Below are 72,089 nucleotides of genomic sequence, written 5' to 3'. Positions count from 1 at the left end.
TCATGCAAGTGGTAGATCTATACAAGAAAAATTGTTTTTAACTTGTTTTCCTACTTTAACTAGGATTCTTGATAGAGTTTTAAGTCAGAATACAACTAGGACTTCCAAATTAGATCTGAAGTCTAATTCAACCGGTTTTTCTCTATAAAAAGAGTCCAAAATATAGATCTAGAGCAATTCAATTCTCTTCTACTCATAGTGTCCAAATTTCTCTTTGTATATTCAAAGATATCAACTGTTTGATCTAGTTGCTAGTGTGATTTCTTCTTCTTCTTTTGGCTTGTGGAACACTTTTACATCCTTTGAACTGTGTAGCATCATCATCAATATCAGATCTAAGTTGTTCAAATTACTTCTAAAAGGGGCAGCATGCTTTTCTTTCTTCTTTTGTTAATTTGTTTATGTTTAATGTTCTTAGTTATGTGTGAATAGTTTTGTAATTCAGAAGGGAGATAGTTGAAGCCATGGAACATATTATCATGAGACTTTGATTTGAGTTTAATAAAATGCAGATTTGTTTTATATTGAGTATCACTTTTCTTTGGTTTATGTTATGAATGTTGAATGTATGGTTAGTTAGGGTAGCTAACTAATTAATTATGCATGAAAACATATTGCTAAGTTAAGATAATTTGAGTATGCAATAGCTTGAATAATCTGACCACAAGTAGCATATAATGATTTATTTCATTATAAAGATGAGTGTCTAGGTTGAATAAACCATGCTAAATGAGTTTGTCAACTTGAATTGGGATGTCTTTCTAATAATTAATGCTACCATTAAACTTAATTATAAGCTGCTCTAGTCTTAGATTGAATGTAATGGTAAGGGATTAATTGTAGAGCATTTCTTGGTTAATCTAATATGTAAGGAAAGATAAGGAAGTTGTTAACTTCTATAACCAATTTACTCAATTGAATAAAATTGTATCTTTAGTCAATGATTGATACATGTTACATGGTAGATACACCCTTTCTACTGAATTTATTGCAATCTTATTATGTTGAGTATTCATAAGTGTCATTAGCCTTAATTTATATTCTAGCATTATTAGTTTAGTTTAAGTAATTTAGCAAATATAAATAAAAAAAACCTCTTTTATTTTACTTTGCATATTCAGTTTGATAAATTAAGTGTTTATTTTGTTTGTTTAAGTTTCTTTTGTTTATTTGTGTCTTTAAGATTTGCTTTCTTGTTTGCAAATAATTCCCTATGGGATCAACCTCTGCTTACCTTATATACAAGTAGTTTAGGTAGAGTATTTTTAATTGGTGCATTCGACACACATCAGAAAGCTAAAAAAAAGTGAGGAAAAATACCTTAATAGGAGGTATGACAATGGAAGAGAACCAAAAGAATTCTTTTTTTTTTAGCACTTCCTTTCCAGTAAAGGTAGAAGAAGGCTACTTTTTCAATAATAATGAAGGAAGAAGATTGTAGAATGGGTTGGCACAATAAAAGAAGAGGTTTTTTTTCTAGAAAAGAGGAGCCTATGGAGTGTCATGAAAGAAATGAGTAAAAAGGATGAAATTGAAGGGAAGATTGTAGAAGGATTGACACAATAAAAGAGGAGGTTTCTTCATAATAAAAGAGGAGGTTTTTTTCTAGAAGAAGAGGAGCCTATGGAATGCTGTGGGAGAAATAAATAAAAAGGATAAAATTGTATTTTTAATGCTCCTTAGAAACTGTAAAAATGTTATGTGTTTTAGTAATGTATAATAATTCTCTTCTAGCTCAGGATGTTACACGGAAGGATAAGGATTCAATACATTCATTGGATGAGAATATAATAATTGCTCTCTTTGAATTCTCTCCTTTCTTTTATTCTTGTTGAAAATATGTCTTAGTTGCTGAAGTTTAAATAAATTAAAATGTGGATAATATGTTATTAGAGGATAAGTCTTAAAGAATTTGTTAGATTCTAAAAATAAGAAACAAATTGTAACAAATTTATTAGATAGTTGCTATTAAGATTCAGTTAGATTTTCAAGAGTATTCCGTAGTTATTTGATTTAAAACAAAGAAAATTACTTTATTACAAAAAAATAAAATGATTTAACGAAATTTCACAATTCATCACTTTAAATTTTTGTAAAGTGATGCTTTTTCCTTAAAATTATCAATTACGGAAATTTATTAATTTAACAAAAAAAATAAATTTTTTTTCACTTAAAAAATATATAAAATTTCTTCTCATTAAAATAATATAGGTTAAATATGAAATGCTTAATAAGTATACCTTATTTGTTTTATTTATAAATATACCTTATTTAATTTTATTTAGAATATTTTTTAAGATTATTAAAAAATATTATATATTTTTTTATATGAAAAAAATTTTATTTTTTCCACTAAGTTAATAAATTTTCCATAATTGATAATTTTACGAAAAAAAAACATTACTTTACAAAAACTTAATGTGATGAATTGGAAAATTTCATTAAATCACTTTATTTTTTTGTAACAAAGTGAATTTACTTTATTTTAAATCAAGTAACCATAAAATATACCAGATTTTCATGAGATTGTTGAGATATTTGGTTATGTTTTGTGCTATATAAATATAGCTTAGATTAATAAATTCTATAGACTATTTTAGGATCATTATATGCCACTATATCCTTCTTTCAAAAACAAAAGAGCCAATTTCTTTAAGGGTTTGTGAATATGAGAGATTCAGATGAAAAAGGAAGAAAAAAAAAAGCCTAACAAATTAGGCACAAACCAAAGGTAAGATTGAGGCAAGGCAACCCATGTGAGATTCTTGTCATTCGGTCCACATATGAAAAAAAAAAAAAAAAAAAAAAAACATGCTAAGCCAAGGCAAAAGGAGAACAAGAAGGACTTCTCCAAAAACAATAAAGCCAAGCCAAGAAGAAGTCCAAGCTATAAATGTAAATGACCAAAAAGTATGAAAAAACAAAATATGCTATGATATTCATAAAAAATGCCATAAAACTATAATGAAAGCCATACCAAATATGCAAGATGTTGGTATTAAGACCAAAACCATGCCTAATGCCAAATTTGCAATTCTAAGAAATAAAATTCAATGTGCACATCTGATCTAATGAGAAGTATTAAAAATATGTATCAGTTGCTGAAGTTTGAATAAGTCAAAATGTAGATGATGTACTACTAAATAATAGGTATTCAAGAATATGTTAGTTTCTAAAAATAAGAAAACAATTTGTTACAAATTTATTAGATAATAGATGTTAAGATTTAGCCGAATTTTTATGATTTTGTTGAGATATTCAGTCATGTTTTGAGCTATATAAATATACTTTGGATCATTAAATTCTGTTATAAATAGCTTGTATGTTAGATAGTATAGAGAGAAAGAATTCCTATATTATTAAAATATAAGAAAGTGAAGGAATGACAAGAGTGAAATATGTATAGAATTATATATATATAATTCAATATATATTATTCTATTATCGCACTTGACAAGTATATGTGTGAAACAAAATAATTATCATATTGTAATTTTCGTAAATAAATTACGAACAGATGTGTTTATTAACAAGTAGATGTGTCTGTTAATAGACAGACATGTCAATTCTATACAAACAGTCACAACTGTTTGTATAGGTGTCTGTTAATAAACAAACATGTCTATTCTATATAAATAGTCACAACTATTTGTATAGGTATCTTTTAATAAACAGACATGTCTATTACATTAACAGTTGTATCTATTGGAGATAGACAGATGTGTTTATTTAGTAAAGGTGCCATAACTTTTCATTCTTTATAAATGTGGAAGAGTTTTTCAATCCAGGGATATACTACTTCTACTTCTTCTTTTCTTCTAGTCTCTCTAAATTCAGTTCGTATAAAGAGTTCTTAAGGGAAATCTTCAGGAGTTGCTGTCTGTGGATTTCAGGCTTTGTTGTATCCTGGAGGTATATTGCCATAACCTTGCAGCAATCTAGTGGGGGCAATTAATACCTTAAAGATAGTGATTCATCACGCCTCAAAGCCTATTCTACACCCACTGCCACAACAATTTTAAGGTATTAATCGCAATAGAGTCTAAGGCTGTTTCCGTGATGAATCAAGAGTTCATGAAACTTGATCATTTTAAGGAACAAATTATGTTCACTAAGAAGGTAAAAGCAGATCAGGAAAAGAAGATGAATTGCCATGCAGAGGTCATATTCTCAACAACTCATCAGATAGGTTATAAGATTTGTTTACTTCTGTCAAGTCTCCAAAAGAAATTTGGAATTCGTTAGAATTCGAATATAATATAGAAAAAAAAAAAGCTATGGATAAATTTCTCATTATGAAATATTTTGAATTCTAAATACTTGATAATATGTCTGAAGAAATATAAGGTTATATTATGATGCTAAAGCTCATGGTGAATGTAATAAAGAGGGTAATAAGATTTATGTGCATAAGTCGAAAAACACTTTTATATGCATAAATCCTAATTCATATTAATTGTGTCTATCACTAACTAGGTGGGGATATTGTTAAAAAATATTAGTGATAATAAAATTTGTCTCATTTTGAAAGAGTTATGTCTGTTCATTAAAAGGCATCAAAATGAACTATTCATTACCAACAGCTATATCTGTTTTAAAAGGTGTAAATGAACAAATATAATTGTTCTAAAAGATACAAAGTGAATAGGTGTATCTGTTCTAAAAGGTATAAGTGAACAAATATAATTGTTCTAAGAGATACAAAGTAAATGGTTGTATCTGTTCTAAAAGGTATAAGTGAATGGTTGTATCTGTTCTAAGAGGTATAAGTGAACGGTTGTATATGTTCTAAGAGGTATAAGTGAACAGATGTAATTATACTAAGAGATACAAAGTGAACAGTTGTATCTGTTGTAAAAGGTATAAGTGAACAGATGTAATTATTCTAAAAGATACAAAGTGAACGATTGTATCTGTTGTAAAAGGTGCAAAAGAATAGATGTAATTGTTATAAGAGATACGAAGTGAACTGTTGTGTCTATTCTAAAAGGTGTAAGTGAACAGATATAATTATTCTAATATATACAAAGTGAACTATTGTATATGTTTGAAGAGATGCAAATGCTTTATAAATAGCAGTTTGGAACAAAAATCTATTAACTTTTCTTTTTGTCTCTTCTCTTCATTTTTACCTACAATCAATATTATTATTCTTTAATTTATTCTTGCGAGAATTTTAAAATTACTGTCTAGATTTATATTTTGATTATTATCCTTGAGGGATCTGCCTAAACTACCTAGCTGTAACATAGTGGGGGTTTTACTCTTTGTCAATTTCATTATATTGAGGGAAGCAAATACTCCATATGATATTTATTGCAAATTGACTGGAAATTTTGGTAGAATAATTACTCAAATTAAGTATACTAATGCTATTGATAGCTTAATATATGCTATGTATTACACTAGACCTGATATTACTTTTGTAGTATTTAAATTATCAAGTTATACTAGTAATATTAGTATGAAATACTGGAAAGAAATTTCAAGGTTTGGATATTAAAAAAAAAGAATTATAAAATATAGATTATTCTGTGATAAATTTCCAAATGTGCTAAAACCATATAAAGAGTGGCATTCATGTAAAGAGTTATGTCTCTTGGCCAAAAGATGTAACTAAATAAAAAGATGCAATTCTTCTTAATAGTTACATGTATGAAGAGATGAATTTATTGGCCAAAAAGTTGATATATTTTGAGTAAGTATAAAAGCCTTACAAGTCATTTGTAAGAAGTGACAAAAAGACAAATAAGTGTGCATTTGTGTGTGTGTGCAAGTTTAGCTTGGTTCTTTATTGTTGGATACTCTCATTTTAAATAAGTTATGGAGCAATTTATTTATGCAAATAAGGTAAATATCTAGACTGTGAATTATTTATGTAGTTCATGTTATAAACATGTGATTATATGGTTGACTAGTGAAACAAATATGGTGGAGATCCTAAGGTTATACAAATGCCAATTGGATAAGTAGTACTAAGGATAATAAGTCAACCTTTGGTTGGGTGTCCACTATAAGTGGAGATTCTGTTTCTTAGGCATCAAAGAAACAAACTTGTATAACTCGTTCTATCGTAGAATCCAATTTATAACTTTGGCGAATATTGGTAAAGAAGTAGAATGGCTGAGAAACTTGTTATCGGATATTAAGTTGTGGCCACAACCTATGCTATCTATTTCTTTATATTGTGATAGTCAAATCACGATAGTTAAAGCTTATAGTAAAATATACGATTGAAAGTATATACATATAAGCTTAAGGCATGAAAATGTAAGACAATTAGTCTCTAATGGTGTTATTACCATGTTTATGTTAAATCCTATAATAATCTAGCAAATCCTTTAATAAAAGGGCTCTCGAGAGTTATGATCATAAGTACATGTGCTGATTAGGATTTAAAATATTCCATTAAATTTACTAATGATGGGAACCCTACTTTATAGTATTATTACTAAATAAAGTTTAAAGGGTAACAACAAGTTATTAGTAAATGTTGTAATTAAAGTACTTAATGTACTAAGTTAATGGAATGAGGATGAGTATTTATACTCTTAATGAAGTTTAAAATTATTACAAAGGAAACTTCACCTATATGAACATAGGAAGTGGTGCCGCTTCGACAAAAGTGAGAATAACTTTTGTAAATGTTCATGAAAACAGGAGGTAGCACAAGGCCATATTCGTGCTAAAATTTTGGTGAACTTTTTAAGTCGAACTAATTGATTCGTGTGTGTAGTATTTCCGGTTCTATTTAATAGGAATCTAAGTTTAAGCTAAGGCCACCATTATTTCTTTAGAACTTTGAAATACTTACACTAAAGAAAAGTTTAAATCGAAAGATACTTTTCATTATGCATGAAACAATAGGATCTAACAATACAAGCTAAGTGGGGGATTGTTATAAATAGCTTGTATGTTAGATAGTATAGAGAGAAAGAATTCCTATATTGTTAAAATATAAGAAAGTGAAGGAATGACAAGAGTGAAATATGTATAGAATTATGTATATATAATTCAATATATATTATTCTATTATCGCACTTGACAAGTATATGTGAGAAATAAAATAATTATTATATTGTAATTTTCGTAAATAAATTACGAACAGATGTGTTTATTAACAAGTAGATGTGTCTGTTAATAGACAGACATGTCAATTCTATACAAACAGTCACAACTGTTTGTATAGGTGTCTGTTAATAAAAAGACATGTCTATTCTATACAAATAGTCACAACTATTTGTATAGGTATCTTTTAATAAACAGACATGTATATTACATAAACAGTTGTATCCATTGGAGATAGACAGATGTGTTTATTTAGTAAAGGTGCCATAACTTTTCATTCTTTATAAATGTGGAAGAGTTTTTCAATCCAGGGATATACTACTTCTACTTCTTCTTCTTTTCTTCTAATCTCTCTAAATTCAGTTCGTATAAAGAGTTCTTAAGGGAAATCTTCAGAAGTTGCTGTCTGCAGATTTCAGGCTTTGTTGTATCCTGGAGATATATTACCATAACCTTGCAGTAATCTAGTGGGGGCAATTAATACCTTAAAGATAGTGATTCATCACGCCTCAAAGCCTATTCTACACCCACTGCCACAACAAATTCTATGGACCATTTTAGTCTCATTATATACCTCTATATCCTTCCTTCAAAAAACCAATACTTCTCGAAACTTCTTTTCTATAGAAGAATCCACCTTCTTGATTCCCAAGTTTCCAATATTTATTGGTGATGTAACCACGAGACTACAAACAATTACAAAAGAAAATGAATCCTTTTCCAATTTAAGTTACATTTTTACACATGAATTCTTTTGACATAAATTGGATAAAGATCAAGATGCGAAGGTTGATATTAAACTCAGATTTTAATCTATATAGACTCAGCGTACCTCACAGGCACTATGTTCAATAAAACATCAAGAAAGCTTATACACACTATCTGACTAGTAGCATAATTTTGCACAAAATTTACCAGCAAGCTATTTACTCTTAACATAGGGAAATTTTAACTTTGGAAGTACATAAATAAAAAATGAAAATAAGTTCAAATAATCATTTACACATTTTCTTCAGACGTTGTTAATCAAATGACCAAATCTGGAAATGCTACAAATGCACATACCAACAAGCCAACAAAACAATCGAGACCCATGCAAGCGACACGCATTGTGAGTGCAATATGTAGGCGAAGCGAAACATGAGCCCTAAGAGAGAGAGCAGTTCGTCAATCCGTGGGTCTCTATCTGGTGGTGAGGGAGTGGAGGAGAGGAAGTGAAGAGTGAGGAGGGAAGAAGATGGTCAGGTCGAGGGCTCAGGGAGTGAGGGAATGGAGGAGGCAACAATGGATCTGTGATAGTGGGTCTGTGAGAGCGGGAGATGGGTTTGTGAGAGAGTGACGAATGTGAAGAAGAAGAAGATGAAGAGGAGGAGGAGGAGGAGGAGGAGGAGGGAAGGGATTCAAGCTTAATACCAGATTTGGTAGCGAGAGCTGATTTTTGTTTTTTACTTTTTTTTAAAATTTTTTTTATCTTCATTAAAATTATAAATAATTTTAATTTTTAATAAATAAAATTAATATGTTATTACTAAAAAAATATTTACTAGATAAGACTTATTTAATCTTAATTAGAAAAGTTTGCAATTTATTAAATACAAAATATCAAAATAGACTTATTTGACATTATAAAAAAGCTGAAAAAGATTATTTTGTTATTTCCAAAGAATTTCCAATGTTAAAACCACCAAAATCGACCACAACCTAAATTCATAAGGGATAATTGTAAAAAAAAAAATTATGTATTTTTTTAATTTTTATAATTTTATTTCATACTATAAAAATTATTAATTAAACTCTAAACTTTTTAACTATTATTAAATTTATCCTATTGTTAACAAAATCGTTATCTTACTAATGTAGATGCCATACCAACTATCACATTAGATGCCATGTTATGTTTATGATAAGGTATAATTAGTAAAAATTAAAAAGTATAGGGTTTAATTGGCAATTTAATTAGTATATAGAATAATAGCAAAAAATAAAAAATAAAAGTACATATTTTTTTTGGCAATATCTTCTAAACTTATTAAATTTTAAAATATAAAGTAATTACAAATATATTTTATGTAGATAATTTTCATGGGTACTTCATATGTTGTCATTCCTAGTACAATCTAAAGACTAAAAAATAAATTTTCCTTAAATATTTACTATAAAAATTATATATAATTAATTAAAATATATACAATAACAATTAAATCTTTAAAACTAGTTAAAATTAATTATATGAATTATTTTTTTCCGTTCAATTATATTCAAAACTACTTTTATATCAATATTCAAATATTGTAAATTTTTTAATATTACTTCCTTCCACATCATTTTTATGTATCTCATTTTCCGTAAGAAATAACCATGCATGAGCACTGTTCAGTTTTAACCAGCAGTTCTGATCCAAAGAGCTAAGAGCCTAACATTAGACTGAAAAATTTTCCTCCATTTTGTTGTCAATTTTGTTCATCCAATTTGATCAAATTGCATGGCTAAATTTTTTTAAAAATTAATTTTTAAAGTGAAAATTTCATTTTTTATTTAAAATTAAATCAAATTAATCAAAATTCATCCAACTTAATTTTGATCTAATTCAAAATGATTATAATCAAATTGAAAGTAACCAATTCTGAACCAATTTTCATGCAAACTCGCACCGAGACTACATAAAACCTGTTGTCCCTTGTAGCAACCCAAGAGGGGGGAGGGGGTGAATTGAGTTCTAATTGCAAAATTAAAGACTAAAAGAAATTTAGACACAAAGAAAAGTATAGGAATAATGATGACACAAGAAATTTATAGAGGTTCGGCTATCACAAGCCTACGTCCTATTCTCAAGGCTCTCCTTGAAAGTTAACTCCACTAAAATTCCTCTTTGAATGAAAAACAAACCACTTACAATCACCACAAGAGCAAGCCCTTGCTCTTTTACAAATCCATTTACACTCAAGAGCTATTTAAAGCTCTATCACAAATCCATTCACACTCAAAATTATAATAAGTGCTCACAACAACCCTGAATGAACTCTCAGAATAAAGAATTTACAACTCAAATATCAAGTACTCAACATTAACTATGGTTGCTCAAGTTCTAGAGAAAAAGAATGAAGAAAATTTTTAGAACACAATAAATTTCCAAAGAGAGAAAAAAATAATGAAGAAAATCTTTAGAACACAATAAATTTTTAAAGAGATTGTTGTTGTAAAAAATTTGTTTCGAGTCATAAATGGTGCCTATTTATAGTTGTTGCAAGAAACTAACTGTTGGGGTTGCATTAAATGCAAAACTAGCCATTCAACCACCCAAAGCTCTATTTTATCGAGTTACAGAAACGTAGGTTCGGCTGTCGAAGTTATTTACTTCGGTTGTTGAAAGTTGGAGAGCCAAAAAAATAGCTTTTGAAAAGTTACTTTCGGTTGTCAAAGTTTTCACTTTCGGCTGCTGGAGTGTTCTCTGGACAAAATAACTTTTAACGCTCAAAAACCATGATTTAAAGAATGAACTTCGACAGCCAAACTTCCCATTTTCAGCTGCCGAAGTGCTCTCTAGACAGAAAGTGTCAAAAGGGCACTTAGGCTTCGGAAATGCATAACTTTTTGATCGGAACTCGGATTTTCGATTCGTTTGAACTGTTGAAAAGCTAATTTCATAAAATTTTTAATGAAAACACTTTCAAAAACAAATTTACATTTCTCAAATATGAAAATTTTATTTTACTTTCTCTTGGTCAAGAAAAAGTTACAAATAAAGATACTAAGAAATTAAGAGTTTAAAAAACTCATAACTTTTTAATCCGAACTCGACTTTTTGATCCATTTGAACCATTAAAAAGCTAATTCAATGTATTTTTCAACTAAAATACTTTTCAAAATTAATTTTATATTTTTTAAAAATTTATTTAATTTTCCCTTGATAAAGAATTAGGTGAAAACTAAATTGAACAAGATATTCTTAGTACCACCTAGACTTAGCCAACACAATTAATTAAATGAGATTTAGAAGATATAAAATAAATAAAAGTTACATTATAGGATCTCATAAATGTTTGCTTTCTTATCTTGCTCTTCCTTAACCTTATTTGAAGTAATTTGGCAATTTTGAATCTAGGGCTTACAAACTCAACACAAACACTTCCAAAGTATTTAGTAGCACACTAATTGTTTATTATCATCAAAACATGAGTTAAGACACTTAGGTCCAACAAAACCTTTAAACACAAAACATTCTCGTAGGAGTTCATTTTTTTTTTTTTCCAAATTAACCCTCAAACTTTCAGTTAAGTTCAAATTAAACATGTCTTACCAAAATATTATATTTTTAATAATAAAATATTACTTTCTCTAATTTTAAAATTTATTTATTATTTTAATTAAATTTTAAAAAATAAAATCCTGGAGCACCTTCAAATGCTCAAGAACACCATCAAAACAAAATGAAGAAGCCTTCAAAACCCAGAAATTCAATAAAAACAATCACTTATAAAAAACTACAACATAATTCTATCTTTTATACCAAGGTTGTCCAAGTTTGGATTTAAAATGGAGGAAAACTGGAACTGGGTTTTTGGGTATGGTAGATGAGGAACATAAACAAAGGGTTGCTCCACTAATTGTCTCCAGAGGCACAAAGCATGTACGTATGCTGCCTAACTTCTTTTAATAACAAAAAGCTTATGAACACAAAAAACTTTTAGCTTGTTTGGCATTGAGTTTGGAAGGCCAAAACTATTTTGTTGAATAAAAGCACTATTTTAGATGCTATTGAAAAAAAGCAATTTGAAAAAAACTGTTTTATTATTTCAGTGTTCGTATGACTAAAATATATCAAATTTAATTTTTAATTATTTTTTAATACTTTCTAACTAGTATATTTAAAAAATGTGATTTTCTCAACAGTAATACCAAACAAGCCTAATGATATTGAAAGAAAGAAGCCTCCTCTGCATTTTTTTTCGTAACCCCAAATCAATGGAAACACAAAGAAGAAGAGACCCAAAATGGCTGCACCCAAGAAGAAGACAATATAAACACTACAAACATCAAGGTCAAGAGAGAGAAGCAAGAAGATTAGCATTATAGCCATCAATATTTGGATGGGCTAGTAAATCGGGAGCAAAGGAGATAATTATCAAGAGCAAGGGAGCTGGGTTTGTAGGATTAAGGTTATTCAAAACTAGTCGAATTCCCACGCAGATAATTTTATGAATATATTTATAAATTATTTAATAAAAATTTTAATAATATAGTATTTGTTTTTTTTAATAAATTTATATTACCAAATTTTAATTTCAAGTGAAATTAGACATAAAAATATAAATATTTTTATTTAATAATAAATTAAATACTTCTACTAAGTAGAAATGTGTACATTGGAATGATGTTATATTTCAATAAATAAATAAAAAACAAAAAGTAAAAAGCGAAAAAAGAAAAGAAAATAAATAGAAATTTGCTATTTTAACATATATTTGAATTTCATTGTATCAATGTCAATTACACAAAATGGGCATATAACATGGAGCCCATTATCCTGAGTTGCATGTCTTTTTTCTTTGCATACCAGCGTGTGGAACCCCTAAGGCAACAAATTTTTGCACGGCAAATATATTAGTCTTTGCTTGATGCTAACATTTTTTTGAAATTGTCTTTATATTCTTTGAGTTTTTTTCAATTTTTATTCGGCTTGCAAGATATGTACTCCTTTATATTGCTTTATCAATATCAAAGCAATATCATAATTATAAATATATTAACTAAGTAGGATTATTTGTCTTTTATAGATATAATAGATCAGTGTCTTTCATACCAATATTGGAGAAGATAACTTTCGAGCAGCATGATTACTTTGAGAGTTCATGCAATGAATAACTTAAAGAAAAAATTGTTAGATTGATCGATAGTTGGAAGTTTTGTCTCAAGGATTGTTCATTTGAGGGTTGTTAATATTTGAGGAGAAAGAGTAACGTAATGTAATTTCTTACAACTAGAAAAAAAAATATTTATAATTAGTTTTGTAATATAATTGAATTTAAGAAAGAGAAGTGATAGCATAGAAGAGTTTACCATAAGTGATCGTTGCAAAGTTTTTTTTGTTTTAGTCATTTTGCAGTATCTTATGCAAAATCAGGAGCAAATACATCAAATGGATTGGGAGTATATTAGTTTTTATTGTGATTTATTAGAATTGGGAGTATATTACTCTTAGGCGACTGAGATTTTTTAAAATACTAATTAAAATTTATTAAATTTCTTGAAAGATTTTTTAAAATTTGTTGTGAGTTATTAGTTTTTATTGACTTTGGAAAATATTTGTAGTATCTTTTTATTCATGCTCTTATTATTATTTTTTTTCTATTTTCCTTGTGAATTGTAATAAAGTTGTACACGCAGTTGCTCTACACGCTTTGTCGTATGTTGATTATTCTTAGATTATGAATTAAGAAGTTTCAATAAAAAATTAATAATATACTTTTTTTAGCATCTTTAATAAAATAGAAGAGGCTATTTAAATGTTTTGCAATATAAAAAATTTATTATTAACTTATTAATTTTTTTTATTTAATTAAAAAATCTCAAATTTTATTTTTTTTTAAATATTTTAACCATCACATTTGATTTTTATTAATTTTTTGCAATAATTACTTGAATATGAAAAATTCTAACACATTATTAGTTGGATTGAAATTAATTCACGTTCGTAAAAAAAAAATTATAAAAAATAAGAACATAACTAGACCATTTTAATTAATAGTAATTTTACAATCTTTAATCAATCTTTTACTAAGGATATATTATCTCCAACCGTGTATAATTATTTTTAGGGAATGAAAGTAAAATTTAATATGCATTTATATATATATATATATATATATTCATAAAAATGCATGCAGGTTCCACATGCTCAAATCCCAATTTAATTGATCTCCTCCACCAATAAATTCCACTGCCGCAATACAAAATTCATATGACACTAAAATTTTTAAATATTAAAAATCACAAAATAAAAAAATAAATAATATATAATGAATTATATATTCAATGTTATAATAATTAATAATTATATAAAAAAATTCATTTTAATTTAAATATATATTGATTGGTCCTGGTAAAAAATAAAGAAAAAAATTAAAAATTTCTAAAAAAAATAAATAAGTCACTTTCCTTTTGGGTTATAAATAATAATTAATTACTAATATTTAACAATATGAAAAAATATTTGGTTATTAAAAAATTAGAAAATTATTATTTTATTTAAAAAAAAATTGGACTTATTCGATTAATTTGGAAAAAAAATTTTTTTTTGAAGCTCTAAAAAAAGTTGAAGGTTTCTGATTACTGCATCACCTTTCTAAGGATGGCAGATGGGCTGGTTTTTTCGGGTATCCAACCCACCCGAATCTTAATGGGACAGGTTTGAGTTTATTTCCTTTAGTGGGACTTGAAAGTTAGACATCCAAAGATATAAGGACCATAGTTTACCACTAAGCTACATCTCACATCTGTTATTTATGTGTGTGTATTTATATATATAACCTTCACATTTTTTTATATAAAAATTATATTGTATATATATTTTTTAAACATCAAATTTTATATTATCAGTGTTAAATAAAAAAAGAGTTATGTATTTTTACATACTAATAATATTTTATATTATATAATTTAAACATTGATAAATTAATTAACTGAATACAATTTTTAAAAGTTTTCTAAATATTTTAAACTAATATTTTATGAAATCTCTTGCTTATCTCTCTCTTATTACTATCTATATATTTATAATTAATCATATACTTAATAGTCTTTCTTTATAAATTTATTGTTACTCTCTCTCTCTCTCTCTCTCTCTCTCTCTCTCTCTCTCTCTCTCTCTCTCTCTCTCTCTCATATTGCTAATACTATCAATCTCTTCATCTTAATATATCATTACTTTCTATTTGTATCTTCTGTCTCTCCTCCCAGTTATATATTTATTTTATTGCATGTATTATTACTCTTTCTCTCCCTCTCTTATATTAGTAATACTATCAATCTCTTTATCTCTATATTTATCATTACTTCATGTATGTATCCTCTCTCTCCTCTCCTATCATTATATATATGTTTCATTGCATGTGTTATTAATTTATTAATTACTCTCTCTCTCTCTTTGTCATAATCTCTCTCTCTCAATATATCATTACTTTCTCATAACTATCTAAACCTATGCAATGATATATTAAATTATAATTGATGAACGATATGTTAAATTATAATATAATCTTTGTTAATAATTTTTATTTAATTAAAAATAATTTAAAATTCAATTTTAAATAATTATGATAAATTAAACCATATTAATGTAAAAATAATTTAAAAACTTATTATATTTTAAAGTTAAAGAGCTAAGCAAGATTAATTGATTATCTTTACTAATTTTTAATATCATGATTAATTAATAGAAAGCTTTTTATTGATTACCTTAAAACTAAGTCGTTTTACAAGCAAGTTCACAAGTAAACCTAACCTAAATGACATTATCTCTTATTCTCTTTTATTCTACCGTTGCCTGATAAAGACAGTCTAACCTCTAAAACCCACAGTTCTCTATACAACCCAAATCTCACTCACCTCTCACCTTACAATGACCACCAAACCCACAATCCCTCCGCCTTGGTGTGTTCTCGCTCAATCTCTTTTTTTACGTTGGTCACCTCTGTCGCTCAACCTCTTGCTTAATGTCTCTGTTTGTGTCAGTAGGCTTTGTCTCAGTTTGCTGTCTCTCAACCTCTCGCTCAATCTCTCTATTTACGTCTCTCAACCTCTCGCTCAATCTCTCTATTTACGACTGCCTCTATCTCAGTCAACCTCTCACTTATACACATAGTGCCCTCAAGCTCAATGCTCAATCCTCACAGGTGAGTTTATGGTAAATTTGGGATATTGTGATTTGTTACTGTTTTTAGATTTCTGGTACTTTGTAATTGTAACATTGTGATATTATGATTTGCTTATGCTTTTAGATTTCTGGTACTCTTTCTATTTTATTGTAATATTTTGATATTGTGATTTACTGTTGCTATCATATTTCTGGTACTATGTAAATTTAGGAAACAATATCCTATCTAAAATATTGTGATTTACTGTTGCAGCTTCTATATTTTTGGTACTTTGTAAAATATTATTAGTATCCTATCTAAAATATACTATAAATTGTGATATTGTGATTTGGCTGCTGCTATCATATGATTGGTACTCTGTAAATTTAGGAAATGATATCCTATCTAAAATATTATGATTTACTGCTGTTGCTTTTAGATTTATGGTACTCTGTAAATTAAGGAATTAATATCCTATCTAAAATATATTGCAAATTGTGATATTGTCATTGACTGCTGCTGCTTTTATATTTTTGGTACTCTGGAAAATATTATTAGTATCCTTTCTAAAATATACTGCAAATTGTGATATTGGAATATTGTGATTTGCTGTTGCTATCATATTTCTGATACTCTGTAAATTTAGGAAATAATATTCTCTCTAAAATATTGTGATTTACTGATGTTGCTGCTTTTAGATTTATGGCACTTTGTAAATTTGAAAATTAATATTATTGGTACTAAATTTTTTTTTCTTGAATTCGAAGTTGATTTTAAATGATAAAATATACTGCAATTGGTACTAAATTCTTGCTTCTTGAATTCTTAGTTGATTTTAAGTGATAAATAATATTGTAATTGATACTAAAATATACTGCAATTTGTACTAAATTTTTGTTTCTTGAATTCTTAGTTGATTTTAAGGGATAAAATATATTGCAATTAGTACTAAGATATAGTGCAATTGGGTTTTGGGTTATTAGATTTGATAGTTTTCACGATATTGTGACAATCTTATAATTATGATTTATTAACATTGTTGTTTCGCTTTTATTATTTGTATTTAGGGTATTTTGAGATTAGTTATTATGCTAGCAGTGATGTTGCATCTGTTACTCAGACATCTGATAGTTGTAAAGATACTCCCTCTGTTTCTCAGCCAACTGAGAGTATCCCTATCCCATCATCTAATAATACTAGTCTTGATAATCTAGTAGCACCAAACAATCCCAACCAAACCCAATTAGCTATTGCAAATACAAATACCATCCATAGCCTTCCTCCAACTAGCCAATCAGGAAAGAAAGGAAGTTGACATCCTCTGCTTTGGATCATTTTGATAGGCTTAATCGCAATGGGGATGATTTTGCAATTTGTCATCATTGCAAGTCAAGCCTTAAGGCTAATAGCAAAAATGGCACCTAGTCTTTGCATAATCATATAGAAAAGTGTGGGAAGAAGAACAATCAAGAGATATCCATATGTTTACAGAAACAAAAACATATTTCTTTAGATAGAAAAAATGATAGGAAGATACAATTTAGGAATTTTACATTTGATTAAGAGCTTTTAAGAAGAGAGTTGGCATCTGCTATCATATTATATGAGCAACCTCTCTTAATTGTTGAACATTTGGGATTTAAAAAATTTGTCGCTAGTCTTCAACCACTTTTCAAAATAGTTTCTCATAATAATATATAGAAAGATATTTTGAATATCTAAGATATTAATTATGAGAAACTATACAAACAGTTGGAGAACTTTAGTCGAATAACAATCACCACAGACATGTGGACATCAAATCAAAAGAAAGGTTATATGTCCATCACTGCACATTATATTGATGATGCTTGGGTGCTACAAAATCGTATTTTACTATAATTTGCTTATCTTTCTTAAATGCTTAATGATTATATATTTTTACATATTGATTTTTCTTATATTTTTTTCATTATGAATATGTAGATTTGCTTATGCACCAACACCTCATACCAAGGAGCTTGCAAGACATTTGATGGATGCTTATACCAAATGGAATATAAAGATAAAGATGTCTACAATCACAATAGATAACTGCTCTACAAATGATGGTATGATCTCTATAGTTCTTGAAAAATTTTATGGTGATCTTTTATGTGATGGGACCTTATTACATATGAGGTGTTGTGCGCATATTTTAAATCTTATTATGAAAGATGGGTTGTCCACTATTGAGCATTCACTTGCAAGAATTAGGGATAGTGTAGCATTTGGTCAGCCAATCCTCAAAGAATTGAAAATTTTGAAGAAGTGGCCAAACAATTGAAGCTTTCATATGGGAAAAAGTTGAATTTAGATTGTAAAACTCATTGGAACTCAACATATTTGATGCTTCAAACAACAATTTAGTATAAGGATGTCTTTCCTAGATTGAGGATTAGGAAAAAAACATTATACTAATGTACCTACTGAGCTTGATTGGGAATTTGCAAACAAGGTTGCAAAAAAATTGCAAAATTTTTATACCATCACTCAATTGTTTATGGGAGAAAATATCTAATAGCCAATTGTTTCTTTATTCAAATTTGTGAATTGAGAATTAACATGGTAGAATGGATGAATTCTGATGATGAGATTATAAAGGTCATGTCCAATACAATGTTAGAGAAAGTTCGAGAAATATTAGAATATGGTTCATATTGTTTTAGCTGTTGCTGTGATATTGGATCTTCAGTATAAGACGAAAGTGGTGGAGTTTTATTTTTCCATGATTTATGGTGAGAATGCATGGGTGAGATTGAGCAAGTTAAGACAACTAGTTATAATTTGCTCACTAATTATCAATCTCAAATAAGTCAAAATCTCACGGAATGTCTTCAATTTTGTCTACTCAAGTGACAAAAACTCAGGCTTCTATAACACCAAGTATTAGTAATCTAGTTGCCTTTCTTAGCTCTTCCTCTAGCAATGTTCATATGAAATCTGAAGTAGATCATTATCTTGATGAGCCTGCTATGCCTTGGATGCAAGAATTCGATATTGTTAATTGGTGGAGGACAAATGTGATGAAATATCCCACATTACAGTTGATTGCTAGAGATTTCTTAGTTGTACCAATGTCTACAATTGCATCTGAGTTTGCTTTTAGCCCTAGTGGCAAAGTATTTAGTATTCATCGAAGTAGGCTTTGAAAGTATACCTTAAAAGCATTAATGTGCCAACAAAATTGGTTATGGACAAAAATTGAAGGTAAATATCATATCTATAAATTCTTTTAATATTTATGTTTTTTCACTTTAAATGTAAAACTAATTGATGCTTAAAAAAGTTTAATTTCTTCCTTTTAACGTTTTAGCTGCTTATTCAACTTATTTTTTTAATATTTATATTTTTCACTTTAAATGTAAAAGTGACTGATGCTTAAAAAATTTTATTTTCTTTCTTTTCATGTTTTAACTGCTTGTTCAACTGAGAAAGTAAATTGTTTATGTAATGTTGAAGATGTAGATTGAATCATGCATTTTACAATTTCAATATCAATGTGAGTATGTTTTTTTCTTAAATTATTGTACATAACATATATTATTTTAAAAAGTGTAATATTCTATTTTTTTTATGATTATTTTTAGAGGTATTGAAAAATTTTCATCACGCCTTAAACTTTTGGAATTCTATGATTGTGCTTTTATGAGATTTATGAGTTATTTTAAAAGCCTTGTATTTTTGAACTTGTTTTCGCAATGTGTTTTAATTTATTTTTGTTTTGAGAGGAATTTAGTTTGATATGATTTTGACATATTATAAGATAATTTTATCATATTTCATATATTTATTTTGTTTGAATTATGTATTAAATTTTACCGCTTAATATTTAGTATTACGTTTATTGTTTGTTAAATACTGAGTTTAGAATGTTAATTTTCAAGCTCAAGCTATCCATCCAGGAAAAATATATAATAAAGTTAACGAGGTCAATCAGATTTATGCAGTATGCAGATATTATTAATCAGATTCGAGATAAATTCAAATATTAAAAGATATTTTTTATTCGTATTCAAGAAGAGTTCATGAATCTCAAATATTACGAGGGTTCAGGTTCAGATACTTTAAATTTTACGAATATCCTGCTTGTTATCATCCCTACACCCTTCCAACTTTTACAACCGAAACACAAGAACCACTTAAAAAAAAAAAAAAAAATCAACATCTTGACTATCATTTGGCCCTAGAAGATTCACTTTACGACAAGTACCAAGAAAACAAAAGACCGAAAGAACAAAAATACGGGACTACAAGTAGCAGAATCACTGTCCCAAGTTTCATTGTATGTCACTTCAGCCTCTCGTTTGACGAGTATTGTACGACTTGCAATTCAAGCATTTATGAGCTAAATGTGATATTGCACTCGAGTAGTCTTTCCACAATCATTGCAAAGGATCCAAACCTGTTTTAAACAGAACACCCATCGGTATTTTTGCAGACAGCAAGCATCATACTGCTTTGTAAAGAATAGCTTCAAATTGTAGAGATAGAGATCATAAAAGTAGCTGGGGAGTGTTTGGGCAGAGAGAACAAACCATTTCATTCTGGTAAGGTTCTGGCGTTGGCGTCGCTGCAATTTCCATATCAAATTTCTCCTATACCTTGGACATATCACAGACTGACTTGGAGCAGAGAGGGCAAGCATATCTGTTACAATAAAATATATCACTTTAATCAACAATCTGCACCAAAATGTTTGGAAAAGAGTAAATGACTATACAGAACAGAAACTGAAATAGCTGCACAGGCACTCATTGGTAGTGTTTTCTCATCTCCTTCAAGCATTTCTTGTGAATTGTGTGTCCACATTGCAATACAGTCACCTCACATCTTGACTCAAATAAAAACTGCAGGCAATCATTTGAATTGTTAACTGCAGATTAGCCGCTAGCCATTGTCCAAGTGCACTGATCTATCAGCATACATGAGGAATAACCAAGAAAAGGGCCAACAGGGTTATAATCTACCTCAAAACAAACTGGTCAGTCATGGTGCATTGCCCCCTCTACACATGGATGGCTGCCCTTCAGAAGAATTGAGTAGCAGCAGCCTTCATAGCATACAAAGAAAGCAGAAAAACTCAGCATATTAATCATCCCATAACAGCTTGAGTTAAAGAAAAATTTAAAAAGATAAACTCAACTCAACTAAACTAAGTCTTTATCCCAAAAATTTGTGGTCGGCTATATGGATTCGTTTTCTCCACTCTAAACGATTTTGGGTTAAATCCTCAGAAATGTGTAATGCTTCTAGGTCATGTTGTACTACTCTCCTCCAAGTCAATTTAGATCTACCTCTTTTTTTCTTTCTATCCCTCTACTTGTCTAACTGGAGCCTCTGTATGTCTACACTTCACATGACCAAATCATCTCAATCTCCCTTCTCTCAACTTATCCTCAATTGGCACCACTCCTACCTTTTCTCTAATACTCTCATTACGGACTTTATCTAGTCTAGTATGACCACTCATTCACCTTAACATTCTCATCTCTGCAACTCTTATCTTAGACGCATACGACTTCTTCAGTGCCCAACATTCACTACCATATAACATAGCCGGCCATATGGTTGTACGATAAAATTTTTCTTTCAACTTATTGAAAATCTTGCGATCACATAAAACTCCGCCTAAATAATTTGCGCTTAGCCGGTTCTAGATAAAAGAGGAGGCTTGCAGTAGGTAACAACCAGCGTAAAAATTTCGTCACACCTTATGATATGGATTCAAATGATAAAAATTTTAAAAGAAAAAAGTTGCAAAATTCATGTAAGCTGCAGCTTTACCACACTTGTAACAATGGAAGAAATTCTCACGCCCTTCGATTCTGCCAAGGAGTACATCCTTGTCAGATATATATAACCAAGAACGCTTGCTTTTCAAGAAAAAAAAAAAGGTGCAAGTGAATGGACAATGTTTTTTATTAGGTAGGAAAAACTAAGTGGTAAACAATTCCTCTAAGTTCCCTGGTCATCTAGTGATAGGTCTCTTTTTGTTATCCACAGGCAAACCTTAATCATGTTTAATGAGTTACATAATTTAATCAATCTTCTGCCAAATGATACACTCAGGATCAATAATGTTTGATTAAATGGAAAAAGCTTGGAGATTTCAAAGGATGGTTTGTTTATAGTCTGAGCCCAAGATATGGCAATCATCTTTGTTCTATTGGCTTCATTGTTCTTGTCATGGAATGCAAGATAAGCAGCGATATAGTTTAGCTGCTGCTAAAAGAAAAGCAGTTCTTTCTCCATTTATCGTAAAGACAAGCTAAACAGCACAGAGATGAGCATACTTGCAAATTCCACAGCCATCACAATAATACTGTTTCTTAGATGTCTGCATGGTAACACACAACACTAAATTAGCATGTCAACCCCAATAGTTCAAAATAAAAAGGAAAAATGCATTAAAGAACCCTTGAAGTTTATGGTTTTGATCTCTTTAACTGAAGTTACATTTTGTTGACCCCTTTGGCCCCTTAAACAGTCCAATTTGGAGCTATTAAGTAATGGTTTAACACAAAAAAAGGCCTATATGCTCATTAAGAAAGATGAAGGATCTAATACCAGGTAATACAATATTCATATATTCAGGGCACAAACATGATATTTACACTTTAAAAGACAAAAAACTCAGAAATGTTGGTAATTACCCAATATTATATTTTTTTGTAAATAAACTAACACTCAATAACACCAAATTAAATAGTTCCAAGGATCTAGTAGAATACACTATCAGTTGGAGGCCTGAACAGCAAAAACTACAAAATTTCAAGGGCTTCATAATAGATTTGCCAAAAGGGGGAAGAATACATCATGAATTTGAACTACACCTTGATGCAGAACCCTGTAAGAAAATCCTTTAATAGCATAATAACACATTCTCAATGCTACATTTGGCACCAAATTCATGCTGCAAACTTCCAAACCAATATTCTTAAATCATGTTGAAACCAAACCAATAGAAAGATAGAATTAGCCACTTACATCATCATCAAACAGCTTGCAAGTCTCACAGAAGTACCTTCCCATGCAAACCCCACAGTTAATACAAAATTGTTGAACCTATTCATAACAGCAAACCAGCACCCAAGTGACATAAGTTACATAAGGCAATCTTCCATGTTAGGAAAGTCTAATAATTTTTTCATTTTATGACAATACGCTAGCCAAGATTAAATAAACTATAATACACCTAGGAGCCACTTTTACGAAGTACAAGATCATCAATTGCTTTTCCTTGTATTCATTTTCCATGATTTTCTGACATGAATTTGCTTAAATATGACACTATGAATACAAAAAGCACTCACCTCTTGTTCGGTGCCACAAAGTGAACATATCACCTGGAAAAGAAAAATGTTATCGGAGTGTTACTATATTCAATACAATCATGATGAATTTACAAGAATAACCTGTGAGTAGAATGAACACTCATAAGTACCTGTCTCACTTCATGGCATGGAATGTCATGTCTAAGTTCTGGTTAACATTGATATTATTCTGTACCAAACAAAAATTTTAGTTCTATCTGATGATATTAAAATTCACCAACACAAACATTCAACAAATAGAGAATTGCTTGTTACCAGAGCTAACATCAGGTAGCATCTAAACAGATAAGAGAGTTGCAATTAATTGTATCCAAAAAAAACTCTCCTAGAGTCGCATGCCAGAACAAAAGATAGAAATCCAGTGAATCATACTGTTAAATTCCACAACAAATAAGATAATAGCTCAGAGAAAGTGTTATACAAATGCCTAATCACAAGTGAAATATATAGAACTTGATTCTCAACTAGTTAGATGCAGGAATTTCTTGCAGGCATGCCACTGTCTGTCCTTGAATGACTCATAAGTAAAAGAATTTTGCTTCAGGTGCCAACAATTGCAAACTGATATGGGCTTAAGAAAAATTGATTTGAAATTGAACAGAAAAGAAATAGTTTAATGCAACGAAAGGGTAATTATGGAAAAAGAAACTCTCTCATTTGCCATGATAACTAATTTCTATTCCCTCTCAAATCATTTCATATTGCTTTTCATTTGCCCACCCGTCCCCAAATTTTATATACGAAGTGGGAGGAAGGAATTATATGATTCCTGATCAAATTTGGCTTGTATGGGCCCATATTCCTTGCAAATACTCTCCTCTCTCACAAGTTGTAACCACTCTTAAATCAAAATCTGAAAGAGTCAGGTCCAAATAATAAAGAGAATTATAAAAAATAAAAAAAATAATAATTCTACCGATGTTGCTACTTTTCCCACAAAGCATTTGAGTTACAAGCCAATCACAGCCAAGCTGGATCCTTGTTATTATAGAAAGCAACACAAACAAATTGATAAATTATTCCATAATACAGCAACGGTAAACTAATAACTAGCCTTTGCCTCATTATGACAGTGACGGCAATCAAAAATCTCATTACAACAAGGCGCTCTAATGTGGCACCTTCTGTGATAATGAGAGCATCTGCAATGAAAAGATATTGATAAAAACAAGATTGTAGTGAAAGGAACGGGTAAAACTTGCAAGACAAACAGGCAAGGACCTTATCCATATTTCATTCAACCTTTACCTAGCATTTCCAAAATCTTCATATTGTTTGACTGTTCTGTTACTATGCCCTCATCATTCACCTGCTGAAAGTGTGAATCCATTGGCTTCATTTCATTGTCTCTGCTAGCTTCATGTTGAAAAGTTGACATCATTTGCTGAGACTCAAAACTCTTGATTTCCTCCATCAAATAAAATGTCTTCAAACTCGACAATAACAACTCTCTATGAGTGGACAACAAAGCTAGATGACCTGCATGTAGGAACATACTTAGCAAAAAGATTCTTAAACTTCAAATAGTCACCTGCTCAAGCCATGCAAACATCCCATGAGATTGTTGCTTTCTTCTATACAGCTGCAGATCAATTGAAATCAGCAAAAACATAATCCAATTAAGGCTGGACAGCTCCAAAGTCCAATCAGCAATACTCCAAGAGAAGAATCATAAAACAAGTAGATCTATAAGAACCCGTATTATAACTAAATGCAGCACTGAGGAACTCCAAAGCCTTCAGCTGTGATTAGTAACAATTGCATTGCCTGATAACTTGATTCCTTGAAGAAGTCCCAGAAACAAAGTCCAATTATTCTGGACATGACCATTAGAGGCCCCAACCTTTGGTAAAAGCAATACATCACACAATCAAATGCATTCTAACAAGTAACAAAACATGAAGGAAAGAGTGTGAGAAGCGTGCAGAAATCTGCTTTGTCCATCAAGGACAGGCCTACCTCAGATGGCAACTCTGACCAAGTCTCCTCAGAAAACTGAATGTTATGGAAGGTCAATCATTATATTATTTCTGTGTATATTCTGTATTCTGTATTCCTATTTAGGATTTCTTATTTAGGATTTCTTCCTAATTAGTATAACACAATTATAGGAATCAATTGTATATAAATACCCATGTACAGATTAATTGAAATATATGAGAATCATCTCTTTCTACATGGTATCAGAGCAGGTCATCTATCTAGGGTGATTATTTGCTCTCACCACCCAGCTCAGGAGAGACCTTGGCCGCCGACCGGCCGTTTCGACTCCGATCAACATTGCCAGCGTCGCCTCAATCCCCTCATTCCACCACTGTGTGCTGTTGCCTGATCCAGTACACCATTAAAGGACTTCTGAGGTTTGGCTCTCAGATCCTATTTCGGTATTTGCTTGATTTGTGATTTTGGATTATTTTGTTGCTGTCAGCACTTTGGATTAGCGTTTCGGTTAGTTTTCTTTGTCTCAACAAATGGCAGACAATAAGAATGTTATTTCTGATGTGATTCCGATGATGACTAAGATCACGGAACACAAACTTAATGGTTCGAATTATCTGGAGTGGAGTAAGACTGTTAGGGTCTATTTGCGTAGCATTGATAAGGATGATCACCTTACTAAAGATCCACCTACTGATGATACACAACAAACTTGGCTAAGGGAGGATGCTCGGTTGTTTTTGCAGCTTCGGAACTCGATTCACAGTGAGGTAATTAGTTTAATTAATCACTGTGAATTTGTTAAGGAATTGATGGATTACTTAGATTTCTGTATTCTGGTAAAGGGAATATCTCCCGTATTTATGATGTTTGTAAGGCATTCTACTGTGCTGAGAAAGAGAACAAGTCTATCACGGCTTATTTTATGGATTTTAAACAGGTATATGAGGAACTTAATATATTGTTGCCTTTTAGTTCTGATGTGAAAGTTCAGCAGGCCCAACGGGAGCAACTGGCTGTTATGAGTTTTCTTGCAGGCCTTCCTTCAGAGTATGAGACTGCTAAATCTCAGATTCTTTCCAGTTCTGAGATTTCCTCTTTGCATGAAACATTCACACGGGTCCTTCGTACAGAGAGTACTCAATCTTCACAGCCTGCTAGTAGTGCTCTTATTAGCCGTAATCCAAATGGACAACAGTGTAATAGAAGAGGAAGTAGAGGAGGAATTACAGCAATGTAATGTCAGCGTAATGGAGAGGCTAGTTCTAATCAGGACTCAAGAGGAGTCATTTGTTATTATTGTCATGAGCCTGGCCATACAAAATATAATTGTCCGCAACTTCAGAGGAAAAATCAGCGATCACAGATGGCAAATATGGCGTGAGAGGATTCTCTGATATCTTCCTCGAGAAAAGCTTTGGTATCTGCAGAGGATTTTGCACGATTTTCCCGATGTCGAGCATCTCTAAAGCCTACGGTTCCCCAATCATCTGCGATCATGAGTCGATTAAATCCACTTCTTGCCTTGTGTCTTCCTCATCCAAATGGGTTATTGATTCTGGTGCAACAGATCACATGACAGGTAATTCTAGTCTTCTATCTACTTTTCAGTCTAATCCCACTTCCTCTACTGTTACTTTAGCTGATGGTTCTACTTCTTGTGTCATGGGTTCTGGAACTGCGAATCCGACTTCGTCAATTTCTTTGTCATCTGTTTTGTGTCTACCAAATTTCTCTTTTAATCTACTTTCTGTTAGTAAACTTACTCGTACCTTAAATTGTTCTATTTCCTTTTTTTCTGATCAGTATTTGTTTCAGGATCTTACGACGAAGCAGATTATTGGTAGAGGACGTGAGTCAGGTGGTCTCTACATTCTGGAAAATCATGTACCGCGATCGCTTGTTTGCTCCAGTACCTTAACACCTCTTGAAGCTCATTGTAGATTGGGTCATCCTTCTTTGTCTACCATGAAGAAGTTGTGTCCTCAGTTTCAGTCTTTATCAGTACTAGAATGTGAGTCGTGTCAGTTTGCAAAACATCATCGTTTGCCTTCTGTGTCTAGAGTCAATAAACGGGCTTCATCCCCTTTTGAGTTAGTTCATTCTGATGTTTGGGGTCCTTGTTCTGTTACTTCTAAAATTGGATTTCGTTATTTTGTTACTTTTGTTGATGATTACTCTCGTGTTACCTGATTATATTTAATGAAGAATCGTTCTGAGTTGTTTTCTATCTTTTGTGCCTTTTGTAATGAAATCAAAACTCAATTTAATATTTCTGTGCGCATATTAAGAAGTGACAATGCTAAAGAATATTTTTCAGCACAATTTCAGTCTTATATGACACAAAATGGCATTCTTCATCAGTCTTCCTGTGTGGATACCCCATCCCAAAATGGCGTGGCCGAAAGAAAAAATCGGCATTATGTAACTCGTGCTCTTCTTTTTCAGATAAAAGTTCCTAAACACTTTTGGGCGGATGCAGTTTCTACGGCATGTTTTTTGATCAATCGTATGCCTTCTTCTATCCTTAATGGGGATATTCCTTATACTGCTTTGTTCCCTACAAAATCTTTGTTTCCCGTTGAATCCCGTATTTTTTGTTGTACTTGTTTTGTACGTGATGTTCGTCCGCAGGTTACTAAATTGGATCCAAAGTCTCTCAAATGTGTCTTCCATGGGTACTCCCAGATCCAAAAAGGGTACCGTTGTTTCTCTCCTACTCTTAATCGTTATCTTGTTTCTGCAGATGTCACATTTTTTTGAGTCCACTCCATTTTTTTCTCAATCATCTGTGTATGAGAGTCAGGGGGAGGAAGATAATATCTTAATATATACTGTCCAACCAATGTCTAGTCCTCTCTCACAGCCTATTTCTTCCGTCTCTAGACCTACTCGGCCTCCCGTTGTTCATGTTTATTCCAGGAGATTGGAGATTCCTGACTCAGATCCTCCACCAGCTACTTCGTTGGGAGATCCTATACCTCATACTGATCATGATTCTGATCTAGACTTACCCATTGCTCTTCGTAAAGGTAAACGTTCATATACTTACCCTATCTCTTCTTTTGTTTCTTATAATCAATTGTCTTCTTGTTCTCGGTGTTTTGTTACTTCTTTAGAATCTATTCCCATCCCTAATCTTTGTTGGTGAGGCCTTTGTCTCATCCCGGTGTCTTCTTTGCTATGAAAGAGGAAATGGAGGCTTTAGATGCTAATGGTACATGGGAATTGCCTTTTGCCCACCGGTAAGAAAGCTATTGGTTGCAAATGGGTATTCTGATAAAGGTAAATCCTGATGGTTCTGTGGCTAGATTAAAAGCACGCCTTGTAGCAAAAGGATATGCTCAGACATATGGGGTTGATTACTCTGACACTTTTTCTCCTGTAGCTAAACTTACTTCTGTTCGCTTGTTTATCTCTTTAGCAGCTACATATGATTGGCCCCTGCACCAATTGGATATCAAGAATGCCTTCCTTCATGGTGATCTTCAGGAGGAGGTGTATATGGAGCAACCACCTGGGTTTGTTGCTCAGGGGGAGTTGGGTAAAGTTTGTAGGCTTCGGAAGTCTCTTTATGGCTTGAAACAAAGTCCTAGGGCCTGGTTTGGGAGATTCAGTGAAGCAGTACAGGAATTTGGTATGCAAAAGAGTAAGTGTGATCACTCAGTATTTTATAAGCAATCGAGGTGGTCTAATTCTCACGGTAGTCTATGTGGATGACATTATCATCACCGGAGTGACTCTGCAGATATTTCATCTCTTAAAACCTTCCTCCAAACCCAGTTTCAGACCAAAGACTTGGGATTATTAAAGTATTTTTTGGGTATTGAAGTTATGAGAAGTAAGAAGGGTATTTTCTTGTCTCAAAGAAAATATGTCCTTGATCTATTGACAGAGACAGGAAAATTAGGTGCTAAGCCTTGTAGTGCACCAATGACTCCAAATTTACAACTGTTAGCAGGGGATAGTGAGTTGTTTGAAGATCCAGAGAGATACAGGAGATTGGTAGGAAAATTGAACTACCTTACTGTCACTCGTCCTGACATTGCTAATGCCGTTAGTGTGGTAAGTCAGTTTATGTCTTCCCCAACTGTTGCTGATAGAGTAGAGAGTAAGAAAACAAGCTAGGAATGGAAATGAAAAGAAATAAAATAGATTTGATTGTATTGATTCACAAACTTTTTACAGAACAAGGAATACAATCAGTATGACATAACAGCTCCTATGACACTTCTTCAGTCGACGATAATCAAAAGAAAATAAAGAGACGATAAATGACTGGCATCCAGCCCCCAGGATAAGAATCCCGTGCAGAGGAAACAACACCCTGCCCTCTTTTTCTCAGTAGCCAAGCGATACCTCATTTCCCCTGCTACCCCCCTTAAATTCTGGAACTAATTCTTCCGTTATAACCACCTCTAGCCATGTGTCCTTCTCTCTTTTGTTCTTTCCATCAGATAATTCCGCATGTGCAGCTAACAGAGAGATTCCACTCCCTTTGCCCTGCCCTTTAGCTCTTCTAGAATATACCTTAAAAGGCCTTGGGCCCTTTTCACCCTTATCATTGCCTACCTGTTGAGAAGCAGCCTTGTCCTCAAGGCTGAAGTAAGGGAATTGCCCACGAAAATCAGCTTCGTCTAGCCAAGTTGCTTGCTCTGCAGATTGCCCTTTCCATTGAACCAACACTTGTGAAACCCATTGATTATTTCTGTGAATCTGTCGTTGTTGGCATATGTGATCTGGTTCCACCATACTCTCACCTTGTTCTTCCGGTGTCTTTGGTAAATCAGTGAGAACCGGGTGATTACCAACAACCCGCTTAAGTTGGGAAATATGGAATACAGGATGAACCTTTGAAGTAACAGGTAGCTTTAGCTTATAAGCCACAGCCCCAATCCTCCCAATTATCTCAAATGGTCCATAATAACGGGCAGATAACTTAGGACAGATTCGAGAGGCAACAGATTGTTGTCGTTGAGGCCTCAATTTAAGGAAAACATGATCTCCAACAGCAAACTCCAGGTCTCTTCTATGCTTATTTGCATGTTTCACCATCCTTTGTTGAGCTCGATGAAGATTAAACTGAAGCTGTTTCAATATTTCATCCCGATCTTGTAAGTGTTGTGAAACAGCCTCCACCTTAGTTTCTCCAGGTAAATAATGTTGAAGGGTGGAGGTTGCCTACCATATACTATTTCAAAGGGGTTTTCTGCAGAAATATGGAAACTAGTATTATACCAGTACTCAGCCCAACATAACCATTTCGACCATCCCTTTGGCTGCTCTGAGGAGAAACATCGAAGATAACACTCTAAGCATCGATTTAACACCTCCGTTTGGCCATCCGTTTGAGGATGATACGCTTAACTAAACTTCAACTGAGTGCCTTGCAATCTAAATAATTCACCCCAGAAATTACAAAGGAAGACAGGGTCTCTATCACTTACAATAGTCCTTGGTATGCCATGTAACCTCACCACTTCTCTAGTAAAGATTTCAGCCACTGATTTTGCTGTAAAAGGGTGGCGCAGAGGAATAAAATGCCCAAATTTGGAGAGACGATCCACTACTACAAGTATCTGATCTACCCCATTTGATCGAGGGAGACCTGTTACAAAGTCAATGGAGACATCTTCCCATACTATTTTCGGAATTGGAAGAGGCTGTAATAAACCTGCAGGAGCTTGAGTGTCGTATTTATGCGTCTGACAAATTAGACAAGAGGCTACATAAGTCTGTATTGCTTTCATCATTCCCCTCCAATAAAAATTAGATGCCATCCTTCTATAAGTGCGGAATGCCCCAGAATGCCCTCCTTGCGGTGTGTCATGAAACTCGGCAATAAGTTTTGATATCCAATCAGATTGAGCTGGTAAAACTAATCTGCCTTTAAAGTACAACCTGTCATGAATAAGTGAATATCCAGGTTGCACCTTTGATCCAGCTGACAATTCTGCTATAATTTTGCTCAATTGTTTATCTTTCTTCACTTCTTGCGCAATCTCCTCCCAATCAACCCATTGAGGCACTGAGATTGCCTGCAATTCTACTTCTTCATCCCTACGAGACAGGGCATCGGCTGCCTTATTAGAGATGCCAGTTTTATATTCAATCATAAAGCTATATCCCATCAGTTTTGAAAGCCAATACTGCTGTGCTGGGGTGCTAGCTTGCTGCAATAAAAAGTGCTTCAGACTCCGTTGATCTGTCCTCACTGTAAATTTTCGACCAATGAGATAAGGTCGCCAGTGTTGTATTGCTAAAACTAGTGCCATTAATTCCCTCTCATAAGCTGATTGAGCAGTAGACTTATTGGATATTGCCTTGCTGAAATAGGCAATTGGTCGATTCTGTTGCATTAAAACAGCTCCAACACCACTTCCTGAGGCATCACACTCTACCACAAAAGGCAAAGAAAAATTAGGCATGGTTAGAACAGGTGAGGATACGATTGCCTTTTTAAGTGCATCAAAGGAGTGTTGTGCTTCAGCATTCCATTGAAACGAAACTTGAGCCTCTTTTTTAAGCAGGGCTGTAAGAGGGCGTGCAAGGTGCCCATAATTCAAGATGAACCTCCTATAATATCCTGTTAACCCCAAAAATCCACGTACTGCCCTCACTGACTTCGGAATAGGCCATCTAATTATACTGGAAACCTTGGCAGGATCCATCTCCACTCCCTTAATAGAAATTATATGACCAAGGTATTCGACTGAAGTTTTTCCAAAAGAACATTTCTTTTGATTCACATGTAATTGATGTTGCCGCAAAAGCTCTAGAACCTTATGTAAATGTTGCATGTGAGAATCCCAATCACGACTGTAAATAAGTATATCATCGAAGAACACAAGTATAAATTTCCGTAAATATGGACGGAAGATATCATTCATCACAGCTTGAAAAGTCGCTGGAGCGTTCATCAGTCCAAATGGCATTACAAGAAACTCGTAGTGCCCCGAATGCGTCCGAAACGCTGTCTTGTGAACATCAGGAGCTGCCACCCGAATCTGATGATATCCGGATTTTAAATCAAGCTTTGAAAAATATTGAGCTCCATGTAATTCATCCAAGAGCTCTTGAATCACCGGAATTGGATATTTGTTTGGCACAGTAGCCTTGTTCAATTGGCGATAGTCAACGCAGAAACGCCAACTCCCATCTTTTTTCTTAACTAATAATACTGGGCTGGAGAAGGGACTGCTACTAGGACGAATAATTCCAGCCGAAAGCATTTCAGATACTAGTCTCTCAATTTCATCTTTCTGAATATGCCCATACCTGTAAGGGCGTACGGACACAAGTCCTGTTGCGGGTAGAAGACGAATTTGGTGGTCAGCTTGCCTTTGAGGTGGCAAGGATTTGATTTCAGCAAAGACATCAGCAAATTGGTGAAGCATGGTTTGCATAGCCTCCTGTTGACCAGAGTCCAAGTGATTTGTTACTTCATTATTGCCCCCATCAGATTCCACGAGCCACAAAATAGCAGAAAATTCTACATCAACAGTTTTCCTTAGTGCACGTAAAGAAACTGGAGTACGACTCAAAGATGGATCTCCCTGTAAAATTACAGTGCGGTTGCCCATTTGGAATTTCAAGGTCATCTGTCGCCAATTAGCATGTATCTCGCCCAAAGTTTCCAGCCATGCTACTCCCAAAATAAAATCAACACCCCCCAAAGGAAACACATAACAGTCAGTATTAACAGTATAATCAAGTAATTGGAGCTCTAGTTGCTTACATAATCCAGTTGAGGAAACCTTGCACCCATCACCTAACTTGACATTAAAAGAGGGTGTGGCAGAAACAGGCAATTGTAGGCGCTGCACTAATTGATTAGAAATGAAATTATGGCTCGCACCGCTGTCCACTAACACGACCACGGGTTGATTAGCGATCCACCCTTGAAATTTCATGGTTCTTGGTCGCTGAATCCCTCCTACTGAGAATAAGGGCAACTCCAATCGGGAGAAATGGGCTTCATCCAGTTCCGTAACCATTCTCGAACCTCTAATTTCTTCCATCTCTACAAGTTCCCCTTCCTCAGTCAAATATTCATCTTCCCCTCCAATTAAGGCCCTCAATGATTTGCTAGGACACTCATGCAATGGAGAATAGGGTTGTTTACATTTGAAACATAACCCTTTTGCCCTAAGTTCTTGATACTCCTGATGTGAATACTGCCTGGTACCTCTCTGTTTTAGTTGAGTTGTCGAAGATTTTGCTGGAGGAGCTGGAAGAGCTATGGGTTTTTTATCAGGTGGTTTAGTTAAGGGCCCATCTCGCTTTTGATCAGAACTTGGGCCAAAATATGGACGTTGGTCCTGAGAAATTCGGGCTTTCGGTCCTAACCCATGTGAGGGATACTTCATCTTCATCTTCATCCCATCGGAGAAATTTCGTGCTACCTTATCCTTGGAAGAGTGCCACCGCTGTCTCTCAATTTCGCGAGCCAGTTTCATTGTTCTATACAAATCCGTGGTTTCATGAGAACGCAGACGCAACCGTATGTCTTCTCTCAAGCCATTCAAAAAGAATCCCAAACATTGTCTATCTGAGATATCTGGAACCCGAGAAGCCCTTGCTACAAATTCATCAACATAATCTGCTACAGTCCCGAGTTGTTTTAGTGCGACCAAGTGCTCATATGGATTGTCGGACATCTCGTCACTATACCGTTGCATAAGCTCTTCTCGAAGTTGTTCCCATGTTAAATGTGGATTACGCTGCCTCAACCATCGAAGCCAATGCAAAGGTGCCCCTTCCATACTCACGAGAGCAAGTGACACTTTGAGTTCATTTTGAATACCATGGATTTCAAAATCTTGCTCGTTCTTGCCACCCATCCTCTGGGTCAGCCCCATCAAAGCTTGGCATTTCGACCTTCTTTGTAATAGTAGACACATCCTCCAAAAGTAATGCTCTAGCGTTAGACTTGGTGACTAGGGTATCCCCTTGATGATGCGGTGGAGAAGATGGAGTAGATGTACCCTCCATTTCAGATTTACTTTTACCTCTTGCTAATGCCGCAATCATATTTTCCAATCTACTGAACCGTTGTTCTTGGTCCATCGATCGATCTTGATTCAACCGAATAGTTGTGATGGCTTCTTCCAAATCAGCAATACTCCCCTCTACCTTATCCATTCTTCCCTCCATCCTTGTTTTGGTCATGTGAATCCGGCAGGTCGGACCAAATTGATAGAGTAGAGAGTAAGAAAACAAGCTAGGAATGGAAATGAAAAGAAATAAGATAGATTTGATTGTATTGATTCACAAACTTTTTACAGAACAAGGAATACAATCAGTATGACATAACAGCTCCTATGACACTTCTTCAGTCGACGATAATCAAAAGAAAATAAAGAGACGATAAATGACTGGCATCCAGCCCCCAGGATAAGAATCCCGTGTAGAGGAAACAACACCCTGCCCTCTTTTTCTCAAGAGCTGCGATACCTCATTTCCCCTGCTACCCCCCTTAAATTCTGGAACTAATTCTTCCGTTATAACCACCTCTAGCCATGTGTCCTTCTCTCTTTTGTTCTTTCCATCAGATAATTCCGCATGTGCAGCTAACAGAGAGATTCCACTCCCTTTGCCCTGCCCTTTAGCTCTTCTAGAATATACCTTAAAAGGCCTTGGGCCCTTTTCACCCTTATCAGTTGCTCATTGGGAAGCCTTGGGACAAATCTTGTGCTATCTGAAGGGAGCTCCAGGAAGAGGTTTGTTATATGGTAATCATGGGCATTTGAATGTTGAATGTTTTTCAGATGCCGACTGGGCTGGATCTAAGGTTGATAGGAGGTCAACTACTGGATATTGCGTTTTTTTTTGAGGAAATTTGGTGTCTTGGAAAAGCAAGAAGCAGAGTGTAGTTTCTCGATCTAGTGCTGAATCCGAATACAGAGCCATGGCACAATCAGTATGTGAGGTAATGTGGATATTTCAATTACTAGATGAGACATGTTTTAAGACCCCCCTGCCTGCGAAATTGTGGATTGTGGTGTGATAATCAAGCTGCTCTCCATATTGCTTCTAATCCGGTATTTCATGAGCGAACCAAACATATTGAGATTGATTGTCACTTTGTTCGTGAAAAGATTCAACAACAGATCATCTCAACAGGACATATCAAAACTGGAGAGCAGTTAGGAGATATTTTCACAAAAGCTCTGAATGGAGCTAGGATTGACTACATTTGTAACAAGTTGGGCATGATTAACATCTATGCTCCAACTTGAGGGGGAGTGTTATGGAAAGTCAATCATTATATTATTTCTGTGTATATTCTGTATTCTGTATTCCTATTTAGGATTTCTTATTTAGGATTTCTTCCTAATTAGTATAACACAATTATAGGAATCAATTGTATATAAATACCCATGTACAGATTAATTGAAATATATGAGAATCATCTCTTTCTACACTGAACTTACCCAAAAAAATTCAGTATCATCAGAACAAAAGCGGCCTCACTTGTGTAAAATAAAGCTTAATTGAATCTCAGATGGTTCTATTGTTATCTAAAATCAGAGGAATTTTGATACAACTAGCAGGTTCATGACACTACAGCCCAAACCAGAAAGGGATCTTGCTCTTCTTCAACTACCAACATCCCTAAATCAGTAAGCACATCTCCGTCTCTACCAAGGAAGATGTGTTTTCCAAGAATTGGAGTTGGAAAAAGGATATAGATCTAAGCATTAATGGCTACTACCTGCTTTCCACTCAAATGGTTTGATGGCCCATGGACATAATTTCAATTAACATTTAAAAGAAAATGACATAGATATAGAGAATGTGAGTGGAGTTACTGATGAAGGAAAAGAGAACAAAGGCCAGGTTCATACTCTGGAGGAATGCCATTACAAGAGAAGGTACATCAACGTTTTACGTCCGACATATTCAATTCCCTTGCCTTATTGCAGAACAACTCATTGTTCACAAATATGAGAAATAAACATGTATTCCTGGCTTTAACGTTCCAAAACTGGTTAGAATCGCATACGCATACAGAATACTACCATGGAAAAAGAGCTCCTAATTCTACACAGGCACTCTCCAACCTTGAGGATCCTGAATACCCAAATCTCATATGATGATATGTATAATCGGAAAAAAAAAAAAGAAAAAAAAGAAAAAAAAAAAAGCATTCATTCTCGAATGAGAATCCCTAAACAGCGCCTCTCCTAGCAATGACTAAGAAGAATTAGAGAAAAGAGTCTGGCCTCACTCTCCTAACTGTGTTCCCATAAACTTCTTGTGGATCTCACTCGGTATTCTATAAACAAAGCCAACCTGACCTAAGGACCGCTTGCAGCCATGACCATCCGAGTAGATCTTTGATAGCTGCTCTTTGTTTAGTCAGCCAGATTTCAAGGACAAGCAAGAAAAGAGAAATTTCCACAACTTATCCAACTCAGCTTTCTTCTTTATTGAATTTGGAAAGAGTTCAGTTACCCTGATCACATGATCAAAGCAACTGCCCATAGCCCATAGAGACTACAATACCTTAAAGAAAGTAAAATAAGAATTTATCTGCTTGAGGCATCACTACGAGTTAAATTCCTAACTCCATGAAGGGCCCATGTTTTCAATAAATTGCATCCGTAATCAATAAGCATAATAGCATGGTAGCAAATGAAAACTACCATCAAGTGTGAAGTTCTATCTAGAACTCTCCACGTGATCAGTTTCATTGCCATATTTGTTTTTAGATGCTTCATTTTTAAATTACCTACAACTTACCCTGAATACATGGAGAAAATGCAGCATGCCAGAAATGAAAAATGCAGCATGCCAGAAATGAAGTTGAAGTCCAACACAATGAAACCCTGTAATCACCAAAACGATGTGTTTTCTTAGTTTCGTTTCTTCTAAAAAAATGTGTTTTCTTTTCCCCAAAAATATCTTTCATAATAATATCAGATATTACAGAACCAGATTCAAGAATCCATTTCATTAGCAATTTCTCCCCGTTAATCAAGACTCGATTAACTATACAATCAAATTTACTTAAACACAAGTTATCAAATTTAACAGAGACAAAGTAAAAAAACTAAAATATGATTTGCAGGAAAAAATTGGATCTACAAAAAGGCTTCTTTCACAGACCGAACACTTATAATTTTCTCAAAATATCAGCAAAAACTATAAGTTTGCACCATAACTGTATTCTTTGGAATAATAAAGATAAACTATCTAGAAAAAGAAAGAAAACGACAAATGCACACAGCTGATTCCATTAAATGCCGACAGAACAAGTTTATCCAATAAAGACAGCTGCACACACGTAATATTTGCGAACGATGCATGACATTCGAAACATTTTGTCAAAAATAGAAACAACACCAACACCAACACCAACTTCACACAAGAAGCAAGAACATGCATCACTCCACACCAAGATTTTAAACGAAATGAAATCAATGGATTATACAAATCAAGTAAACATATGGCAAACCAAATTGCGCTCGAACAAACTCTTGATTAACCACCTACTATTCCTCTTTTCTTCCAATTCGACAACTCGTCCTATTGAGCCACATGTTTTCCATATCTAATTACATGAAAGTAAGATAACCGAATGGTAATTCAAAACCTCAAACATTTCTACCAAAACTTATCCAAATTTTGGTTTACTCAGAAACCACGCAAAAAAAAAAAAAGGGTTTCAAATCACACTTTCCTTCTCCTATACCGTGCTTTCCAAAGACGACACACAAGTTAACCTACCTAAATCATATAGCAACCAAAAATTATTAAAAAAAATTACAGCATTAGCTCGATACATTACCATAAAGTGCACAAATAAGAGCAAAAACACAGACAGGGAGAGAATCAAAACAGATTAAGAAATTAATAAGGAATTTTTTTTCTTTCAGAATAACGAACTTTCAATCTGGAGAGACAATGACAACGTTGCCGATCCGGAATGTAAGTGTTAAACGACAAGGCATGCGACGTGATCGCCGGAGCTCCGGTCAAAATCTAGCACTCCGTCTTTATTTTGGTTTGTTTGCTTTGGGTCGTGAAGCGATAGTGAGAGTGATGGAGAGGAAGAGATCACAATCAGAGTTTAGGTAGAGGTTTTAGAAGGATTGGGGCTTTGGCATTCCAGAGCCTTCGAAATTAGACGAAAGCGAAAGCTGTGACTCACTGATTTTCCAATCCCTTTTGTAGCTTTCCGAATGTCGTCGACAGGTTGCACTCGAAATTACTTCAATACCCTTAAAAATATCTTGCCATTTTTTTAAAGAGCCAGCTAATATTTTTAAATTAAAAATTTAAATGCAGCTATTTTAAATTTGATTAATATAAAAATATAGTTTTTAATAATAATTATAAAAATATAATTAGTTGTATACTAATTTTGTAAATTTTAATTAATTTTATATAAGTTTTTAATACAAATATTAAATTTAATAATTGTAAATTTATTTTACATGAAATGATTTTATATTAAATAAGTATAATTTAAAAATGTGTATAAATTTAATTAAATATTAATGTTGCCATAAGTTTTAAGAGACCAATGTTATAGCCACCTAAGCCTATAAAATAAAGAAAATGTGAGATTTATAACTTTCTGATCAGCTAATTTGGCACTCTAGTTATAAAATAATAATTTGAGAAGAAAATAATTTAGTATTGATTTGAACAGTATGTATGCTGCCTCATCCTTGGTTATTTCTAATATTTATAGTCTTGAAAAAAAATAATTATTGCCTCAATTACAAAGATAATTTTGAATTGACATCCTGAGATTGTCTTATAAAATTCAACTTGATCTATGATAATCATTGCAATTGCTTGGTGTAGGTTTTGCTTGGCTTATTGAGTGAGCGATTTCATTGTACCTTCATTCAACTTACTGTTATTTGGTCTTGGTCTAGACTTAATTATCTTTATTCAGCTTGAGACTGCTCGATTTTGATTTTCTTATTAAGGCTTTAACACTTTGACTACTACACTATACATTTTGTTCTAAGTATTGATCGTTTGACTTGGATAAAGCAAATAGTATCAATATGTATAATTAAAATAATAACTATATACATTTTAATATAAATATTTAAGGTAGAAATTATTACATTTATTTTTATAAAAAGTTCATACTCTTAGTTTTAAGCAACTTTATTAAGATTTAGAATCAGTTAAAACTCAACTCAACTAAACCTTTATCCCAAAAATTTGGGGTCGACTATATGGATTCGCTTTCTCCACTCTGAACGATTTTGGGTTAAATCCTCAGAAATATGTAATTCTTCTAGGTCATGTTGTACTACTCTCCTCCAAGTCAATTTAGGTCTACCCCTTTTTTTCTTTCTATCCTCTAACCTAATGTGCTCTACTTGTCTAACTGGAGCCTCCGTATGTCTACGCTTCACATGACCAAACCACCTCAATCTCCATTCTCTCAACTTATCTTCAATTGGCACCACTCCTACCTTTTCTCTAATTCTCTCATTACGGACTTTATCTAGTCTAGTATGGCCACTCATCCACCTTAACATTCTCATTTCTGCAACTCTTATCTTAGATGCATACGACTCTTTCAGTGCCCAACACTCATTACCATATAACATAGCCGGTCGTATGGCTGTACGATAAAATTTTCCTTTCAATTTATTGGGAATCTTACGATCAAATAAAACTCCCGTGGCACGTCTCCACTTTAACCATCCGGCTTTAATCCTATGACTAACATCCTCCTCACATCCCCCATCTACTTGAAGGACTGAGCCTAGATATTTAAAGTGATTACTTTGGAGCAGTATCACTCCATTCAAACTAACTCATTCCCTATCACCAGTTTGGCCTTTACTGAACTTGCAATGCATGTATTCTGTCTTCGTTCTACTTAACTTAAAACCCTTTGACTCTAGAGTACTTCTCCAAAGTTCTAGCCTTCTATTGACTCCTCGTGTCTCATCTATCAGAACAATATCATCCGCAAACATCATGTACCAAGGAATACTCTCTTGTATATGTTTCGTCAGTTCATCTAAAACTAATGTAAAAAGGTAAGGGCTTATGGCTAATCCAATTGAGATCGAAAAATCTCTTGTGACCCCTCCCACTGTGCGCACAATAGTAGTTGCTCCTTCATACATATCTTTCAATACTTGTATGTACCTAATAGATACCCTCTTTTGTTCTAACACATTCCATAAGACCTCTCTTGGAACACTATCATAAGCCTTCTCCAAATCAATAAAAACCATGTGTAGATCTTTCTTCACATCTCTATATTTCTCCATCAAGCTTCTAATGAGAAAGATCGCTTCCATAGTTGAACGACCGGGCATGAAACCAAATTGATTGTGAGAGATAGAAGTATCATGATTGATTTAAAATCAGTTAAGATTGGATAAATTTCAATAACTATTTCTGAACTTATATAATTGTAACATTACAATCCTTCAACTTTTAAATGTAACATAAAACCCTCTAAACTTTCAAATTTTACACAATAAAATCCCTCTGACTCTTAATTATTAATTTTTCAGTTAAAAAATAACGTGAATAACTCATGTATTGTGCTTAGTCAATATTTCTCTTTCCTCTCTTATGCAAAGTGTAAAATTATTCTTTCTACACATAAAAAATTATTTTCTCTATAGAGAGAAGAATGATTCAATTTACACATGACTTGAGAGAGAAAAGAGAAATACAAACTAAACTCTATGCTAGAACTATCCAGATCAGCGTTTAACTAAAAAATTAATAATTGAAGATTAAATGTATTTTACTGTATAAAGTTTAAAAATTGATGAAATTTTATTTTATATTTTTTTAATTGAAGAACTATAATATTAAATTAAATAAATTTAAGAACAATTATCAAAATTTATCTGTTAAGATTCAGTGCAGGCATATTCACGGTAAAGCAACGGTGTTGCTTCTCGTCAGACAGCAAACCAAAAAGCTAAAGAACACTTTAAAGTTTGGTCATTTGTAATCTGATTAATATTCACTGTGCGTGATGGTCTCAGTTTATGATTGATATTGAATTTGGAGGGTCTAAATTATTTTTTAAATAAAAATATTATTTTAAATTTTATTAAGAAAAATAATTTAAAAAAATAATTTTATTATTTTAATATTTTTATAATTAAAATTTATGCAATTTAATTTTAAGACGAAGATAAAGATAGACATCAGCTTGATGCGATTATAGCTATTTCTGGAGTGAAAGCTGGACATTAAACGGCTTATATTGCTAAATTTGACGAGTTGGCGTTTGACACGCGTCTTTGTCGGCCTGACAGCTTATATATGTACATATACAAGCCTTGTAAGATACTTAGGGAAAATGTGAGTTTTAAGAATTGGGGCCACGGCACCCAGGTCTCCAACCTTAGTTAAATGAACGAAAATTTTATTTCTTAATAAGTAAATTATTTAATTTAGGATAAATAATTTATTTAATAAAAAAACAGAGAAAAAATGATTTTTTATCTTGTAAGAAATAGATAGTTATTTTTAATTAACCTTTTATACTTTTTAAAAGTTTAAAACTTCCTAACTCATTTACCCCCAATTAAATAAGATAATAATTTCGATTTGTGTAGTCTTATATTTTTTTTTAAACTTCAGTTATATGTTTTTATTTTATTTATATATTTTAAAAATTTATTAAATTATATAATGAATTATTTTTTAAAAATTATTATTAAAATTTAAAATCCTAATTTAATATATATAGGTAAATACTCAATTTGATCATTGTATTTTTTAAAAATTATGCATATAAGCACTTCATTCAAGTATTAGATCATTCATTTGCTGATGATACTCTACATATATCAATCTATGAATAAAATTTCTGAATTAGATAAAAATTAAAATTAAATTCATAAATTTATAAAAATACTTATAATTAAAAAATATTTTAAATTTATAAAATAATCTCATATAATGTAATTAAATAACCTCATATATTTTCTAATTTCTCTTCTCCACTCTCTTTTGTTTGGGTTTTGAGCTATTCATGTAGGAGGCTGCCACACGTTTATGGGAGAAACCTAATTGTCTTTTGGGTTTTCCTATGATTTGCTTGCTTTATTTGGAGAGTGTTTGACTTAACTTATTTGCATTAAAATTTTAAGTAATTACGTGTTTGATTAAAGTACTTATAAATAATTGATAAATAGTTAATAATTTGATAAAAAAAATGGCTTATAAGTATATTTTATTATTAAAATAATTAAAAAGATGTTAAATAAGATTTAACATGAAATTTCAGAAATTAAATAAGGATAATAAAGTAAAATATTTGATCAAATTAGTTTATAAATATTTGATTTATAAGCACAAAATCAAAAGTTGGGTCCTCAACTTATTTTTTTAGCTTATAAAGTTAAAAATTATTATAAACAAATAAGTTAACCTATATTTAAAACTTATAAGCTAGTCAGCGAAGACGATCACTGACTTAGAAGGCTCTAATTAATTTTTGCACACCTTATCTTCCTTCAATAATGTCTCATGCACTCATACCAGGTCCAGGCTTACTTAGAAATTCAGATATCACATGTATAAATCTCAACAATTTAGCCAGTTTTTCAGCAATAGCTTTAGTGCAGCAAATGCAAATCCCTTCATATCCTTCACTACTTGTCCAAATTGAACAAATATTACACCGTTAGAAACCTTTGGATGTCTATTTTCTATGCAAGTAGTGGGATCACTCAAAAATCTTTTCTGTAGCTTCCGGAATAATTAAAATAGTGAAGCATGTTTAGTGTTAGAATTCTGAAATTCAGTTTAAAATTTCTTATCTTTCACCAATTTCTTCAACTTCAACCTAAATCATAAAAATTTAAAATACTCAGCCTCAATTGGTCAAAATAATAAGAATAAAAAAAAATCTAAAAGCATGGAATAATAGATATAATTTTGACTCATCAATTCATATTCTTAAAATTTTAATAACATTTTAGAAATTCAAAGCGGCTTATCTATCTAAGGTCAGGCCCATAAAATTCTTACAACATAATCCTTAGTGTATCACGGTTTACATTAGGTTCAAGTGGTGGTGGAAATGGAGGTGCAAGAACAGGTGGAGGCACAACATGGTTAACCATAGTGTTTAGTGTGTACACCTTATCCTATGCATGTGGAAGAGTGTTATGGTTAGTAATGACATATATGTTATGTAACGGACTGGAGCAATGGTGCAATATCGTCCGCTTTAACCCACTTGACCTTATAAATTTATTTATTGGATCTCGCTAATATTGGATTCAAAAGTTCTTTACACAGTTAGGAATGCATTGCTCTTTTGAATACCTTTCACTTTTTCTCCCTTTTCGATGTAAAATGGCTTATTTCAATTCCCTACGCTATCTTTTGAGTTAAACCACCTTGTGCCACACTTTCTCAACATGATTGTAGTTGGAACTACTCCTCTCACCAAATCATAAGTGTTCCAAGCCCATTAGTTTTCGCTTGGTTTGTCTTAGAAGCACACCATACTGTGGAAGTCCAGTTCTAATATCAACTAACATGACCCAATCTAACAAAATAATATTGTTTGGCCACCTAACTTCACGGATTTGTCCCTTGGGCCTTGCCAACTTCGAGTCCGAATGTCACACCTGCCTTGCCAACTTCGAGTCTGAATGTCACACCTTACCCCTCCGTAAGACATAACATGATCCCGTAGTATACTTAATGAATTATCAAACTTCGCCTACTGATAACCCATTAAATACACTACAAGGGATTTTAAACAAATTTTTATTCCTTTTTTAAAGTGGTGAGCAATTTTGATAGGTATTAAAACCCTTTGATAGAAGTTAAAATAGATATTAAATATTTAACCAATTTAAAGTTTCTACAAATTTTATAAAAATTTCGGCAGAGTGCAATCTATAATTGGGAAAAACCAATTCTTTAAAACCTGTGAAAACACTTCCAATAAATTTTCAATCTCAACCCCAACTCCAATATAGTTCAATACAACTCAAATCAAATTTGGAATCTCAATCAACTCATTATTTGACAATTACAAAAAAGAAACTTACATAATTCATTAAATAAGAATAACATTTTTATAGTACAAGGATTTATACAAATCAAAAATAAATTTCTAAAATTATTTATACAACTGCTCATGTCAAAAGTACATTCATACAGTTACATACACATCAAAAATAAATTTACAAGAGTATAATCTATATATCCGGTGAAGATCCAAAATACTGGTCACTTCAACTCATAAACAGCCTACTTTGTTACTTTATCTACCTCTTTACCGGCGACAGTAATAAACAGCTATCGCTGAGCCAAAGACTCAGTGGTGCACAAAATAAAAAAAAAAAAAGATAATTTAAACAATAAATAAATCACAATTAAATCAATTGAGGTGTTGATTCAAAAAATCATGCTCAATTACAAAAGGTAGAAAATTTCTTAAAGAAATCCAATTTCATTTCAAAATTCACCAAATAATGATTTTAACAAATCACACAACTTTATCATGACACCAATGTTCAATTCATCTCAATAGCCTAAGGCTAATGAGGAATACCATAGCTAGCTAGCAAAATATATTAGTACTCATTCTATTCGTCCTCAACTGGCGCACACCTCAACACTTCAGCTAGAGAGGGAATTCAAAACCAATTCATCCTACTAGGCAAGTTAGTGAGGAATTCAATCACATAATCATGATTGTTGTGGTTTCAAACTATTTTACAATTTCCAAGTTTCAAAGCATTCATCAATGTTGCATATAAATAAATTTCTCAACATTAATTCAAATTAAAATATCAATTAAAATTCCACAAGAATTTAGTTGTTGTGCACAAACCTTGTATGAGTCGCCTCTAGATCTTGACTCACTTTTCCTTATCGTCATTCTCAGTCTCTTTTTCAACTGAAACACACAATTTATAGTGTTTTAGTATCATATCTCATAATTAATCCAACAATTAATGTCATACCTATTTAATTATACTCCTAAATTTGCTTAATATAGAATTCTTTAAATTTTGCATTTTGGGGTTACTATTTATTATACTATTCAAGTCAAAATATTGACTTTTTCATGCTTAATAGGTATGTTAATCCTAAATACACTCACATCCCACATTTTGGGTGTTTAACTTGTTGGTATTGGTTGCCATTGCAATTTCTAAGCTCCCTAAGAGAAATTGTAAATTTTCAATTTTAGGTCATTGTTTTCTACTGCTCCATTGGTCTGGTTACAGTGGGAATTTGGCCAACTTTCCTTCATCAAAGTTGTTCCTTATTGTCTTACTTTAATTCCCTTTTTGAATCACTTCATTTGGAGTTTTGTAGCTCAAGTTATGTTAATTTCAAGGTGGCTGGCCGAATTGGTTTTAATCCAGAATTCTAGGTACCAATTCTGTTCTGGCAGTTTTGGTATGCCAACTGCAGCTCACTTTTTGGATGGGTTATGGTCAGAATTTGGATTTGTATTCCGCATAGAAATTGTAGTGCTATGTCTCAGCTTTCCATCGGTATAAAATTCAGGTCATTTGGACCTTCCTACACTAAGTTATGGCCATTTGAATAAGTACTATTCATATGATCAGTTTTGTGCAGGGCAGTGTGCCAATATTCGGATTTGACCTAACTTTTCACTAATTTGTGTTTGGTTTTAGAGCAAGGTTTCTTCACCAAAATTGTAGCTTTGGGTCTTAATTTTCATCTACAATTGGCCTCACACCAATTAGAGCAACCAATTTTCAGTTATACCCTCTTGAGTTGACCAAGGTCAAACTGCTCAATTGAGGCAGCATCACATTCACCATTTTAATCCCATTCCAACCATTCAAATACATTCCAAATGACTCCAATTGACCATTTCAAGTCTCAATTAGGTCCAATTGCATCAATTACCAATTTCCACCATATTTTTCCCCCAATTTCAATGATTCAAGAACTCTAATTTTCTAATTTGCACAATTTCATGAAATTAAAGTGTAGCACTAACACCTACCCACTTAGATTGACTTGCATGCATGATTTATTGAAGTAAAACATATCACTTTCCCCCAACACTCATGGCTGCCGAATTTTTGTCCCTTTATAACTTATCATTTTCTTTAAATTTTCATATAATTTACACTCATCTCAACTTAATTTCAAAGCTTAAAGAAGAAAAGAAAGGGAAACAAGCACTAACCTCACTTGTCCAATTTTCTTGAATTGCAAAACTTGATTTTCCTTCTCTTTCCTTCAATTTTCTTTCTCCCAACTTCTTGTTGAGGTTCAATTTAAAGGTTTTTATAAGTTTTAGAAGTGATTTATGGGGAAATTTAGGGTTGCCAAAGCTTGAATTTGAGCTTTAATGGAGGAATTAGAGTGAAGAGAGAGAGAGGAAAGATGGACGGCATATGTTGAAGAAGAAGATGTTTATTGTCTTCTTTTTAATTTGTGTTTATCCCTCTTTAATACTTTAATTAATTAATAATTCTTTTATTGCATCATGCTTACCTCATTTGAATGATGTCATAAAGCATTATATATTTGAATTTCTTTTATTTTTCATTTTCTTTTCTTTTCTTTCCATAACTTCTTCAATTTAAATCTATATTTTGAATTTTTAATTTCTTACATTTTATTTGACAATTAGGCCATGAGTCACTTCTAAGGATGAATTGACCAATTTGCCCCTCATCGGTCTGATCCGGTTAATCAATAATTTTGTATATTTTTTCGGAACCCTGATCTAATTATTTGACTTACTTCTCAACTCTTTTCTATGTTTTTCTCATTTCCACTAGCTTCGTAATAATTTCTAGGACTGCAGTGTCACAATGTCCCGTACGAAATTAGGGTTATAATTAACCTTGCAATCACTTCCCGGTACGGTCCCCCATCGTTGTGACCTCGGCTCATTTAACTTTTTATGTTCTGTTTTTCGCATTTATATTTTACCTTCGGGTAATGACTATTAGTTTTTGTTCAGGGCTTTTCTAGGTGACTTAAATATGGTTTTAATCCTCTTGATTGTTTGGACCGACACCTGTCACTGGAACAGTGAAATACACAGGACTATGCATGTAGGGGTGTTACACCAAAAGTGCATTATATAATTAAGAAGGCCTTGCCCTTTTGAATACTTTTTTGACTTTTCCTCCCTTTTGATGTGGAGCAATCCATTCTTGTCCCCCCATGTTGTCACTTGGGTCAATCCATCTTACGTCACCCTTCATCTACACAACTAAAATTAGGGCTATTCTGCTCACTAGATTGCAAGATGTTACATGTGACCTCCCGGACGACAATTACTTGCATGGTTAGACTAGGTGTTGGGATAGTCTCCCTCCTATGGGTTGGCTAATAATGATGCTCCTTTTGGACTGAAACTCATTGCACCACGTTGGATTTTCCTTTTTAAAGAGTGGCAAAATTGTAATTCAATATTTGTTTTATCTACTAACTTGCTGCAGTAGGTTAAGAGCATTTTTTTTGAAACATAATGAAAGTTTAGATATTCTATTGTAACAAATTGAAGTTTAGAGGAGAAAATGAACAACTCTTAAGTTCAAACATAGTTAGTATAATTTACCTAAATTAAACGAACTACTGAATTATAATTAAAAACAAAAGAGAGAGTATTAAATTATGTAAAGTGAGATATTCATTTATCTTATATAATTAAGGATGACAATGGATAGGATACTCATGAAAATCACCTTATCTGACTCCGATTAAAATTCTCTATACCCAAACTTTTGTCAAACTCTCGATTATCTGAACCTGTCCCAAACCCAATTATTGTTACTTGAAAAATATTTGAACCTATTTAATTTTATATATTTTAATTAATAATTTATATAAAAAATATTTTTAGTACTAATTTATATTTTAAAATTTTAATAATTCTATAAAATATTTAAAGTTTATTTATTTAAAATATAGTATATAAAAATTTACAAATATTATAATAAAAAATATATATTTCATTTTTAATTAATATTTACTTAAACAGGTGAATAATAGACACCCAACTCCCAACATGTAAAATCTAAACCTGACCTGAATCCATCACGGATATTATTTATTAAATATGAATCAATCCCAAACTTGATTATGTACCTAAACTTGAAATATTAAAGTTTGATTGGACTAGGCACCCGCAAATACTTGACCCATTGCCCCCCTATAAATTAAGGTTGTGCACGGTTCTCGGGGGTCCTGAACCGAACTAAAGAACCATACCAAACTAATAAGAACAGTATTGAACTGAAATTATTTTGATGTTTTGGATCGGTTCTGGCTTCTCATTAAGAACCAAATTGAATCGTACCAAAACCGAACCAACTGAAATTATACTTATGTTTTTCTATTTTTTTTACATATATATATATATATATATATATATATATATATATATATATATATAAACTAAATACAACATAATATTATATTTCATTTTTTAATATTTTCTTAATAATTTTAGTTATAAATACACTAAATTACCTTATAATTATTAATTGTATACACTAAATTACCTTATAATTATTAATTGTAAATGTACTATTATACTAAACTTATATTTATATCTTATAGTTAAATATTAAATAATTAACAAATAATTAAAATATACTTTATATGATATACTTATGTTATTATATTAAATAATATATTTAATCTTAAATTATTTATGCAATTTATAGTTAAGGATTATATAATTTAGAAATAGTTAAAAGACATATGATATGATATATTATATATTAATAACTTAATTTAAAACTTAAATGCTAATTTAAATACGATTTTTTTAAGAAATAATTACATAAAATTATTTCAAGAACTAAGAATCGAATCGAAATTGTACTGGAATTAAAGAACCGAGAACCGTACCGAACCAGAATCGAAACAATTAAAAACCAAATCAAAACCTAACTAAAATTTCGATTTGGTTCTAGTTCTTAGGTAGATCCCGAACTGAAACGGAACCATATACCCTACTATAATTATCCCTCATTACAAAGATAATAAATATTAAAAATACATAAATTAAAAAAAAATTCAAATTCTATACTTTTAACTCCTGTACTTTTAAAAATATATAAACAAACCAAATAAATTATTTGTTATTGGTATTTCACATTTTTTAATTGCTTTTTCTCTTAAAAAAAAAGATAAAGTTAAATTGAATTCAAAATCAAATTTCATTTAATTTGAAAAAAAAATTAATTTTTGTATTGATTGACATTAAACAATAAAAAAATTAGGAACAATAAATTAGTAAGGTAATCTATCATCCTATTTTTAGCGTAAGAATTACTATTTTGATGAGAAGTCGTCAAAGAAGTTGGATCTATAGATGTCCTTTAAAACGTATTTGATTTCTCACATCAGAGATAGATTATTGGTCATATTTACTCTAATTTTAGAAAATCACAATCACTTTCACTACTTTTGTTTAGAATTTTACTCACAGCCACAGAACAAAGTTTGGTCTCACATCAAAACTAGCAAACAAGTATTCCTACTTGCCTTCTCTTCTGAAATTTTCATAATAATAATAACACTACTTCAATTTCTTGAACAAGACCACCTTCTCTAGACTTGAACAAAATCCCATATTCCATTAAAAAAAACAAAGAAAGAAGAAAAAGCCATTGAAGTTAACTACCATCTGATGAAGAGAAAGATTCAGATTCTTCCATTCTTTACTTACTTCTTTACTCTCATTTGCCTCTTTCTTTCTACCAATGCAGATCTTACAGAGTCATCAAGACCAGCATATATTAGACACAATCAAAGAAAGCTTTTGAGTTCCAAAGAGAAATTTAAAGTACGGGATCAAGTAACCTTGCCTTCCCTTACCTTTGAAAACCCAAGACTCCAAAATGCTTACATTGCCCTCCAAGCATGGAAGCAAACCATCATCTCTGATCCAATGAACGTAACTTCCAATTGGGCGGGATCCGACGTTTGTAACTACACCAGCATCTTTTGCTGGTCTGCTCCTGACGATTCATCTATTCAAACAGTTGCTGGGATCGATCTAAATCAAGGCGACATTGCTGGTCAATTGGTTGAAGAGCTAGGACTCCTTACAGACCTGGCATTTTTCCATATCAATTCCAACAGATTCTGTGGAAGAATCCCAAAAAGTTTGAAGAAATTGAAACTCCTTTACGAGCTAGATCTAAGCAACAATCGTTTTGCAGGAAGGTTTCCTTCTGTAGTTCTTGATTTGCCAGAGCTCAAGTACCTTGACCTTCGATTCAATGAGTTCGAAGGTAACGTTCCAAGGGAGCTATTTGATAAGAATCTGGATGCAATATTTATAAACAATAATAGGTTTGCTTTCGAGTTGCCTGACAATTTTGGTAACTCACCAGTATCTGTTATTGTTCTTGCAAACAACAAGTTCCATGGATGCCTTCCTGCAAGTCTTGGAAACATGTCGAAAACTTTGAATGAAGTGATCTTAGCGAACAATGGGCTACATTCATGTCTGCCTAAGGAGATAGGATTGCTTAAGAAATTGGAGGTTTTTGACGCAAGTTATAACAAGCTGGTGGGTGTGTTGCCTGATGCATTAAGAGGAATGAAGAGGTTGGAGCAGCTTGATGTGTCTCATAATATGTTCTTGGGAACTATTCCCAAGAGCTTGTGCATGCTTCCCAATTTGCGAAATTTCAGCTTTGCTTATAACTTCATCAGTGGTGAGCCACTCGTGTGCTTGACATTGGAGGATTTTGATGATAGCAGGAATTGTTTAAGAGATACGCCAATGCAGAGATCTCGTTTGCAATGTAAAATGTTCTTGTCTAGACCACTAGTTGATTGTAAAGCTTTCAATTGTCACAAGTTTCAGCCTTCTCCACCTGTGTCACCACCACTTCCCCCGCCTGTTTATTCACCTCCCCTACCACCACCTTCCTCTCCTCCACCACCTATATATCCCCCTCCACCTCCACCAGCTGTTCATTCCCCTCCCCCATTGCCACCTTCCTCTCCGCCACCGCCTATATATTCGCCTCCACCTCCACCAGTTCATTCCCCTCCCCCACCGCTACTTTCCTCTCCTCCACCACCTATTTATTCGCCTCCACCTCCACCAGTTCATTCCCCTCCCCCACCGCCACGTTCCTCTCCTCCACCACTAATTTATTCCCCTCCCCCTCCTCTTCCATCTCCACCTCCACCACCACCACCATCCCCTTCCCCTCTTCTTCCACCTCCACCAGTTCATTCGCCTCCACCATTGCTATCACCACCACCATCGCTGCCACCACCACCACCTCCATCACCTCCACTAATTCATAAACCACCACCGCCGCCAGCTCCAGTATATAATGGTCCATTTCCACCAATTATTGGCGCCCCATATGCATCTCCACCACCGCCACCATTTTATTGAGTTGTTCTTTAGAGAGATTTTCTCTTTGCGCCAACCCAATTGATTGCTTGGTCATTTCTGATGTATTATTCCAACAAGAAGCAAAAGAATGTGATGCAAAATCATTAGAACAATCCATTAATCAAAGCTAATTTCTCATTTGTTTTGATAATTGCATGCGGTACTTAAGATTAAAAGAGTGAAGAAAAATAGAGTTAAAAGAGAGGTGAGAAGAGAGTCATTTTCGAATATTTGGGTTTGACTGATCTTTATATGCATGATTTTAAGTTGTTAATAATAAGGAAGACGTAGACTGGAATAATTATTTAGTGCATATATAAAATAAATTTAATACATTCTTATTGTTTTTTTAGTGGGGGATTTGGAGAGTGTGAACTAGAATAGTGTTTGCATTGATATGCCTTACAACATTAGATTAAGTCAGATTAGATTAAATATATTCTTATGGCTGATCATGATAATTATGTTGAGATTATATATTTTCGTGCCTAATTATGATAATTATGTTGAGATTCTATATAGGATTCATCGTATGAATAATCAAAATTAATATAATTATTGTAATAATTTTCTTGTACATGGGACGCATGTAGAGCATATGCAAGATTAACAGAGTGTTTGGCTTAATTTATAAAAATTAGTTTATAAGTACTAAGCTAATACCAGTTTATAAGTATTTAAAATTTTTAACAATTGTATATTTAATTAAAGTGTTTATAAGTAGTTAATATGTAGTTAACATGTTTAGCGAAAAAGTAGCTTATTTATTGTTAAAATTATTAAAAAAGATATTAAATAAGATATACAGTGAAATTTTAAAAATTAAAAAAGAATAATATAATAAAATACTTAATTAAACTAGCATATAAGTACCATAATGAAAAGTTAATCTTCCCTAACTTGTTATTATTATTATTTTTTAACTTATAAGTTGACCTTATAAGCCTTTATAAAAAGATAGGTAAACTTACTTTTATAGTTTATAACCTAGTCAAACTAGCTTATAAGTAGAGGTAAGCAGATTTCGGTTCAAATTAAAAAATCGAACCGAACTAAATCAATTTGGTTCAATCGATTCGGTTTTAAAATTTAAATGGTTTGGTTCGGTTTTATATTATAAAAATTTCAGTTATTTCAGTTCGATTTGATTTTGAAGAGAAAAAAATCGGTTAAACCAAATCAAACGGAATAGTAATTTTATATATTCAAATCGAATCAAATTAAACCGAATCAATTTTTGAATTGATTTATTTTTATGGGGAATTTATGAATTATATTTAATTATATATATAAATTGTTTAATTTCATTGATTAATGGTTATTAGATTCAAACTAAAATCAAAATTAGACCAAATAACTTGAAAATCATGTCTAAAATGAAAAATAATCAAAAATCAAAACCGATCAGTTTGAACCGAACCAAACCGAAATAGAGTGATTCGGTTAGATTGGGTTTTTTTTTATCTATTTCAATTCGGTTCGATTTTCAAAATATGTAATTTAATTTTCATAATTTTATTCAATTCGGTTCGATTCGGTTTGAACTAAATGCTCACCCCTACTTATAAGCCAAGACAAATATTCTTTAAATATGGAGGGAGCCAAATTTTAAATGATTATATTATTATTATTATAATTAAAAATTTATAAATTGCACTTTTATTAAGTAATAATCAATATTCATTTATTAAGATAAGTAATATGAGTTTTAACAAAAAAAATTATTTAAACAATACAAATTTAATAGGCTAATTGGACAAAAATTTAAAACTTTAAGTGTAATTACAATTGTCGCTAAAACTTATTTATTATAGCCAAACCTAAGTTAATTGTTACTGTCATGACCCGATCAAGGGGTCATAACTAGTGCTAGGAAACGGGTCAGCATATGGTTGCCAAAACCCGTAACAAGCCTAAAACTATAGACTTTGACTTTCTAAAGGCTCGCATAACTACTATGGAACTTTTCATGAAGTCTAAGGGAGGTTTTTTTCTCCCTAGGGCTCAAACTCATCAGAAAGAGTTAAAACTTTAAGTGCCTTATGCGAAAATTTCTTTTTCTGTTTTTGTCTTTTATTATCATTATTATTGTATTAGACTTTATTTGTACAAAATTAAGCTCTTTCTGTAACCATTACATGACTGTTATAAACACATAACTATCTTTGAATTGGTTCCCTAGGAAAAGCAAGCTATAAACTTTTAATTTCTTATCTTTATTATGGTTATTCATCATTTTCATACATAAACTTTGGAAATGTTCCCCTCAAGAAACCTCATTTTCTTAGTCAAAGCACTTCAACTTTAACTGAATCCTACTAATCACACCAATTTTATTTCTTTGTGCACATTAGGTCTACCCTTGGTGTAGGAATATCCAAGAGGTTCATTGATTACCCCAGTAGACTTTCATTAAATTTCTTAAATTAGCATGGCTAATAGAACATTACTTTACTTTACATGGTGAAACAACAAACACACCAATTATATATCCTAGACTCCATAAAACATATAAAGGATCTTTAATGCAGATCATCTAGGACCTTTTCAATAATAAAAATCACGTTTTAGAGCTTTAAAACAAAAGAAGAAATAAGGATGGCAGAACTAACTTCGACTGCCGAAGTCTTGAAGATCGACTACCTTTTTCAAGCAGCAGCTACTGTAGCTGCTGAAGTCTTGAGCCTTTTTTTCCTTTTTTGTCCAGAAGTGATTGTGGTTGCAAAAGTCTTAGACTTCGATTGCTGAACCTAAAAATTTTCCAGATTTTGTAGAGAAACTGCATCTTCTGCTGTCGAACTAATGGTTTTCAGCAGCCAAACCTGGGACTTTCTAGAACTCCCAAGTAAAAAACTTGCTGAACTTCATTTTCGACAACACCAAAACTTAGTCGAAGCTCCCAAAACCTGATCCAAACATCCCAACATATAATTAAGGTCTAAAACAGCTTGAATTCAAACTCAAGTTACACATGCAACCAACATGAACCTGAATTCAAGGTTATATCAAATTTCAAACATCACATTAATAAAGAATTCTTAAATTCAAACAAGGGAAATAGCCATTTAAGGCTATTTACTAAAAGCTTGATAAGAACTAAAGGCAACACATGAAATTGCATCAAAACACTTGCAAAACATCACTCTTAACCTTATTAAGCTCTAAAACTCCCCTAAACATAGATGCATCTAAAACTAAACATCTAACCCTTTTTAAACATACTTAAACCACTCTTTTCCCACATGCAAAACCATGCCATTAAAATTACTCATGAAAACATCATTAAGAATCATTTAATAGAAATTTAAAAGAGATGAGGATCACCTTTTTTACTTGAAAAGGGAATTTGGGGATAATGGAGAGAAACTTCCAAATACTTTTGAATCTTAAGTTTTCCAAGGAAAACCAAATACCCAAACATCAAAACCTCCAAGCAAACTCAGAACCACTCTTTTATGTAATAGTGGTTGAGATAGAGCGAGAAAAAAAAATCACTTTTATTTGAAATTTGAACTGGGCTATTTATGCCTCTGCTATTGAGGGGATTTCAGCTGTCGAAAGCTGGGGAGTCCATTCTGTCCAAAAGAATATTTGAATAGTAAAAAGGACTTCGGCTACTAAAAGTCCAACCTTCGGCTACCGAAGTTCTTTCTGCCCAAAAATAACAAAACTTAAAACCTTTCTTGATCAAAACAATTAAAGCATTTTTTTTATTTTAAATACATCTTTATCACACCATATTATACATATATACATACATGGTTCACTATCACCACTTCCTTGTCCATGAAAACCTTGATTTCACAAGAATTTTCCATCGATGATAGGAATTCCGATATCAAAAAATGGTGGGTGTTACAATTTTCTCCCTTAAGAATAATCGTCCCCAAATGTTCAACAATTGGGGGTGTACTAAGAAAAAACATTTACTCTTTAGAACCCAACACATAACATCACAAGACAATATGATTTTCACGTAGAAACACCTCAAATTAATAGTGCTGTAGAATCTCCTTCTATATGCTAAGCTATAACATTTCTTCATCCTTCCATTTAATGGTTATTCCTAGCATTGGAGATTCCACAACACAAAACACCTTATACATATTCTTTACATCTAGACTCATTAATCACATGCTTCTTCATGCCTTTCAACTTATTCCTTATCTCACTCTTTCTATTTCCTTTCTAGCAACTTCCTTTCTTACTTCTTCTTATCGTACACATTACATGTCTTTCTTCTATTATCTATTCTAATACTCATCACCCTACCTCTTTTGATGACACTGAAGCAACATTATGCTTTCACTGTGCACTCTCATAACTTTTACTACACTTTTGGTTTAAGTGAAGTTAGTAAAAACCTTTCACTATAGCTTAATATCTCTCTTTCTCTATTACATAGGTGTGCCTCCACCCTTTTTGATAAAGGCTGCCACTGCCTTTTGAGCAGAGTGGTCCATCCTAAGACTTTTTATTCCTTACTCCTAATACATCATGGAGTAATACCTCCACTATCAGAGAAGCATATTCCCATGATAAGGTTCCTAAGGTCACAACTCCCTCACAATGGGGTGAAGAAGGGTTCTAATAATAGTAACTCTTCCTAGACCCTCCTTATACGTCAACCTTATCTATCTTCCTTTATGGTACACAAAGTGTCATAACTATCTGATGATGACACTAACACCCTCACTTACTCATCTCTTCCTTCGAAACATATCTTAAAATTCTATTTTCTCTTTTCATTCTTTTATTACTTCTTTCTCATTAAACCTTACTTCTATTCCTTTCATTACTTTCCATTTCTTTCCATTCATTCAATTCTTACCTTTTTCTCAACTTACTTTTTTGCTTATATTTCACTTATAATTCTCATTCTTTGCTCTTATTCCATCATTCTCTCATGTCATCTACCTCAACTCATTCTTTGCTCTTCTACCTTTCTATAAGAACATATGAGGGAATCCTCGATGTCCTCCTCCTATACCTTATAGAGAGGCCTTGCCATCCTCTCACTCTTTCCATTCACTAACTTTCTCTCATCTTTCCTTCATCTATTACAACTATAAGAGGAACTACCTTTTACATATGACCTATCTCTCATACTTTACTATTTCTTCACACCTCTTCTTAGGGTCTATGATAGGAGATAACCCTCCATATTTCCTATTTGTAGAGGTTCACAGGTTAACCCACTACTTTATTAGGTATACTTTCCCTTCAAAGAGAAAGACAAACCTAAAATTAACCATTATAGAACTCATATATTGCACACTTATCAAATCATGTCATCATACACATAGCATAAAATAAATTTAGTATTTCTAATCCTTGTAGAGATTTCCGAAGCCTTACATATTTAAAAGGCATGTATATTATTGTGCTTGCCATAACTAGACACTTAACTTCCTATACATAAAATCTTTTGCTTTTAGGTTTGACATTTTAAGCCTAAAGGTCTGATACTACTTTACCACGATCCAGTTAGAGGGTTATAACTAGCACTAGAGAATAGGTCAGCTTAAGACTTCTGGAACCTGTAATAATCCTAAAACTATAGACTTTGACCTTCTAAGGGCCCACATAACTACTTTGGAACTTTTTATAAAGTCTAAGGGAGGTTCTTTCCTCCCTATCAGTCAAACTTATAAAAAAAAAGCTTAAAACTTTAAGTGCATTATGTGAATTTTTTTTTTCTATTTCTATTTTTATTATCATTATTATTGTATTAAACTTCATTTGTACAAAACTAAGCTCTTTCTGTAACTTTTACATGACTACTATAAAGCTCATAACTTTCTTTAAATTGATTCTCTAGAAAGAGCAAGCTATAAAACTTTATTTTCTTATCTCTGTTATGGCTATTCATTATTTTCATATGTAAAATTTGGAAATATTCCCCTTAAGGAACTTGTTTTTCTTAGTCAAAGCATTTAACGTTAACCACATCTTATTAATCACACTACTTCTTTATGCATATTAAGTCTACCCTTGGTGTAGGAATACCTAAGAGGGTCATCGATTGCCCCAGTAGACTTTCATTAAATTTCTCACATTAGTGTGACTATTAGAGCATTACTTTACTCTTTCTTCATTACTTGATTATGCAACATAAGCTAGTTAATCATAGAGAGGACTTAACCTTTGGTCTTAATCTTTACCATTTTTCATTTTTTTTTATTTTTAACTAATTCTTTTAGGCGACTCCACATTCCTTTCTTGTACTTATTCAGATACAGCTTATGCATTCAAATTTTATCATACTCTTCCATGGGAACAACTCGCTACATATGCATCTAAACAACCTACTAGCAAGCACATTTTCATAATTTCATCATACATTAGACATACATGGCCACATCATAGACCTAACATGCAACCATAATACATCAAATACATTCACTTACATGACATAACTACATACTTCTATTCTATTAATACATTTGTGCATACATGATGACTGCTAATACTTCACAATAACTATTCTTCTAACATGCCACAACCACTCTTAGAATTTTGTGCTCCTACTACTTGTATAAACTACTTTGGTTGGGGGTGGGGGTGAGCTAGGAGGCTGAGTAAGTATAAACTTCTTAAAGCAATTACATATACTTTTAATTACATACACATGGTTGTCAATCAAATGAATGCATCAATCATCAAACATATGCAATCATGGTAGTTATATCACTAGTGACTCCCCTATAATCCAATGTGCTCGGCTCATATAGAGGCTCCTTAGAACTTTCGCTTATTAGATCCAATGTGCCCGCCTCATACAGAAGCTCCTAAAAACTTTCATTTAAAACATAGCATGTGCTATGTACTAAGGGCTTCATAGGGACATCACCAGGATTTTTGGATCCATAACATATATAACATAATACCATATACCATCTGGGAGTTAATGAGTCATCCATAATCTACCTCACATTATAAATATATATGCAATTACATCAAGTATGGTCATAATGCATTACACCCTAATGTCAATGCATTTCATGATGCATGATCATGCTTAAGGTATAAATTAAAATAATAAAAAAGCATTTGAAATTGATTTAAGCAGCTTATACTTACCTCTTGTAGTACTTATTCATTTACTCTTACCTCCTAGATATGGTAGGTAGACTTGATTTCATGTGTGCTTCTTAGGGACAACTTAGGACCCGACTCCCTTAAACATTGATCACCAACTCTGATCAAGTGGTGAAATAACAAACACGTCAATTTTATATCCTAGACTCCCTAAAACATGTAAAGGACATTTAATGTAGATCATCTAGGTCCTTTTGGATCATAAAAAATAAATTTGGACAAAAGGAGAATAAAGCTAGCAGAACTAACTTTGGCTGCCGAAGTAAGGGACTTTGGCTATTGAAGTCTTGGACTTCTACTGTCAAAGTCTTAAGTCTTATTTTTCCTTTTTATTTAGAAGTGACTGTAGCTATTGAAGTCTTAGACTTCCGCTGCCAAACTTAGAAATTTTCCAGATTTCCTCTAGAAATTGCATGCTTTAACTACAAAACTAATGGTTTTCAGTAGCAGAACTTGGGAATTTCTAGAATTCCCAAGTTGAAAGCCTACAGAATCTCACTTTCCATAACGCTAAAACACAGTCTAAGCCCCCAAAACATGATTCAAACATCCCAATATATAATTAAGGCCTAAAATAGCTTGAATTCAAGCTCAAGTTACACATGCAACCAACATGAACCTGAATTCAAAGTTCTATTCAAGGTTCTATCAAACTTCAAACATCACATTGACAAGGAATTCTTAAATTCAACAAAGGAAACTAGCCATTTAAGGCCTATAAATTGAAAGCTTGATAGGAACTCAAGGAAACACATGAAATTGCATCAAAACTCAACTTGCAAAACATCACTCTTAACCTTGTCAAGCTCTAAAACTCCCTTAAACATATATGCATCTAAAACTAGACGTCTAACCCTTTTTAAACAAGCTTAAACCACTCTTTTCCCACGTGCAAAACCATGCTATTAAAATTACTCATGAAAACATCATTAAGAATCATATGATAGAAATTTAAAAGAGATGATGATCCCTTTCTTCCTTGAAAAGAGACTTTGGGGAAAATGGAGATAAAACTTTCAAATATTCTTGAATCTTAAGTTTCCCAAGAAAAAACAAAGTAACCAAACATCAAAACCTCCAAGCAAACTTAGAACCACTATTTGCCATGTAATAGTGGTTGAGAGAGAGAGAGAGAGAGAGAGAGAGAGAGAGAGAGAGAAATCACTTTTATTTGAAATTCGAACTGAAGTGGGCTATTTACATCTCTGCTGTTTGTAGGACTTTCGGTTGCCAAAAGCTACTGAAGTCCATTCTATCCAAAAGAACATTTGAATGATAAAAAAAAACTTCGGCTGCCGAAAGTCCAACCTTCTGCCCAAAAATAACAAAACTTTAAACCTTTCTTGATCAAAACAATTAAAATATTTTTTCTTTAAAATACATCTTTATCACACCATTTTATACATATATATACATATATACATACATGATTCACTATCACCACTTCCGTATCCATGAAAACCTCAATTTCAAAAGCATTTCCCATTGACGATAGGAATTCCGATATCGAAAAATAGTGAGTGCTACAGTTACAATTGTAGTTAAAGAAATTAAATTGAATTTAAGAAAGTTAATGATAAATTAAAATATAATTCTTGAAATTTTATTTGATTAATAAAATAATCCATTAATTTAAATTTTATAGTTCATTATTTTTATTCATTATATAAAATATATTTATAATATAAGATATATTTTATATTTATTTTTTATCAAAATTTTATATTAAAAATTCTTTTTATTCATTAAAATATATTTTAATATAATGTTTTTATATTAAAGTAAACATTAAATTTTTTTTTCGTATTTTAACAAAGTTATTAAAAAGTGAAGAAACATAAATGCATTAAGAAATATGTATTCATTAATCTATTGATCATCATTTAGGTAACAGCCGCCAAAATTATCCCCTTGATTATTTTTTTCATATTTAATAAAAAATTGTAAGTAAAATTAAAATTTTTATAGTCTAAATATTTTATAATATTATAAAGTGAAAGAAAATTAATATTATCTATTATACTCTAAATAGCAAGAGAAAATAATTTTCTTTTATTTTCATTATAAATAAGTTATTTTTTATAAAATAAATGAAGTTTTAAATTTAATAGTAAAATAAAAAAATAAAGTTTCACGTTCCCATTTTCCTTTAAAATTCTTCATGATGCTTAAAAGAAAAAAAAAAAAAACCATCCCTTGCATTTATACATACTAGGCGTGTAACACCCCTATTTGCATAGCCTGGTATATTTCACTATTCCGGTGACCGGTGTCTGTCTGGATAATCAAGGGAATTAGAACCACATCTAAGACAACTAGATAAGCCCTAAATACAAATAATTAGTAATTGTCAATAGTTAAGTATAAATAAGAAAAACAGAACATAAGAGGTTAAATGAGCCGAGAGTCACAGTGATGGGTGACCTTCTCGGGAAGGACTGCGAGGTCGATTTAAACTAGAATTTCGAACCGTAAAATGTGACGCCGCGGTCCTTAGGACTATTGCGAACACAGTGGAAAAGAGAAAATCATGAAAAAGAATTGTTAAGCCGATCAAATAATTAGGTCAGGGATCTGGAAGAAATATTGAATTATTTGCAAATCGGGTTGAACCGGCGAGGGGCAATTTGGTCAATTGACTCCTAGAGCTTACTCCTGACCTGGCTGTCAAATAAAATCAGAGAAAAGAAAATTTTAGAATTGGGAATTAAATTAAAAAACTAATGGAAAAATAAAAAAAGAAAGAAAAAGAAAAAGTGAAAAAGTTATTACATTATGCATGATGCAATAAACTTAATCATTAAATATTAAAAAAAAAGTGGGATAATTATGTAGTAATTAAGTCAAAATTTATAAAAGAAAAGAAAAAAAAAGTTGTCTTCCTCACCCATATTACCGGCTCACTCTCTCTCACCCTCTCCCTCTCAAAACATCCATGAAAGCTCATTTTTGAGCTTGAAGAAACCAAAAATTTAGCTATAGAAATTTCAAATTCCTTAGTTAAACCTTGTTTGGGCCACTTGAAAAGGAGTTTGAATAAGAAAAGAAAAGAGGAAAAGGAAGGAATTGAGGAAGAGGAAACTCCAAGTTGAGGTAAGCATTAGATTGAAATTTAATGTTTAAAAATATATGTTTTGAGTTACTTTAGCTTAGATTTTAATTTAAAATGAAAAAAAAAACATCTTTGGAGGACCAAAGAAAAATTAGGCTAGCCTATGTAGGGAAAAGATTTGCATGAGTTTGATTGAATTAAACATGTTAGAAAGCTTGAATGAGTTGAGAAAGTATATTTATATGCTTTGAATTAGTAAAATGTAACAAAATTAGTGAGTTAGGGTTTTGGACCTAGGGTTTTGGGAGACAAAATTTTGAGAATTGGTCAAATGGTGTGTTTGACCTTGTTTGAGCTGAAAAATGGTCATATGTGACCAATTGTGGAGTGTTGGAAGTGTTAGAACCAAATTGAAATTCAGATTGGATATGGTCATTCTGCACGCAGCATAACCAAAGTGAAAACTGAAAATTTACCAACCTAATTGGTGTGAGGCCAATTGGGGATGAAACTAGACACAAAATGACATATTTTTCATTTAGGAATCATGCTCAGAAAGTGACCATAGGATAGTGAACAAATTGACTAAATCCAGAAATGGGTGTTTTGCCCTGTACAAAAGTGACCAAATGAACAGTGTTTGTTCATTTAGCCATATCTTGGGCTAGGCCGGTCCAAATGACCTGAAATTTTACCAGTCGAAAGCTGAGACATATCACTACAACTTTCATGAGGAACACAAACCCAAATTATTCCCTTAACCAAGTCATTTAGCCACCCAAATTTAGTGACCTAAAACTACCAGAACCAGGTTTGGTGCCCAGAAAATCTGGGTTAGGCCAATCCGGCCAGCCATGTTCAAAAACTTGAGCTACAAAACTCCAAATGGAGTGATTCAAAAAGAGAAATAAAGTTAAGACAATAAGGAACAATTTCTATGAAGAAAACTTGGCCAAATTCTAATAGGAACATGACCAATGAAACAATACAAAATAGGACACAAAAACTGAAAATTTGTAATTTTGCCTAAAAGACTTAAGCTTTGAGAAAACAACCAAAACCAATAAAATTGATAACCAAAATGTGGTATGTGAGTATAGTTGGATTTCCCATACCTTTTAAGCATAAAAAAGTCAATATTTTGACTTGAATAGTATCATGAATAGTAACCTCAACATGAAAATTTTCAAGAATGTAAGTTTAAGCATATTGGGATTAATTATTGGAGATATTGTGAGGCAAAGATACTGAGACACTATAAATTTTTTGTTTCAGCTGAAAAAGACCCGAAAGGTCTAAGGGATTGAGTCAAGGCCTAGAGACGACTCACGTCAAGTTTGTGCATAATAAACCTTATTTAAGCATTTTATCATTGAAAAATTGATTTAGTACGCATTATGAAATTTCTGTGTTAATTATGAGTTTAAGAATTTTTATGTTGCCACTTTGTGAATGAAAAGGTGACTTTGGAAATTTAGTGTGATTTGCATGAAATATTTGAACAAATTGCTTTAAATTGATTTTGGATTCACACTTAGCATGATAGTGCCTTATTATTCCTCCTCCATTTATGGGGTTGAGATCGATTTTTTTCCTCCCTCTTTGGTTTACTGGTTGAGGTTGTAGATCGGATGGGTACTCATTAGCTAGCTAGCCACCTCCCTCATTGATTTCGATTAGTGGGGTTGTAGATCACTTTGTCGTGGTGTACAACGCGGCATTGATAAGAAATTTTGTGTCATGGCTTAAGTTGTGTATGAATTGGTAACACCATGTTTATTAAATTGTTTGACCAAAATTGTGCTATAATGAGTTTTGATAATTGTGAAATATTTAAATTGTGATTTGTTAATGAATGTTTTATATATTGCATTTCAAATTTTTATCGTGCACCACTGAGTATTTTTATACTCAGCGATGGCTTATTTTGCTGTCACAGATAAGGGCAAGGACAAAGCAGCAGAGTGAGCTGCTGAATTGGCAAGGCCTTCGCCGATCTTTTTGTATGGGTATTTAATTATACCTTATAGTTATTTGATGTAAATATTGTAATGTCTTATGTATCAATGTAAAGTTGAGCAGTTGTATAATAAATTGTAATAATGATATTTTAAATTTTCTTTTTGTAAATTAAGATCTGTATTTGTAAATTAAGTACTATTTGCAATGTGAATAAATTTGTGAAGCATTTTGAGATGACAACTTTGGTTGAATTGTGGACTTAAATTGAATTTTGTTGACTTGAGTTCTTTTCGTGGTTAGGAGTTGTGAAAATAATTATTGGAAGTGTTTTTACCGATTTTTGAAGAACTGTTTTCTCAAAATACAGATGACAATCTGCCGAAATTTTATTAAAATTTGCGGAAAAATAAAATGGGACAAAAATTTTTACTAGTTTTGAAACTTCAATTAAATGTTTTTAATTCCTACCAAAATGCTTACCATTTCTAAAAAGTAAGAAAATGGTTTTAAAATCTCTTATAGGGTACTTAATGAGTTATCAGTAGGTGAAGTTCGGTAGTTCATTAGGTATTCTACGGGATCATGTTATGCCTTACAAAGGGGTAAGGTGTGACATGTTTTAGTGGTATCAGAGCATAGTTTTGCAATAAATTTTGACTATGTATGTGAATATTTCTTTGATAAGTACAACTGCTCAAGTTTCTTTAATTGATACATATGCCATATTTACGTCATGAATATGTGTGTTTGATCTCAGGAAGTAGAAATTTTTGGGAAACGGAGTGGAAGAGGGAGATCATTCTGTGGAGCAATCTGTCGAGGCTAAGGTCCAAGGGGAAGCCCCAGCACTCCAGAACGTGAGTGGGTCAGCCACTCTAGATCCTACTCCAGTACCACAGTTTCTTGCTCAGTTCGCACAGCAGATGGCTGCGTTTTTCCAATAAATGGTGAGAAATGTGCCACCTCAAGCTCAGATGCAAGCACCTGTAGCACAACCACAGCCCTTGGCTCAACAATATGAATAATTAATGAGATTTGGGGCCACCGAGTTTAAGGGCACTATGGATCCACTGGAGGCAGAACAATGGTTAGAGAGAATGGAATGGGTTTTCAGAAAATTGCAGTGTGTAGAAGAGCTAAATTTTGAGTACTCTGTTTCTCTATTGCAAGGGGATGCATATGAATAGTGGAAGACCATGCCCCATAGCTTGGTTGAGCCACCTATGCTGACATGGACAGACTTCCTGAGGGAATTCAGGCAGAAGTAGGTCCCTGATGCTTATGTGGATATGAAGTTACAAGAATTCTTAAGCTTGAAGCAAGGAGACAGAACAATAGCAGAGTATAAGCGGGACTTTTTAAGGCTAGGTCATTATGCTGGAAGCTTAGTCTCCACCCCCAGAGACAGATGTAAAAGGTTTGAGGCTGGATTGAGGCCTAGCTTAAGAATGTAAGTTGTGGGATTCAGACACCAGAATTTTTCTGAGCTAATTTCATAAGCCCTGGAACTGGAAAAGATAGAATCGGAAGGGGCAGTGTAGAAGGGCACTCAAGAGAAAGAAAAGACTGAAAAGGCTATGGGCCAGGCTACTGAGAGTGATTCTAGGAAGAGGAAACAGTTTGGGAGATCCAGCTCTCGCAGATCTGGCAGAGGTAGATACTCTGGCCAAAGACCACCCCAGCTTGGTCAACAGACCCAGCAGGCATCTCGAGGAGCTTTATCAGTCCGATAGTGTGAGACTTGTGGTAGAACACACGGTGGGGTGTATTTCAAGGCCACTGGTTCATGTTTCAACTGTGGAGGGAGTGGACATTTTGTTAAGGAATGTACTAGTCCTCACCGATCTGGACCTCCTACCACATCTGAGGGATCAACCCAAGTCTCTGCACCTAAAGGGTCACAGTTAGCTGGTCGAGGTAGAGGCAGAGGTAGGGGTCCTGGTAGCACTATGGAAGTTAGAGTACTGTTAAACAGCCAGAACCAAGTGGTGCACCAGCTAGAGTCTATACCATGAAACAGAGAGAGGAGGCTGAAACATCAGATGTAATAGCTGGTATTTTCTCTATCCTTGACCAAGATGCATATGTGTTGTTTGATCCTGGCTCCACACATTCATATGTCAGTGTTAGTGTGATGTGTTCTACTGCTATCCAGTGTGTACAAATGGACTATGATGTGCTAGTAACTAGTCCATTAGGTCAGGAGGTTAGGGTCAACAGAATCTATAGAGATTGTCCTTTGGTGATCCAAGGATATTTTTTTCTGTCAGATTTGATTGAAATGCCCTTCAGAGATTATGATATTATCTTGGGCATGGATTGGTTAGCCAGGCATCATGCAATGATTGACTGTAGACTGAAGACAATCACTTTTGGTCTTCCTCTGTACAGTGATGTGGTAATACATGGGAGAGACATTTACTACCGTCAAACGTCATTTTAGCTACACTGGCTAGAAAAATGATTAGGAAGGGGTGTGAGGCGTACTTGGCACATGTGATAGACACCCAAGTGGGTAGTCCAGCATTGAGGGACATCCCCACAGTATGTGACTTTTCGGATGTATTTCCTGATGAATTGCCAGGATTTCCTCCAAAAAGAGAAGTGCTCTTTGAGATTGAGGTTATGCCTATTGTTGACCCAATCTCCATAACTCCATATAGAATGGCTCCAACAGAATTGAAAGAATTAAAAGTGCAGTTGCAAAAGCTGCTTGACAAGGGCTTCATCCACCCTAGTGTATCACCTTGGGGAGCGCCAGTGTTGTTTGTAAAGAAGAAGGATGACACTCTCCGCTTATGTATTGACTACCGGCAGTTGAATAAGGTGATAATAAAGAATAGATATCCATTGCCCCGTATTGATGACTTGTTTGATCAGTTGAGGGGTGCAGCTGTGTTCTCCAAAATTGACCTGAGATCATGTTATGTACCCGAGATAAGGATCGAGTTACGGGTCTGCTTGCAGGGAAAGATGGAGTAGGAGAGGAAGGTGGAACAGGGGTTTTCTTACTTCGACCTATGTTTATAATATTAGATTCATCAAAGGGAACCTAGACCTTTGAGTGTAAAGTACTCAAGACTAATTGATTTTCAAGTCCCTCTTCATTGATTATTATTGATTATTTATACAGATTGTAGGTAACAACCTTCACAATCAAAGGAATCACAACTTGATTACATGGAGCATAAATCTCCTAAAATAACTGAAAAAAATAACAAATTAAGAAAGAGTCAAAAATAACTAAATGCTGAACTAGTCTTCAATTTCCTGGATATTCACACGTGGCTTCCTGCGTGTGTAGCTTCGTAATGGTCTGTTAACAATACTCCCCACCCCCACTGCAAGCTTGTCCTCAAGCTTGAATTCGGGAAATCAGTTGTTGATGTCTGAGACACGTTCCCAGGATGAGTCGGCAGGGTTTGTATTCTTCCAATGGATCAACACTTCATGTATGCCCGCTCGAATTCGTTGACCCAGAACAGTGAGAGGAGCTTACGGTGCTGGGTCGTCCAAAGGAGGAAGGATTGTAGCAAAGCATCAGAATCCGAATGGAATGGTTTGAGTGCAGAAACATGGAAAACAGGATGTATTTTGGACTCCGGAGGAAGCTGCAACTTGTAAGCCATTGTTCCAACCCGTTCAAGCACCTGAAATGGCCCATAAAACTTGGCAGCGAGCTTTTGATTTCTTCTTGTGGCAATAGAAGACTGTCGATAAGGCTGAAGGCGCAAGAGAACTTGGTCACCCACTTGAAATTCCAATGGCCTATGGTGGCGGTCATACTGAATTTTCATCCGGTTTTGAGCATCCAACAGGTGAGAGCGTAGATGCTGTAGCATTTCATCCCGCTGTTGGAGAACAACATCCACAGCTTCAATAGCACAGCTACCTGGTAAGTAAGAAAGGAGTCTTGGTGGAGGCCGACCATAGACTGTTTCGAATGGAGTGGACTTGAGAGCAGTATGGAAGCTTGTATTATAACAAAACTCAGCCCACGGAAGCCAGTCGCACCATTTGTGTGGTTGAGAGCTGGTGAAGCACCTTAAATACATCTCGACGGTACGATTAGTCACCTCGGTTTGCCCGTCCGATTGTGGATGATAAGCTGAGCTGAAACATAATTTCGTTCCACACAACCTGAACAATTCTCTCCAAAAGGAACTAGTGAAAGTAACATCTCTATCGCTGACCATAGACTCAGGCAGCCCATGCAATCGAAAAATGTTATCAAAAAATAAACGAGCAATAGTGATGGCAGTATATGGGTGAGAAAGTGCCAAGAAATGCCCGTACTTAGAGAACCGATCTACCACTACCAAGATAACATTTTTACCTTTGGAGTTGGGAAGCCCTTCAACGAAGTCTAGTGAAATATCCGCCCAAATCATTTGCGAGCAGTGCAATGGTCGTAGTAAACCAGCTGGTTGCAAGGTCTGAGTTTTATTACGTTGGCAGACTTCACAAGCACGAACGAAATCTTGAATCATATGTTTCATGCCCCTCCAATAGAAATCCCTGGTAATGCGATGGAGAGTTTTCTGATAACCTTCATGACCTTGATTGTGTAGTGCTGTCATGACTAATGTAACCGAAGGTGACTCTGGAGGAATATAAACTCGATTTTTGAAGAACAGTAACCCCTGTTTAAAGCTCCACACATCGGCTGCGGTACCAGCTAATACTGTAGTAATCAGCTGCTGAATATCTGACGAAGACTGTTGTTCCCTTCGGATGTCATCAAATAAATCAAGTTGAGGCAGTGATATAGCATAGAGGCTGTGTTGGTCAACATCCCGGCGTGATAAGGCGTCTGCCACTGTATTAGCTTTGCCCGGTTTGTACTCAACTTTGAAATCGAATGGTAGTAGCTTACTCACCCAATGTTGTTGGGGCGAGGAGAGTGAACGCTGTTCGAGCAAAAACTTTAAAGTATAATGATCTGTACGCACCACAAATTGCTTCCCCCATAAATAAGACTGCCAATGTCGAATTGCCTTGACCAGACCAATTAATTCTTTTTCGTACGCCGGAAGACTAATGTGACGGACAGCCATTGCTCGGCTAAAGAAGGCCACTGGCTTATTGTTTTGAAGCAGTACGGCGCCGATTCCTGTGTCAGAGGCATCACACTCGATTACAAATAAAAGATCAAAGTTGGGAAGAACCAGAATTGGAGTGGAAGTTAGAGCTTTCTTCAAGGATTCAAAGGCTTGAGTTGCGGCAGCCGTCCATTGAAAAGAATTCTTCTTTAATAAAGCTGTTAGCGGTGCAGCAATTGAGCCGTAATTGTATACAAACTTGCGATAATATCCAGTAAGCCCCAGGAAACCGCATAGCCCTCGTGGAGTTGTAGGCTGAGGCCAATCGGTGATGGCCGAAATTTTTGAATTATCAACTTGAACTCCAACCTGTGAAATAATATGGCCAAGGTAGGACACCTGGAGTTGTGCAAACGAACATTTGGGTTTCTTCAGGACAAGCTTATGAGCTGCCAATTGTTGAAATACTTGGCGAAGATGCTGTAAGTGTTCTGCCCAAGAACTGCTAAAAACCAGAATGTCGTCAAAAAAAACCAGAACGAATTTGCGTAAATAATCCCGGAATACCTCATTCATCAAGGATTGGAAAGTGGATGGGGCATTTGACAACCCGAACGGCATTACCAGGAATTCAAAATGGCCATGATGTGTTCGGAAGGCCGTCTTTTCAATGTCCGGCGGGTACATGGCAACCTGATAATATCCTGCAAGCAAATCAAGTTTGGTGAAGAACTGTGCCCCTCCTAATTCATCCAGAAGTTCTTCTATAATTGGGATTGGGAACTTGTCTTTTATAGTTCTGGCGTTAAGCTCCCTATAATCCACACAAAGATGCCATGTCTTGTCGGCTTTAGGGACCAGGATAACCGGTGAGGAAAAGGGAGAACGACTCGGTCGGATGATCCCTTGATTGAGCATGTCAGAACACTGCCTTTCGATTTCATCCTTCTGGCCATGTGGATACCTGTACGGATGCACTACCACCGGTTTGGATCTGGGTTCCAAGGGAATGCGATGGTCGCAGTTGCGTGCTGGAGGAAGGCCCTTTGGAGGTTCGAAGATCGCCGCAAATTCTGTCAATAAATTCTGTAATTGCATATCAGGGTTGGATGCGCCGAGAGAGTGCGATTGGCTCGCTCGATTTGGAATTTATTCTCGCAACTCAACCAATTGGTTTCAAATAGAAGTACATCTGCATAATTTCAAAGTCCCACAAAATGGGTCCCAATGTTCTCAACCAATTGACACCCAACACTATATCAAAGCCCGTTAGTTATAAAGCAAATAAATCCACCCTAAAGAAAATGGGGTAGAGATTAATTGTAGCTTTTTTACAAATACCAGGACTGTGCAATTGTTCGCCGTTGGCTACTTTCACCCTAAATCCTGCCTTGGCGTCGACATTCACCCCATTTTCTGAGAGTTTAGCCAGCGAAATAAAACTGTGCGTGCTCCCGGAATCAACCAGTATCAAGACCTGTAAACCATTCCAAACTCCACGCAAACGCATGGACTGAGAAGTTTGTGTTCCTGTGATGGCATGTAAAGAAATTTCTGGGGACGGGTCCAAGTCCATATCTTCATCCGATTGCAGTTCTTCCGCCAGATCGATGAGAAACAAACGTTTGCATTGGTGCCCTCGCACAAATGGCTCATCACAGTTGAAGCACAATCCCTTCTTCCGGCGGTCATCCATCTCGTCGGGAGTGAGCCGCTTGATTGGACGCGCTGTACGTGGTTCAGGTGGGTTTGAAGGTCGCCGGAAATCTCGATTAGAGGGAAGTCGAGAATTCAGCTTCCTTTCGTACAGGCGTGACATGCTCATGGCCGAAACCAGGTCTTGTGGTTGATGGAGTTCAACCTCCACAGCTATGTATTCCTGCAAACCACTGATATATAGTTGGATTTTTTGAAGTTGCGTTAGGGTACCTGCACGAGAAACCAGAGTTTCAAATTTGTTTTGGTAATCTTCAACGGGCAGTGCGCTTCGGTTTGCTAACTCGCGAGCTTATTGCTGCGAATTGGGGGGCCAAACGCTTGTTACACTGACTCTCAAAATCAGTCCAGGTGGGTTCGGGATTATCTTGAATCAATTGTAAGTACCACAATTGGGCAATTCCTTCTAGATGGATGGATGCTAGGCCAACTTTTTCCTCCTCTAGTGTGGATTGATGCTTAAAGAAGAGTTGACAACGACTGAGCCAACCCAATGGGTCTTCCAATCCGTTGTAGCGGGGAAAATCGAGCTTTGTGTACTTAGGAACAACCAAATGTTCTCCGGAAGATTCGGAATTGGTTGCACCCATCGTACCTTTTTCCTTGCGAGGACGGTGTTGGCTCTCGGTGCTGGAAGACGATAAACTGAGTTTGGTTGATTGCAGGTCTCGCGAAATTGCATCCAATTGAGCTTGGAATTGATCCATTTGTTCGCTGCGATTCTGATTCGCTTTTTGTTCAGAAAGTAATAGTTCAAACATTTTGTTTAACTGCTCCTGCGTTGAATCGCCCATAACTCCAGGCTCTGATACCAATTTGTTATGTACCCGAGATAAGGATCGAGTTACGGGTCTGCTTGCAGGGAAAGATGGAGTAGGAGAGGAAGGTGGAACAGGGGTTTTCTTACTTCGACCTATGTTTATAATATTAGATTCATCAAAGGGAACCTAGACCTTTGAGTGTAAAGTACTCAAGACTAATTGATTTTCAAGTCCCTCTTCATTGATTATTATTGATTATTTATACAGATTGTAGGTAACAACCTTCACAATCAAAGGAATCACAACTTGATTACATGGAGCATAAATCTCCTAAAATAACTGAAAAAAATAACAAATTAAGAAAGAGTCAAAAATAACTAAATGCTGAACTAGTCTTCAATTTCCTGGATATTCACACGTGGCTTCCTGCGTGTGTAGCTTCGTAATGGTCTGTTAACAGATCAGGTTATTATCAGCTGAAAGTACAAGAGCAAAATATTCCTAAAACTGCCTTTAGAACCCACTATGGCCATTATGAGTTCTTAGTCATGCCATTCAGGTTAACTAATGCTTCGGCTGCTTTTATGGATCTGATGAACACTATCTTCAGACCATATCTCGACCAGTTTGTAGTGGTGTTCATCGATGATATATTGGTTTATTCGAGGAGTGCAGAAGAGCATGATAGACATCTGCGGATTGTATTGCAAACTTTGAGGGAGAAATAGCTATACGCCAAATTATCGAAGTGTGAATTTTGGCTGAAGGAGATATCCTTTTTTAGGGCACATAGTATCAGCAGAAGGTATTAAGGTAGATCCTAGCAAGATAGAAGCTGTCCTTAATTGGAGACCACCCAAGAATATCACTGAGA

General features: G+C 33.5%; 1 protein-coding gene and 1 pseudogene across 1 annotated transcript; one reads left to right on the top strand and one right to left on the bottom strand.

The window, feature by feature from the left end:
• Positions 1 to 19,917: 19,917 nt before the first annotated feature.
• Positions 19,918 to 23,427, bottom strand: LOC110648699 (probable E3 ubiquitin-protein ligase RZFP34; annotated as a pseudogene).
• Positions 23,428 to 49,735: 26,308 nt separating this feature from the next.
• LOC110648700 (leucine-rich repeat extensin-like protein 3) lies at positions 49,736 to 51,685 on the top strand. Its single transcript, XM_058144772.1, has one exon. It carries the CDS (start codon positions 49,848 to 49,850, stop codon positions 51,579 to 51,581), a length of 1,734 nt encoding a protein of 577 aa, XP_058000755.1. The 5' UTR covers positions 49,736 to 49,847; the 3' UTR covers positions 51,582 to 51,685.
• The last annotated feature ends 20,404 nt before the right edge of the window (positions 51,686 to 72,089 follow it).

The sequence above is a fragment of the Hevea brasiliensis genome, chromosome 4 (genome assembly GCF_030052815.1).
Source record: "Hevea brasiliensis isolate MT/VB/25A 57/8 chromosome 4, ASM3005281v1, whole genome shotgun sequence".
NCBI lineage: Eukaryota > Viridiplantae > Streptophyta > Magnoliopsida > Malpighiales > Euphorbiaceae > Hevea > Hevea brasiliensis.
This window is presented reverse-complemented; position numbering and strand designations above follow the sequence as displayed.

Bases quoted from the DNA above. Each gene is read 5' to 3' on its own strand.
- LOC110648700 (XM_058144772.1), top strand. From the start codon at position 49,848: ATGAAGAGAAAGATTCAGATTCTTCCATTCTTTACTTACTTCTTTACT.